The sequence below is a fragment of the Semicossyphus pulcher genome, unplaced genomic scaffold (assembly GCF_022749685.1).
Source record: "Semicossyphus pulcher isolate SPU_LCO1_2020_fin unplaced genomic scaffold, fSemPul1.0.p SCAF_28, whole genome shotgun sequence".
NCBI lineage: Eukaryota > Metazoa > Chordata > Actinopteri > Labriformes > Labridae > Semicossyphus > Semicossyphus pulcher.
In genome coordinates, this window is record NW_027211702.1 from 5,353,878 (window position 1) to 5,425,966 (window position 72,089).

Consider the following 72,089-nt stretch of genomic DNA (forward strand, 5'->3'; position numbering starts at 1 on the left):
TGGTGAATTCTTAAAGATTATCTAAGGATTTGGGTTTTAATGATTCTTTTGTCACTTTTTGTGTAAAACCAAGTCTAACACCATGAACGCCTTTGAGTATAGATTGTCCAAAGACTATGTTTCACTCCCCCTGCTTTGTTCAATTAATCGGACCATGTCCACATGTTTTATGGTGCCATTTGGAGCAGTTATAGATGACATATTTGAAGCAAACGTTACTTTCTGTGCCCATTTCACACATTTTGATTCTACACCCATTTGAACAGGGAGAAGTCGGCCTTTGTCTTTGTCTGTCTCCAGACTGTTTCGTCTCTTCGTCAGGACCAGTTTTCAGCAGTATTAACGTCTTCCAACAGAAAACAAAGATTGTGCTAATGCTAAGATGCTAGTTTGAAGCTGCCGCCCCTGATTGAGCTACGTGGTAAAACAAATGATGGGTGGGTGAAGCCAGGGTAAACTTGGAGCTTAGCTTTGGTTTAGCCTACATGTTCGGTCAGGGCGGGAATTCTGGGGATTTTTTCATTGAATTTATCTTTCAAGGAGGTGTGTTTGTTTGTCTGCAACAAAGTGTGTGTGTGTGTGTGTGTGTGTGTGTTCTTTCTTACTGTAAATTGTGTAACGACAGACACCGAATGGATTTCAGCCACCGTTTAGAAAAAATGGTATCCTGAGTTTTTCTAAGACGTGAAGACCACTCGGCTCGGCAGAGAGCCCCGGTTCTATTGCAAAGAAAATGTGCTTCAAGATTGTGCTCACATATGTTGTATAATACACTCATACTCCACTTAGTATGCTGAGAAAGCTTGTAGCTCGACATGTCGGCTCAAATTATGCATTAAGCTGCATGTGCATCGGTGAATGTTTGTGTGTCTGTGTGTTTGTGCTTGCATATTTTGCCAACTTTAAGAATCCTCACAGTCAATTCAAAACATGTTGCTCTTATTTTGGTAACATTTGAAGAGTTTCGTCGAGAGTTGATTAAGTTTTGTAGTAATTTTAGAAAGTAATGCATCTACAACCTGGATCATATTTGTTCCAGAGATACTTATTTCCATTTTTAAATGTATACTGAAGATCCTGGAGGCCAACTCTTTAATTCTGATCCCAATGGGAAACAGACTTTGGTTTTTCTGCCAATAAAACCAGAGACTGCACAACCAAATTTACACGAAAGCGATTTATAAACTGATAAAGAATGTATGTTTCAAGCCCCCTAGCTTTTGTGTGCATGCAGAGCACACGACAGGCTATAATACAGGCCTGTTTGTATTTCCAGGGTCAACAAGAAGACGCTCAGTCATTGCATGGTTTCTTTTGACCAGGAAATTAAGCCTCATGTATCTTTGGTTTGGTTAAAATAGATTTAAACTTCCTTTTGTTTCATAAATTAAAAAAAAGCTCCTTAAATTTGGCTGTGCAATCGCTGAAATCTAACTTTTGAATTCTTCAACTCTGCACCCAAACAGATCCATCGTTTCCCTTTTTGGACATTTGAGAGTCAAATACGACAGAATTTCCACATCATGTGATCACAGAGCTTCTAACACATTCTGCAGTCGTAAAGCTTTCATTGGTTGGTTGGTGGGTTGGTGGGTTCCTAGCTTATATTGCATAATAGAAAACACACATTGTCTTCTAGTCTTTGGTATTTGGGCTAGTGTGTCAGCAGTGAAAGGTTAGATTACGAGTGAGGTTATTGTGTGTTAAAGACGAGTTTACCCTTCAGCTTCTTTATGGATGCATGATGAATTTGCAAAAGGCGGTTAGGCTACAAACAAGTCGTCGCAGTGAGCAGCCCCTCTCTCAGTTTGTCACCCTCGATAAAAGCAAGAGACAAACAAACAAAAAAAATGTAAAAAGTTTGGTTTTCCTCGTCGCTTCGACCGGACGATACCTCAACCCGCGCCCTCAATCCCTCCATCCCTCCCCACCCGTCACCCCCTCCCCTCCCTGTCTCTCCTCCCCTCCCCCCTCCTCGCCCGTCTTTTATCACGCTTTGGTACAAGTGCTGGACGCCGAAGATTGGCCGCCGGGGCTGGCTCCGTCGTCTGTCCATTTGTCGAGGCTCCGGCGGCGGGCGTTCATGAAGAAGTTGCTGACGGTGGTGAGCTCGAGGCCCAGCTGCTGCGAGATGGTGAGCTGCATCTCTTTGGACGGCCGCTTGTTCTCCTTGAAGATGGCCAGCAGGGTGCGCCGCTGCAGGTCGGTGAAGACCAGCCGCGACTTCTTTGGCGTACTGTTGCGGTCCTTCCCCGTGTCCTGCTCCTTCCGTTTGCACGCTGTGAAAAGAGGAGGAGGAGGAAGAGCAGGGAGTTAGTGTTGTTTTTATTGTTGAAACAACAGTTTAATATTAGAGGACGATTCTGCAGCGAGTCTTAAATGAAACTCAAGCTGATGTTTATGTTCCTCTGTACATCTGATATGTGGGCACATGCTGTCTGTCTGTCTCTCTGTTTGTCTGTTACTCTATTATTACAAAACTTTACCAATGTTGTGCAGCTTCACAGAAAAATATCAGCATCATATGAAAAGTAAATGCAGATGAATGATGATGAATGTTGAGTTTATTAGCAGGCTTTTTACCTCTAGTGCAATAATCTGTTTGATTTGGTTTGTTTAGGTTTAAATTTTCGCTCACTGTTTGGCCATTTTACTCGGAATTTTTGAACGCACAAGCTAACTGGTGTGTTTTTCTTGGTGTGAAAGCAAAGCAGACAAAACACAGGATATTATGATCAAAGATATGTGACTAAACCCTTCAAAACAGTCTCGAAGATCTCAGTTTCGTTCTCTTTGACGGCTCTCTTGCAGCCGCTTAGCTCCGCCTACCCTCTCTGGCAGACCAACCACTGCTGGCTGATGGGAAACACGTCACTAACTGGGCGTCGCTTGGGATCAGTCATCAGTGGGCCATAGGCTCAATCACATTGTGTTACCTCATTCAGTGATAGATAGACATTTATTTACATGAAAATCTTCGAGATTATTACTTTAAGGTTTCGACCATGAACCCCACCGTCCCCATGCAGGCGTGGGTGCCCTCTGGGTACTCCGGCTTCCTCCCACAGTCCAAAGACATGCTCGTTAGGTTCATGGTAACTCTAAAAGTGAGCGTGAAAGGTAGCCTGTCTCTGTGTGTCAGCCCTGTGATTGACTGGCGACCTGTCCAGGTGTAACCCCGCCTCTCGCCCAGTGACAGCTGGGATAGGCTCCAGCCCCCCCTCGACCCTGAACAGGATAAGCGGTATAGATAATGGATGGATGTAACTTCTGTGTGAGAAATAGTTTCATGCTGAATTACAAAAAAGTAATTAATGTTTTCTCATAGTCACAAACAACAACAACAATAACACAGCCTCTAATGTGTCTGCTGTTGTATCTCAGGCAGTCAATAATAAGAAGGAGGAGGAGGCGTGGGTGCGTTTCATTTAATTACCTCTCTGAATTAAGCATGCAGAGTCAGAGCCCGGCTGATCAGCACCAATCAGGTTAACGACTCAGTTCAGTCACAAAACTGTTATGTAAGGGGAGGCTACCTTCGCTGCACACACACACACACACACACACACACACACACGCACACACATCCCTCCTTCTGTTTCCTGTATCACAGTCTCTTTGTCTCGTGATAGACGATCGAGAAGCTTTAGAGCCTTCAGAGCCGTGCGGTGTGTCTCACATGTGAACGTCCCTGTCGTGTGTTTCAGTTTAAATGAGGCGATTCTTCTTCTTCTCCTCTTCTCTGGGTAATTAGGTGAAATGTTATAAAGAATTCATGCTGATCCTCCTTGTGGTTGTAGTACAGCCAGTCACTGACAGGTGGCACTAGTGATCTCTGAATATGAAGAACGCTGAGCCTCAAACACACAGCGATCAATAATATACAGTATATATTCAGTGTGTGTGTGTGTGTGTGTGTGTGTGTGTGTGTGTGTGTGTGTGTGTGTGTGTGTGTCTATAATGTGTGTACGACAGCAAAGACACACGTCTGCTTTGAGTAATAATAATAATAACAATATGAAGAAGAAGAGAAAGAGAAAAAGAGGAGGAAGGAGAGGGGGGAGAGGTAAAGAAGAAGAAAAAGAACAAGAAGAGGAAAAGAAGAAGTAGAGTAAAACGATGAGGAGAAGAAGAAGGGGGAAGTGGAAAAAGGAGCAGAAGAAGAAGAAGAAAATAAGAACAAAAAGAGGAGGAAGGAGACGAGAAGGAAGAGGAAAAGAAGAAAAAGAACAAGAAGAGGAGTAAAAAAAAAAGAAGAGGAAAAAGAACAGAAGGAAGAAGAAGAGGAGGAAGAAGAGGAGGAGGAAGAAGAGGAGGAGGAAGAAGAGCATTTGAGCCTGGTCTTTGAAACCACAATACAAATGTAGCTCAAATATATTTAATAAATATTTATTTAAGCTTATTTTACAATGTTTTATATCTTTATTACATAATTATTTTACTATATTCCAACTTAATAATATTTAACATATCTCTGCGTTATTATTATAACTGTTACGAGACATTAAAGTGCTGTTCAACTTCTTCTTAATGTTTTTACTGATAGAAAAGCAGCAATTTATTATTGGTGTGGCATTCTGTACAGTGAAGAGAACAACATGAACATGACGTGCGTCACAGTTTGTTTTATCTAAAGTGTAAACTAGAAACGCTGTCGGACTTTGGACTCGATTAGTTTCAGGGTTTCTGTGAGATAAAACATCGACTGTCAGCTTCTATAAGTCTTTCTCCTGCTACAGTTATTAATATAATGATGATAATAACATCATCTATAATATAACTGTAAAATAGATTCAAGAATTATACCATGCGACACTGGAGGACGATGTAGATGGAGGGATGAAATGAGCAGAGTGGAACAGACAAACCAAAAGACACATTTTACCACAAAGCTTCTCTACACAGGAGTTTCATAGGAAGTCAGATCAGTGAATACTGATGAATAAATCTGTCATTGTCAGGTAAAAATATGTCAAGGATTCTAATTCAATTAACTTTTTAGCACATATACACATATCACGTGCATGTTTTACAACTAATTTTAATTTGAACACTCACTTATACATTTTAATGTACCTTTTGTGAGTGCTTTAAGTGAAACAAAGTCACAGTGTTTGTTGGATACTGATGTGTATTAACTGAAATGTATCTGTAGTTATTGTTTACTTTACACTGCTTCAGTTTAAAGAGTTAGTCATTGTCACGTCTAATAATTCAGACTACAGTGAACAGATTTATAATGTAAATGGTGTTTGTGTTTGTTTTAGCACCTGGCATGTCCTCAGAGCTCTGACTGCGCCTGTGTGGATCATCATGAAGCTGTCGTAGCTCTGAGAGAGCGGAGCTACTTCCACCTGACAGGAAAGAGTACACAGGGCTTTACTTTCAGTATTAACGCATTACAAACACTTATCCTGCTTTCCTACGTGATATAATTATATGTTAATGCAATGTACTGTTTTTTAATTATTGACTGAGCATTGTTTTTTTGTAATCCTTCCTGCAGCACTTCGTCACAGCTCCACCTTTTCTCTTCCTCCTCTCTTCTCCCTGCCCTGCACGTCTTTGATCTGCTCGGCTACGCCACACCTCCACACACACAGACTGGACAGTGTGTTAATGTCTACATGCATGGGACCAATCGGGTTAAATGACAGACACACGTCTTGTATCAGCACTATATTGCTTATCTGCTCTTAAAATCTGCTGCCTATTTTGGAATATCCAATGATGAACAAGCACAGAATGACAAAACATTAAGTGGAGGCTAAATGACCTTGTTCAGACGGTGTACGTTAAGCATTTTGCACAATATTTATAATTCATCCACAGAGACAGAATGCAAGTCATCATACTCTGAAAGCCTGGACGACCATTGGGGGAAAAATGCACCACAATATGTAACCACCGGCTGAAATGCAAACTAAAAACACTGATATCTGAATGTCAAAGTATTATTTGACGCCCTGTGTCTAGCAGAGGCAAAAATCTATTTAGGACCTGTGTCCACCGACGGCGTTTTTTGAGCTGGCGGCGATTTTTTTCTACACAAAATCAGCATAAAACCAATGTAATAAAAACGTCCTCAGCGTCAGCTGTTTTTTGTCTCAGTTGAAAATAGTTTAACCTCTGGAAGACTGCCGCCCTCGTCAGTGTCACTTCTCCCTCAGCGACCAGTCAAAATCAAGAAGGGCGGGACTTTTGATATCAACTTTGTCAACAAAAATGGCGGAGGAGAAGCTAATTCTTTTGTTTTTCGAGGGTACAGTTTCCAGGTGTAGAGCTGCTGCTAACATCAGGACACGATTCTTTTACACTGATTTTATGTTTTCTTTGTAAAAATGTCCTTGAATAAAAGTAAAAATTAAGTATACGGAGCAAAACAGACTTAGGGCCTGATCAGACAGAGCGCGTTTTGCAGGCTGTTCTGTTGAAGCCTACGGTCATTAACCTAACCGTTATATTGTAAACTCGTCGAGGCAGATGGCTGTTCAACATGAGTCTGGTTCTGCTCAAGGTTTCTGCCTGTTAAAAGGAAGTTTTTTTTTCAACTTGAGCCTCTCATTGAAAAAATGACAAAAAAGCCCCCAGCTGCTAAAACGTGTTCCGTCTGTTCGGGCCCTTAATGTTCGTTACCAAGGGAAGCAGACCTTTCGTATCCTAGCAACAGTAACCTCCGGTGAGAAGCGCTCGGAAATTGAGGTCGTTGGCGCTGCCAGTGCAAAAAACGCCGTTAGTGGACACAGGCCCTTACAAACTCAGTCGCTCTCTCTCAGTGTCACTTTTCCTTACCCTGTTATTTTTCAGAGATATTAATGGTCAGAAGTGATAAACTTTAATATTTACAACCGTTTGATCGAATCACCGGGCAAAGATCATCATTTAAACTAACAAAGACAAAAATCAGGACTTACATAGCTCAGGTTAAACCTCTTCAGTTTGTCTGGACTGATAACTTTATGCTTTGAACACAGTTTTCACTTCTTGACCCTGTTGATAACGCATCCCATCCAGGGTGCGAAATACAGGAATGACACTCAACATTTGGGGGGTCTCTAGAAATTTGTCACTTGCAATTGTCAATAAAATGTATTTTAAAACTTACTATGTCCATCTATTATTCAAATGGCAAAACATTTATTCCCAAATATGGATGGCCTACAGAAAAATATTGTTGTGGTGTTTCCTATTGTAGCATATTGTCATTGAGTACGCGGTTGTTTCTGGTAAGGCCTTCCTCCAAGGGTGGCGCTGTTGCAAATGGTCCGCAATCCATTTAGAGAACCCGACGTTATACAAAGTACAAACTGATAAGTTGTGTTTGTTTCTGCTTCAACTTCATGGTTTCACTCCCAGAAAAATTTGTGCCCATTAAGTCGGGAAAATACATCAAAGAGAAAATAGAGTTTATTACTTGCTAACTTTGGATTCACTTCTAAAAAGCTTGGTGATGTGCATACAACGCGTGTATATCCTAGCTGATTGCCATGGTTTGCGTCCATGAAATCTTGTATATTGCGTATTGAGTCTGTGTAAGACTTCAGCATGGATTTAAAAAATCCTTTAAAATTTGGGGAGGCAGTGCTGATGTGAATATTGTAGTCATACACAGATATATTTTCTTTTTTTTAAAAACACAAGAGGGAAAAGGTAAGACTGATCTCTTGACAAACATCAAAATGTTTCAAACATGTCAACAAATAAACAATAATGAAACACTGTAAACAGATATCAAAGGTACACCTTCCCCCGTGTGTCTGCCTCTCTGCTTTATGCTTACTGTAGCTCCATGAAAAGCAGCTCGGCAGCAGTTCAGCCCAGACAGAGAGAAAAAAAGAAAAAGTGCAGACATTTACGTGTAAAAGGGAGCAATCAAAATCTCCCGCCCACACACACACACACACAGAAACGCAGTCTGCTGTCAATGGAGAAAAGAGCACGCCTGAGTGATTCAATCAGGCTTTTTTTCCTCTGGTCCAGGTTACAGTGAGGATCAAATACGCAATTATATTATTCAAAAGGGGTTTACCGGTGTGAGGACGGGTGAGAGCGAGGGACGGGGGAGGGGTGGCTTTTCTTTAAAGGTAAGGGCTGAATCAATCGGATCAATAAAGCAGGGTTCCTCTGTCTTTCATCAGCTCGCTCTCACAGACATCAGTGCTGCTAAACGCGTCTCTAACTGCAAACGAGATCAGCAGAAAATACCGAGAACCTGCTCTTTGTTTTTGCCCGCCTGTGAGTCAGCTGTGTGTCGCTCGGTCACAGCGTTCCTCCCTCGTCTCTTCTATTACACACAAACATCGACATTAAGCTGCATTCACAGCGGCCGTAATGATTCCCCAAACAGCAGAGCGATCATTACATCATCATCTGAATGACCGTATCCAACGTCTCTTATGAGCATCTTCAGCTCAATAGTTATCAGGATTTTAGTCAGGTATCCATAATCGTTAAAAAGTAATCACTATTACAATCAGAGCTGTGTATAAAACTGCAGTTCTCTTTTATACAGAACAAAAATATTTGTTTAAGCGTTGGATGAAGGTTTCGTTGAGCCCATCCTAATTTGGCAGAATGAGGGGAAAAGAGCTCTAGGTTGTTTGTCTTCCTGCATACCAATCACAATCATCTTGGGCCACGCTAAACCCAGATTTGAGCAACAATGCCCTTTATAAGTGACGATGCAATCTAACATAGTTCCAATACAGAGCATGAAACTGATGTGTTTACAAGCTGTGTCTCAGTTCAGGGGCTGCATCCTTTGAAGGACGCGATCTCGACATTCGTATCCTGTGTAGACGCTAAGGCCGAACCGAAACGAGACGGTTCGGTCTACGGAGGATTTCCTGTTTGCATCACCAGCTGTTCCCGCCCTTAACCTTGCATAACAAAGTGCTGCTCCTGTTGCCTAGCAACAGGTAGCTAGCTAACGTAACTTAACAAGCTCCGCACAATGGGTGATCGGGCCTTTTCCTCTGCAGCTCCGAGGCTGTGGAACACCCTCCCCGACCACCTGAGGGCCCCACAGACTGCAGATGTTTTTAAACGGGACCTAAAAACGTGTCTTTTTAAGAAAGCTTTTTGCTAAGTGCCTTTTATAGGCTCTCCTTTTCACACATATAAATTGTCTTGTTTTATCTTTCTTCTCTGTAGCACTTTGAGATTCACTAAATATAAAATGCAATACAAATAAAATGTATTATTATTATTATTATTATTACATATAATTTCAAAGATAATTTGTTTCAAAGCCCCTGTTGTTTTTAACATTTGTATCGCAGCTATTCGATTTAAAGTGTATTCCTCGGTCGTTTAAGAGTCCGCCATCTTGTTTGAATTGGTGCTCAATGAATTTCGGGATACGCTTAGCCGTGAAGGATGCACCCAATGGATCCTTCGTGGCCTGGGAAAAGGAGGAGGCATTTGTCGGCCCCATGTGAAGGAGCCTTCGACACGGCGCTGTGACGCAATCGGCCTTCAAATACAAAAGATGCAGCCCCTGAAATGGGACACAGCTTACAGTTTGTGTTTATAGCTTGTGCTAATTTTCGTGCTAGCTCCTGTCCCTAGTTGGGCCTTTACATGCAGCAATGTAATTAAAATATACAGCTTTCAGTATCATAAAACCACCATCCCTCCCAAGTGTCAGGAAGGAGCAAGTTTTGGTGGAACATTTGCATGTAGGGAGGCGAGCAATGGTATTAAAATGGCTATATCCCTGTTTGAGGAAATTCTAATAAAATAATTAAAAAGTTATTGACCATTTTAGCACAATATCATGCATGTCGATATAAGATTCATATTAAACATTCAAGCTAATGTTCATGCTAGCTCCATAGGCTAGCTTACCACTGCTAATAACATCTTCTTGTTGTTTCACCTGGTAAAATGGAGAGCTAGAAATGAAACAAACCTAAAATCAAGGGCCTATCAAAACGTTCCTAAACCTGCCACAGCTATCAGAATTAACCTCCTATGTGCACAACAAGAAAACAAAACACACTCAGGTGTTAACACGCACGCTGACCAAGAGGTCAAGTCTTCCAATACGGCAGCTGAGAGTCATTATTTCACCTTAAAGCCTTTTCTCCATTCACCTGAATGGGGCTGAGTCAAGTGCTTAGCCTCGAGAGCTGGTAACACTCACAGCAAGCACATCAATGTATTATACAGAGGTTTTAAGAGTCAAGGGCTGCTAAACGTCAATAGAAACATCAAGCTGATGTTTTATTGAAGCAGCCATTCCAAGTGAATACAGAGAAACAGAGAGAACCAACTGAGCACAGAGGGTAGGGAGGAGAAAAGGAAATGGAGAGGAAAAGATGGATAGCAGAGACAGATAGGGAGATAGCAGTGGGGAATAAGGATGATGAGAAAGAAGGAGGACAAAAGGAGGAGAGGGATGCAGAGAGAGAAAGGATAGAAGGTAAGGAAACGTGAAGAGAGCCTTATGGAGCGGTCAGGGAGCAGAGAAAAATGGAGGGAAGATGAACAAGGCGGATGACATTTTCAGCCAGTTTCTGACAACAGTTTGCAATTAATTATCTCTCAATCGCCTCAAACACTGAGTCGTTTTTGCAGCCATGAATTCTTAAGAAAAAAAGAGACATGAATCGCTGGTTCTGCTACATTTATTGATACCTTATTGTTTCTATTGGTAACCATATTTTTAAAATGATGTGTCCCTCAAGGCTCTATCTGAGCCACTTAACAACAACATCAATATGCAGACGATACCCTGCTGTATGTCCCAAAATGTACAGCTAACTCCTGTTGACAACTTGATTGCATTTAGTTATTATTTTAATTAATGGATAGTCGAAATAAAAACCGAGATAAAACTACGATAAGACTATTTATGTTACTGGAGCGAAGTACGACAAGCGAGAGAAAGAGACTTCTACTACGAAACATTGATTTTACCCACTTATTATATGTATTTTATCATTTACGTCTATGCAAAGCTCTTTGTGCTGCATTTTATTCTTGAAGTTTATTAAATGTAAAAGTTTAAAGAGAGGAAGTGAGTGAGCCAGCAAGCTTTGGTTTCATTTTACAGACGGAGGGGGAGAGCGAGGGAGGAGAAAGAGGAGCTCAGCAGAGTCATTAGAGACTGTTTTCATCCTCACCACAAAGATAGATCACAGCCTGGCAGCTTTACCATGACGGCCTCAGTCTCCACTGTGCCATGTCTGTGTCCTGTTGCTGATAGACACTATTTTCCACAATGCTTTATGTATACAGAAGAAATTGTATAGGGTGCTGTGTAAGCTCAAGTAAGTTTGCCTGAAAATAGAAAACGGTCTAATTTACAAACACATTTCAAACAAGAAGGCTTACTCTGATAGCCATTTGAGAGCTCTGGCTAGCAAACATGACATCTGGAATTTCAGTCAGAAATGGCCGCTTAATGATAACTGAGACTACCAAAGTTAGCTTTTTGCAGGTGATGAAGGATGAGCTGTGACTGTCCCAAACCATCAGCAAGCAACACAGTTACAAAGAACAGAAGCTCCCCTCACATACGTTACATTAGCATAAATGTTTTATGCTAACATATCTAAAATTCCTGCCTTTTTCTTCCACACAGGTTAGAGACAAAGAAGCCCCTCACACAAGTAAAGTTAAAAAAGTTAACATAATAACATTAAGATTAGGATATATACAGTGTATTCTAAATACATTAGCTGTTAGCGTGCTGCAAAAGTAGCCTAATAGAGCAAGAAAGCAAACACTAGCATAACTTTATACAAACATACACTACCAGTCATAAGTTTGGACACACTTTCCCATTCACTTGTATGAGGAAATGTGTCCAAACTTTTGACTGGTAGTGTATACTGGGCTGCAGAGCTGGAGGAAAGGTATAGGCTAAGCTAACGGCAAAACGGTCTAAGTAAAAACCCTGTCACTGTTAACTTTAGCACATGAAATTCCTGCTGTTGTCCTGTAGCTTAAGAGCACTCACACAAGTTTTATTATCATAAAAAAATGCAGCTAAATGCTAGCAATGACAAAAGCATACAACAATGTCTGTTTTTTAATCATTCCATATATTAACAGCACAGAAACAACCCCAACAAAAGAAAAGTTTGTATGTAAGTTGTATCTAGCCTTTATTTATCTGCAGCTGTTTCCTGCTCCACGTGTTAGCGCTCAAGTTATGTTGGTAAAAAAGTCATATGCTAATGTAATGTTGTTGTGCTAGGTGTGTTTTAGTGCAAAATAAATATGCTAATGTTAAGCTAAACACTTTTGTTCCTGCTGTTTACCTGTTTACCACCAGGTTGAGCACAGAAGTATCATTAACATAAGAAATACATGTGTGCTGTTAACATTAGCATATATGCTGCTGTATACTTGCTGCACAAATCAGAAAGTAAGATGCTAACGTGTAAATTAGCATATAAAATTCCTGCTGTGTACCTGCTGCACAAATTAGGAAGTAAGATGCTAACGTATACATTAACATATAAATTCCTGCTGGAGGCCTATACTTGCTGCATAATTTAGGAAGCAAGATGCTAACATATACATTTGCATAGAAAAATTCCTGCTGCCCAAATTAGGAAGTTATATGCTATCGTGAAGATTAGGATATAAAATTCCTGCTGTATACCTGCTGCAGAATTTAAGGGCATGGAAGCCTTCTCAAACAAGCAGTATTAGTTGTATGCAATTGTTTTCTTTGAAAGTCCTGCAGTTTTTAATCTAAACACAGCACCTCGTCAGGTGTTTTACATTATTACAAAAGTGAAACACTTCCCTGGGATCATGAACATACAATTTTATCTAAAATCACTCAGCTGGAACTCAAACTACAACTGATCTTCAAAGCATTGATCAGAGAGCCGAGAAAAAATGGCTACATGCTAATAGCTAACTCTGCACTTAAGCTTACAGGGAGGTTTCCTTCTTGGGATATTGAACATTTCCCTCTTTTAGCATTTTCCCAGACACAGACCTCTGTCTCCGTCTGTGATGGCTGGACACAGACTGAGGTAAAAGAGGGGGATTTAGATGAAATTGTAGATATTGCAGGGTGCAGACAAAATGCAACACAGTGAGAGATTAAAAGAGGAGAAAGAGCAGAGAGTTTAGAGATCAATAAAGCTGAATATAAAGACGTATATTTCTGTCAGGACTCCACAGAGCGAGACAGACAGGCTTCGTTCTGTATGAAAAGAAGATTTATAGCACAAAAGGCTGCAATCAGCTGAAGAGCTCTCTCTCCATTTCCTATTTCTCATGTCTCTCTGACTCGAGACTTTCTTTGTGAGACATTTTATTGCTGCTTTGCTTTTTCTTTTGTCTTCCATCACTGTCTCCTCCATCTTTCTTTTCCTCTCAGTCTTCCCTCGTCTCTCTCCTAAATCATTTTTCTTTTTCAGCTCGCCTTTTCTTCTTTTTCGTCTCATCTATCTTTTGCATCTTCCTCATTTTCCCTTTCACCCTCCCTCTTTTGTCTTGAACTTTCTTCATCTCCAACTCTTTCTTCTCTTTTCTTCCTTCCTGTCTCCTTGCCTCTGTTGTGTCTCCTTCCTCTCCTTCATCTTCCTGCCCCTCCTACCTTTCTGTCTCTCTCTTCCCTCCTTTCTCCACGTCTCTCCTCTTCCTTCTCTCTCTGTATCTTTTTTTTATTGCACCATTACCACTTAAGCCTTGGTATCCATTACACAGAGGGCATATAAGTGCAGGGTAAGTAGTAAAGTCGCCCTTCAACATACTCTTCACTGCTTGTGTGTGGCGCCACATTTGGACGCTTCGGCACTCCGTCATGAGCCGGCAGAGCTGAGACATGTTTTGATGGAATCGTTAATTATCTGTGTGACATTCTTAATGTGTGTGATGTCAGCGTGATGTCAGAGGCGACTTTTCCAACACACACAAAAATCACAGCTGTCAGTTAATTCTGCTTCAGGCTTTCAAAGTTTACAGGAGGCGAGTCCAGGGCTGCACATAAGACGCGTTAAAAATTGGTTATATGATTCACAGCATTATCAGTTATTGTCAGCCAGTTGAAAGCACGTCCCCAAAGTTCAAATTAAAAAGAGAACTAAAGATTTTAATTGAAATTTAAAGATTTAGTGACCTCTAAAAGGAAGGTTGCAGAAAAGAACAACTGAAAACAGCCCCTTCTCCCAAGGCGAACAGGAAAGATGCCAAAGCCCGGAAGTGATATCAGAAGACAGACAGCTCGCTCAGCCAATAGATGGCTTTATTGGAGTGTTTGTCCCTGTACTGCCTTTCAGTAAATGTGTCATGTGCTACACAGAAAATGAGGCATTTTAGGGGTGACAATCACACAGAAAGCTGTGAAATCCTGGAGGTGACGCGGTCCATCAAGTTCCTTGAGGTCATGTTTTGTTTTCATTTCATTCGTGTTGTTATTTCCTGTTTTATTTTGAAAGTCACCCTTGTCTCTGTCTTTCAGATCCCTGCTCCCTCACTGTGTTCGAAATCGGATACCACATTCTGCATACTGCGTTTGGAGGTAGTATTTAGTTTGGAGAAGCTTTTCAAATTCATTTTGCAGTATGCTACACCAGGCGCCAGTTTCCGGACAAAAACAAGCCGTGGTTTCTTTAACTATAGCGCCCCCTTCTGCTCGAATGCTGCCGCTGTCTGCTATTTTAACTGCGGCTGTGATGTTCCAGCGCTTTGCATTGTGGGATACAGTAGGCGAGGCAGACTGGTCCGATGCATACTGGAGATTTTTTCAGTACGACATCCGGGTATTTTTGGCATACTGCACATTGTGCTTTTGTTTGCATACTACATCCTACATCCTACATTTTGGCCAAATCAGTACGTACTGCTAGTATAGTATGGCATTTCGCCCCTTTGGATTATTGTTGTGATTACCTGTGTACCGAACCTGGACTGGACATTTAAACTCTGCCTTTTACTTCTCTCTGCCAAGTGTGAGTTGTGCATTTTTGAGTGCATTGCCTGTTTTTCCATTGGTAGTGTCAGGAGGAACTGATAAAGTAATCTCTGAGATTTTCATGTAAATAAATGTCTGTTAAGTCTCTATCTGTCGCCGAATGAGGTAACACACTGGTGATTGAGCCTATGACCCGCTGATGAAAGCCTTTGCATTTACAGTATTACAGACTGGGTGTCTGACGTGTTTTCCATCAGCCAGCAGTGGTTGGTCTGTCAGAGAGGGTAGGCGGAGCTAAGCGGCTGCTTTTCTGGTCTCTGCAGGTGTTGCGAGTAAACAGTAATCTACTATGGCTGAACAAACAAAGAAAAGATGGATGACTACAGATACAACTTCAACAAGAAGTGAAAATCCAAAGAAGAAGAAACAAACTCGACGCTCAGATGAAGCAAACAGTCTGAAAAGGAAAGCGACCGTCAGCCAGGAAAATCAAGAGTTACAACCGGAGCCAACCGTGGACGTCACACATGCAACACTGTCTGGACATCTGGGAAGTGTGCTCCCGCAATTACCGTTTATCACCATAGGTGGCGCCAAAGAGAACGAAACTGAGATCTTCAAGATTGCAACTTTAAAGAGTCAATTTATGGAATCACATGATCAACAGTGAAACTCAACAAGCCAACCAATGCGTTATGTTGTGTGGGATTTGTATTTGGATACCAGGATGGGGACCACTATCACCACGAAATACCGACAATGAGCAAGTTAATTCTGATCATTTTATAAATGGAGCGACGCCTGCGAGCTGCTTCAGGCAGGCATCTCGAGCTTCACTGATTTGTCACACTTGTCATTCGTCATTCTCCACAATCACCTGACAAACACTTCCTCCCGATGTGGCGGTCTATTAAAGCTGCGAGATTCCCAGTCTCTCCCTCTGCTCTGTCACTGCCACCGCTGCCCTGCACCAGTACTGAGCTCAGCCCCACCACCACCCCAGCATTCACCTGCAGGGTTTAACATATTATCTCATCACTCCTCAAATATCTGCATGTAAAATAAATATGCGAGGAGTGATGAGGTCGGAGCCGAGACGGCAAACACAATCCGTGTTCTGCTCTGTATCAGTCTGTCTACAATCCTCAGGAGCCTGTTGTAACCCCTGATAGCTTTCGGGTCCCTCTTTTACATCCCAGACTGAGAGGCGTATTTAAAGATGCAAATCAACGACGGTGAGAGTTTTTCTGCGATGTGCATGAAACTCTTTATGGGCCACATCAGCGAAAAACAAGGTCCATCAGTCAAAACAAACACCGTGTCACCTTATACAGACGCACAAACAAGCTACAAACCTGCAAGGAAAAACAACACAGAGTAAAGTATTAGCTACAAACACACTCTCTCTACTGCCTGTTAGGTCACACAGCTGCAGCTCGACATATTTGGGTTAAACTGGAGTGTTTCAGGTTTTCTGACAGCTCATATAAAATGTCCCAAAGGTTCATAATAACTGTGAGGAGTGAGTCATCATCAAAGCTATTAAAACACGGCTGTAAAAACAGAATATTCTTCCTTGTAGCTTTAATATTTCAGTGTGTGATATCGTCTTGAGATGCTAAAGCTCGGCAAACACTTGATGCATCATATCGTAGCACTGAAACTCACACACGCAGACGAATGCAGCGACACACAGCAGCACTGTAGCAATCAGCTCAAATGTGTGTGTGCTTAATGCACCGCGATGCTCTCCTCCTTCTGTTTTGAGATGATAACCGGAAATGGAACAACAGACTGAAGACTGCCTCTGTCTCTGCCTCTCTATCACACACACACACACACTCACACACACACTCACACACACTCACTCACACACACACACTTAAAACACTGAGAGCATGAATGAATCTGTTAGAATATTCATCCTTTAACAACGCCAGTATCAGAGCGTCTGTCTCTCGGCTGGGAAATACCCTTTACCTCCATGTTTCTTTAATTAACCAATTAACTGTGTGGCCTCTAAATTAATGCCAAATGTCTCTTTATTATTCTCCCAAATAATCAAACTAAGATGGGGAACATGGTGATCATTATTCTTGTAGAGCATCAGCATATTAGGAAAGAAATTTTAGCATGCTACGGTTAGCATTTAGCTCACAGCAGAACTGTATGTACATTAAGTATATTCTTAAGTAAACGTGAAGTCCGTACAGACTCATACATACATTACACACCACAACATATCTCCACAATACAGGCCTCACACAGCTGCTTACTGGCTGCACTGTTACTTAAAGTGACTCTGATCATTAATTGATTTTCCAATTCAGAGTAATTAACTTTTTGTTGATTGGTTAATCAATTAATCACCGTCTGAGTCTGAGCTATTAGAGCTTAATTAGTGCACACTTGGAAATACATGTTAGTGCATCAATTGTCTTTAAAATAACCGCTTACACGGACGTAAAAAACCTTACATCGCTTGATTTCATGTCCAATTTATAATTTTCTTTTGATTTAGAGCAAAGATATCTGCACAGGAAATGTCATATTCTGTATTTTCTGATGTTCTGATGTCTGATGAAAGACATATCTTTACTTCCTCTGCACGTAAGAGCTCAATTTCTGATCAAAACTATAGAAAACACACTGTTTAACTGGTCGACATGCATATGTGTTATTAAGCTGTTTAAAAGAGATCTTTTTTTGTCACTTCGGGCAAAATGCAACAGACAGAGAAATGATAAAGACATTATTTGTAACCCGTTAAAGGCTCGTGTGACAGCAGACAGAGGATTGTAAGTTAATTATTCCATAATGATGCTAAAACGAAGAGCTGATTCAAGGCTGTTTTAAAGCACCGAGTGAAAATGTTATTTATTTTTGTGATATTATAGTAACTTGTTTTCATCCCGCTCTACATCAAATACAAACAAATGGTTTCATCTGTTTCTGTGACAAAGAACGCAGAGAGCGTAATCTGAATCAATGTGTGTGTGTGTCGGCAGAGATGGTTTATCAGTGTATAATCTGTATGTCCACACAGCCACTGATGACATCATTGGACAAAGGTCTCTCTCTCTCTCCCACACACACACACACACACACACACACACACACACACACTGTAATGTATCGCCAGTTGTTTACCAGGAGAAAAACGGTTGACCAATCACAGCTCAAGGTGGCGCAGTGATGTCATTGAGCTGATGGGGAAATGGCCTCAGAGGAGTTTGATGTCATCCACCTCTCGCTCTGCTCTCTTCAGCTTTTATTTGATATTCAGCAGTTTGGAAGACGGCAAAACAAACCGACGTTCATCATTTAATACAAAAACAATGACAACAATCTACGTCAGCTGTTATTAACTTTAATTTAATTTAAAGCCGCGCATGAGCTATGAAGCAAAAAGCACTTTCTACAACTTTCCTCTGGGCTCAGGGTTAAAAAACAAACTTTAAAAGGCCTTAGGGAAAACTTTCTATCATTTCGTGTGCGTGTCAGATGTTTCACAGAATCAGCAGGGACTTCCTGTAAAACCCTGCTGTAATCAAAAGGCAGGGATCTAACATAACAAATGCACAACAGGGTGTTTAATGCTCGAACATTTCTATTTAAATGAACCCTTTGCTACGTCGCAGATCAAACACCCGAGAAGATCCAGTCACCGTATACTCCATTCTTCCCTCAGCGCTTGCGACCACTTGAAGCTGCTTTTACACTACAATCCAGGGGCTGCAGCCTTCGAAGGCCGTATTTGAAGGCCGATTGTGTCACAGCGCCTAGTCGAAGGTTGTCCCAATTCGAAGGCTCCTTCAGATGTTGCCGACAAATGTGTCCTCCGTTTCCCGGGCCGCGAAGGATCCACGGGTGCATCTTTCGCTGACGTATTCCGACATGCACACCAATTCAAACGAGACTCTTACGCCGCTGAAAGAATAAACTTTTAAATGTAAACGTTTTTGCTTTCAACTAAATGGAATAGCTGCGTTACACACGTTTACATAAGACCAAAGGGCCCTTTTGAAACAAATCATCTTTAAAATAAGTCACGTGACGTTAGTTATGGTATCTAGTAAGCCAGCTAGCTACCTGTGGATCGCCTCCTCGGAAGGCTGCAGCTCCTGGATTGGGACACAGCTTACATGTCACATTCACCCTTTCACACACACATTCACACACTGATGGCAGAGGCTGCTACGTAAAGTGCTCAACTGTCGATCAGTCATCATTCACACAGAATTTGGGGTTCAGTGTCTCGAACTACCAACCTTCTGATTGAAAGATGACCGACTCAACCACTGAGCCACAGCCGCCCCAGAAACACATTTGATGATGAACTCGGGTGAAACGACAAGCATACTTTCCTTGTTTCCAAAATCTAGGGGCAGGACTGTGCACATGTGAATCCTGCGCATGGGATTGTGGGAGTTTTAGGAGCTCTGAGGACACAAAGGATGCATCCTTAAAAATTCCCTGACTGAAGGATTTGGTCCTTGGTAGAAATAAAAACATCCTGTTTAGTCCTCCAGCGTAATTCAACTGTAGCATCCTTTATATTCAGCCACTTCAGGATCCTTACCTGACTTATCTGAAACACTGGCAATATGGCAACATTATACTTCCTGTTTACATCACCCAAAGCATTAGTTTTGACTTTCATTTGATTTCTTGTAGGTTTTTTCCTCCCATTACATTTGTCTGACTGAAAGAAAAGATAACTTATTTTGAAAATAGCATTTTGACGACAGAAACCAAATGAGGAACTCAAGAACTTAAACGGCATTTTGAGTGAGGGACCAGGGACTCTTAACTTTGCTATAAGCTTGTAAAACAAGGAGGTCAACACAAGCAAAACGAGTTCAAAAAGAGGAAAAATATTAAAGAACTGAAAAAGTTTGATGTCAAAATGTCTCTGTAGAGAAAGTTTAAAAAACTGCAGGGTAAACATCTAATAACCTTTAACCTGCTAAATGTTGACAGTGAGGATAAGTCAGAGAGAAGCTCTGTGTGGAAATCACACACACCTACACACACACACACACACACACACACACACAGACTGACTAATAGATGATGAGTTAACCCGCCTCTCAGTACCTTCTCTTATCAGCTCTGTTTTTGGCAGCCTGAAGCCGCTCGGTCTCGCAGCTCCGGCGGAGAGCAAACACAGGCGGGCAGATAATATTCTCTGATCAATAGGTTGTATTGTAATCTGTGATTGATCAAAAGGAGGCTGGGCAGCTATAAACGGACATCCTGGCAAACCGCTCACCGCCGTGTTTGTCTCCAAACGATCAGCGGCAAGCGATACCAGTTGATCAGATTTCCTGCTCGGAGAGATGAAAAGCAGCTCGGAGATAAACGACTGACAAGACGCAGAGAAGAGTCCGCTTACTTTTGGCCATAGTGTGTATTTAGTTTTATTCTGGAGCTACTGTGATTCATTGTCACTATTGTTTATAGTTTATTAATAGTTTAACTTTAGTTTTATGCCCTGTGATTATCTTTCTCCATCTCTATATTTAGTTTTTCCTCCGCCATGTTTCTGCCCGCTCTGCTCTGCTAAACCTGTCCACCTTAAAGGCTGTAATATCTACAATTGGATCCCTTCCATCCAATATGAAACATAATCCAATAACAGACAGATTGAGCTAAATGAATCCTGTTATGTGGCACAATCAAATCGAAGAGGATTCCCTTCAAACCCCTCCGTCTGATGCACATCAAACCGGCTGCTTTTAATGCTTTTAGCAGCAGGAGGAAAAATACCAACAATCTGACCCTCAAACTGAGCTTTCTGTTTGGTTTGGGCTTCATCAGCACAAACAGTACAAGTGATAAGAGGAAAGGTCAACACGAGAAATACAAACTGTGCAGGTGAGATAAAGAAACTCATATGTCATCCTGAGGAGGGAAGGACAAAAATCCAGGTGAAGCCGCAGAAGCAGACGGACTAATCTTTTAAAATATCGGCCTTAAACGTCAATACACTGATTGGTACGGTGGCCCTTAGAGCTCAAAGTACAACATGAGACAAAACACAAGTAAATGAGCCCTACATCGCCATCAATTTGGCAACACGTGCACAAAGGCATCACGCATGAATGAGCTGCACACTGCGGGAGGAGGATGTCGCTACATTTGGTTTGATCAAAAATGCAAAGACACAGAAACATGCAGAAACTGATACAGATACTTTTACTGATTAAGAGAAGCATTTGTGCTGTCATGAGAGGACTGCGACATCTATTGGCTAAATCTGGATATTTTTTAATGACTAAATGATTGTTAGCTTAGCTGAGTGACTCAAACATAGTTTGTGAGTCATTTTTTGTTGCAGTGGAGAAGCAAAGAGTACATGCACTAAGTCATCTTTACAGAGCTGCAGGATGAATCGTATTTTCAGCGTTAACAAGATATGAACACGTGCACATCAACAAAAACTGTCCGAAATGGACGAATAAGAAAAAAACCCTTCATGTACTCGTCCTCCTGCGTTCACAGGAGGTGAGGTAGTTTGATAGCTGAAGTAGGAGCGAGAAGTGAGGAAAACTTCTGGTGTTTGGAATCATTTTGGATTCCGGAGAGACGACTTGCTTCAAACACGTATACTAATATAAGTTCATTAATCGCATGTCATATCATCAATTGCAATATTGAGCAATCTTAGCAATCTACACATTGCTGTTTGGCTTGTATCTTTTACCCGCTCAGGGAACATTGTTTGCCAGCACAAAAGCACTTCAAATGTTTTCGATCTGTTTTAACTTTTAAAGACACAGAGACGATTTTACACGCTTTTTATCTCATCACGCCTGGATTACTGTAACAGCCTTTTTACCTGCCTGTGAGTCAAAAATCTATTGATCGACTTCAGACTGGACAGAACTCCAGGCTTTTAACCAGAACCAAAAAACCTGCTCACATCGCTCCTGTTTTAGCGTCTTTACACTCGCTCCCAGTATGTTTGAGAATTGATTTTAAGATATGACTGATCACTTTTCAGTCTCTCCACGGCCTTTCTCCCAGCTATATCTCAGACCTGTTAGAACTGTACAAGCCGACGCGTACGCTGAGATCCTCGGGCAGAGGTCTGCTGTGTGCACCAAATGCCAGACTGAAGATTTAAAGGGGACAGAGCGCTTGCTGCGAGGGCTCCGAAGCTCTGGCACGACCTGCCCGAGGAGATCAGGAGGAGGATCTTAAAACTTATCTGCATTTCCGGATTTTACTTAAATTTAATTTAATTCAACTTTTTTAGAATTTTTTTTATTACTTGTTATTTCTAATATTTCTGTTACCGCAGAAAATACAGCCTAGCTGGTAGCCTCGGCTTACACGTGTCCAACTGCTGTAGTTTTACAAATCCACTCGACGTCGTTGTAGAGCTGAGAAAACACAAACAGCTTTATTCCACAGGTGTCGCACGTCGGTTAATCCACTGAATTTTCTTTGCTGAATAACATAAAACTTAACAGGACAGGACACAGTATAAAAACCGTGTGGCTCCACAGTTCAACAGCTTCACAGAAGTACGTGCGCCAGGGTGCGCTCTCTTAAAACGACGGTACGTATTTATTTATTTAAAGAGGCGATTCTACACCTAAACATGAAATATTAAACTTAAAGTCAAGTATAATAAAAACAATAGTCATAACTCCTAACTTTATATAAATGCACATTCAATTATACTATATGTCTGTTTTGCTGCCTTTGTTAAGCACTTTGTAACTTGGAGTTTGAAAAGTGCTCTTTAAATAAAGGTTATTATTATTATTATTATTATTATTATTATTTGCACAGGCTGTTCTGCTCTTTCATAAAGTACAAATGAGTGCAACATAACTTAGAAGACAGAAATTCTTCAAAAATCTGACGTATCAGGAGTATTGCTGTGTTGGTATGATTCCACCCCTGCCAACCCCCTACTGCAAACACAGCACCAAGCTCAGACAACACAACCAATTTACCAGGCAGGAAGTAGAACCCTGTCATTCTAAGTGTGCAGAAATCTCTATTTACAGGTTCTACATATTGTTCTGGTTTCCGTTAGAACTACACTTGTAGTCCGAGTAATACTGACCAATCACGTATCAGCAGGCTGCGGCGTATGCAAGAAAAACAGTCCATGATGAGAGCAAAAGCAGGTGGAACATAATCCGCTGTAATGACATCCCGGCTCCCATCAGCTTCATCTGACGACGATTTAGCTTCTTATTGATCTCTATAAACAGACGTCTGCATGCTAACAGCTAATAGCTAACAATCTGTTCTAGAGCTAAAATTTAACTTGAGATGAATTCCCTTGACGCGCTGTCACAAAAGCCGTTCAGCGTTCAGATTTCCTTCTCCTCTTGAGGACAGACCTGACAAAGCTTGAATTGTTACTTCGTACAAATCTGCATCATGATGTTGAAATTTGGGCAAAGGTAAGAGCCGTTAATAACAAGTCAATCACGAGTTTCTCTTCCTGTAACGATGCAGCATGCGGAAAAGGCAGTCTTGACGGGAAGGCATTTATCGCTTACCGCCCGGCATGTTCGCCTGTGTCCTCAGAGGCTGTATCATCTCAGACTACAGCCGATGGGATCCCAGATTGAGGGTACAGTAATGTAGTTGGCGATCCAGAGAAACTACAGGTTATTTAAGCTAGGACTCTTAGCTTGTGTTATAGACTGCGCCACAAACAGAGAAATATTGCATCTAAATAATTGAGTGTGGATGTTATGGAGGAGGAGACATTTTACAGTGTTTTGGCTGGCTGGATATAAAACCACAGAATGCAGCTGAAGAAATGCATCCTGGTACATGTAGGCTCTGCCTGCAAGGCACGGTGAGAAGGAAGATTTAGTTTCCTTAGTCAGTTCAGCACATACGAGGATTTATTACTTATGTACATCTGATTGCACATCCACATAAAGCGTGTCGAAATGTCCCTTTAACCATCGCTGCCATGTGTAGATATACTGTATTGATTACTGGGTAGTTAGCATCCTTTAAAGACCAAGCCGATACCTTTCAATTCCTAAGTTATTCATTTGCACATAAAACTGCACATTAAAGTGTGTGTATTATTGTTATTAACATCATGAGTCGTTCAGATACAGCTTCGCTCTCTCTCTGTTGGATCATGTCAGCTCTCTCTGTCCAACACTCCCCCCTCCTCCCTCCCCTCCTCCCCCCTCCGTCTCTTCCAGGAACTGGTCTGGATCAGGTTCCTGCAGATCAATGGAGATCTGGGTCCGCACCGTTTACGTTATCGTTGCCAGTATTAATGCTCTTTTAATCTGCTCGGGATTACAGCCATCGATCCACATCATCCATCCGCACGCACGGCCGAACCCAAAACTGCTGCTTCACACACACACAGACACACACACACACACACACACACACACAAAGACACAAACACACACACGCACACACACACACATTTCAGAAAAAAACAGCACAGACTCGCAGACGGAGAGAGAGAGCGAACTAACAGAAAACAACACTGTGAGCAGAGACAGCAGCAGGAAGGACAACAAACAGAATGTGCGTTTACTTCCTTGTTTGTGCGTGTGACCATCACAGTATTGATCGGTTATAGATACACATCAGCACATTTGCATACAGAGCTGCCAGCTCAGGCGGCAAACACACAGTTCACAGAGCACAGAAAAATAACAGAAATATAAATGGGGTTTGGTGTGTAATATGTGAAACTGTTATTACTGTTAGTAATGATAATAATTTGTTTTCTTTCTATAATATTATTGATCTTACTGAACCAAAATCATAGCCTTTAACTAGCCATGACTTTCCTTATACAGGATTTCTTAAACTTGTAGTATTTTATTGATTTTATACGCATTCTATATAGACTTATATTTAACTTTATTATTATGATTATACTTTGGATTTATTGGGTTTTATTTTCCTTATGCAAGACTCTTTTAACTTTCCTCCTCATGTTATTCAGCTCCTGAAGAAATTAAGAGCCCACTCCAAATGTTCCTTAAATCAGCGTCTCTCTCTACATGTCAGGGCCAGCCCGATCCAGATGTGAACCCCATTGAAAACCTCCTGAATGTGATCAAGAGGAAGATGGATGGTCACGAGCCATCGAACAAAGAGCGGCCTAACGTCACCCAGCAGCGCTGTGACAGACTGGTGGAGAGCATGCAGAGATGCATGAACGCTGTGATTAAAAACCAGGTTATTCACTAGATATTGATCTGTGAACTCTTCCTGAGTTAAAACATTCTGTTGTTTAAACATGAACTTGTTTTCTTTGCATTATTGGAGCTCTGAAAAAGATCTTTTGGTTTTCTTAACCAGTCGTTATGTTCTGCAAATAACATACCTCAATGAGAATATTTGATTTGGAGAGAAATGTTGTTTACAATAAAAAAAAACACAAACCTATAAATACCAGACCCAAAGAAAAACAGATTTTTTTGCAGTGGTCTCTTAATTTCTTAATTAATTTTTCTCTTATTTTTTATTATTATAATGTAAAAGCTTTTGTTTTCATCTCCTCATTCTGCCTCTCTATCCTTGTTTTAGTCAATTTAAATGGGAAAATAGTCGATAAAAAAGCACTTAAAGCTGCATTTCCTGTATGAAAGGTGCAATGCAAATACAAATATTTTTTTCGAATTCTAATTATTACTATTAACAATGCCAAGAGCAATAATAATAATTTTAAAAAATGACTTTGAGTTAAAAAATATTCATTTTGAACATTTAAAATAATTATTTATTCCTCTATTATAAAAAATATATATGTTAAATTTTATAATTGGGGATTTTAATTAATGCTACATGTTCTAATTTATATATGTAATATTTATTTATTTATTTTTGTCTAAAGATTCTTTTATTTTCATTTATTTTAATTGACACTTAAATTAATTCATTATATATTTAATTTTGATTATTTATAATTTGACTGAAAAAATATATTTTTTTCATTTTAATTAATGAATCATTTTATATGCCAATGTTAATAGTATTCCTGCTAATAATAACCATTACAGTAATAATAATGCTGACAGTAGAATAAAATGTTTGTTTTACAGGATGCTGTTCGGACACAAGGTCAAACCGGACCTCCTGCTTTTATTCCTTTTTTTAACACAGTTTGTCTTTGACCATAAACCCTGCTCGCTGCCTGACAGGTTCGTCCCGCCTGTCGTCGTTCATTACGCCTCTGGACAGAGTTATTTCAGCCGCGCTGTGACACCAATACTAATGAACCGGAGGGAGGGAGCGACAGCGGGAGGCAGAAAACAACAGAGAGGGAGAAGATAGAAAGAGCGAGAGAATTCAGGAGGAAGAAGACGTGGAAGCAGAGAAAACAAACCAACAGTGACAGAAGAGAATTAATGGCATTCTAGGAAAGATTCAGTGGGCTCGGTCTATTTAAAGGTGCTCTATCTGCCACAAACATCAATGAATTAGCACCGTGTAATATTTGAGACATATTGTAAACAAATAATCACCTTTGCTCTGGAAAGATCAGATCCAGACCGACACCCTCTGTTCTCGGTGACCTAGATTACTACGAGTCTCAAATATTGATTAAACGAGAGACTTTAACACTCAGAGCAAATACAGACCGTATCACTGAACAAATCTGAACACACTGTTTTGTGTACAGAATAAACCCATTGGACATGCAGCATCATTAAACAAGACGGTGTGACTAATTGTGTGTTTTTTGTGAAAGAATTGGAAATAAACATTCAGCAAGAACAGTTACGACATATTTTGTAATCATCCAAAGCCAGCTGTTTGTCAGCCAATCAAAATGGAGCTGAATACTGATAACAATGTGCCTTTTTTCCATGACAAATTGTGTATTTTCTTAAAGCATTGTATTTTGACCAAAAACACAGGCTACTCCACAGTGAAGGGTGGAATGGACCAGCTCCCATGATTTTGTCTCTCTCATACTTTGAGCGCTTTCACAGACAGATTTTCCAAGATCCGAATAAAATCATACAAATAGTGAAGTGCAATGACGAGGACTTTGCCAACAAATTATAGGAGCACTCTCTCCAGAAACGAACAGGAAGTAGCAAAACCATAAAGGAGAAGTAGCAGGGGTAGGAGGAGCTAGCAGGCTGCTAGCTAAATGCCCAGCTAACTGCTTATGTTTCTGCTCCATTGTTTGTTTTTCTTCTTTAGTGACTCAGGCTGAGATATTACGACTTCAAAGATATATTCTCAAAGATTTTCATTTAAATAAATATCTGTTAAGTCACTATCTACCGCCAAATGAGGTTAACACAATGGTGACGCAAATCCGACGCTCAGATGAAGCAAACAGTCTAAAACGGAAAGCGACCGTCAGCCAGGAAAATCAAGAGTTACAACCGGGACCAACCGTGGACGTCACACAAGCAACACTATCTGGATATCTAGAAAGTGTGCTCCCGCAATAACCATTTATCGCCATTGGTGGCGTCAAAGAGAACGAAACTGAGATCTTCGAGATTAGCTCTTAAATGTGAGCTTTCTTTAACTGTCGCAGACAATTCTTCAAGAGTTTTGCCCAAGTTTTGGTGCGCTCCATCATCACGATTGTTTGGTGTAAGGTCGTAATCTCAGTCTGAGCTGTTTTACGTCTGGGCTTGACATTCCTATTAAAGGAAACATGTTGTATAATATCAGAGGATTTAAGCTTGGCTCATTCAAATAGTGACGTTCGATTACATGTCGTGAACATTGCCAACAAATCATAGGAGCACTCCCTCCAGAAACATAGAGGAAGCGACAAACTGAAAACCCTTAAAGACAAGTAGACTAGAAGGAAAGGCCTTGCTTGCAATGGTAATCCAGCTAACGGTACGACTACTATCACAGTAGATGACACAAACCACTGCGCACAGAAGAGCAGCTGTTGCAAAGGCTGCTTCTGTTTGTTTTAACCAGGAGCATGATGGGAAATAATCTAAGCTGGAATCTAGTTGTGGTCTTGGAGATAGTGACCCAGCAAGATACCTCCTTAGAAAAAACAAAAAATAAACAGGCTAAACCTGACTCTAAACGTGGTGTGTCTGTTTCTTGGTATAAACACGTTTTCTGAAACTATTGTGCAGTAAATAGTGCGTATGTTAGGGACTATTTTATGCAGCCGATTAATACACAACTCCATTGTTAAACTCAGGATTAAGGTGCGTTTGAAGAAACAAATCGACAGCTTGAGCATCAGAGAGTCTGTTGTTTGGGCGGTAAAAGATCTGATGGAGGAAAATCACTTCTGGCATGTTTATTCTCTTGAAGAAGGAGGCACAAAATAACAGCAGGGCTGATGGGAAACGTAGCCTTCAATTTGAGAAAGTCGGGTTTATAATAATACCATTCCACTGCTTTCATATAACATTGGGTAAAACATGTTAAAAGCCTGATATGCCTCTTGGTTTGTGCGGTGTTGTGCAGCTCTGGATGATTGTGTTGGTGTGTATTCTCCGAGCTCTCCGTCTCGATGAGCTCACAGTCCAGGTGTCACCTTTGATTTGACCGCTGTAATAAAGCGGCGACAGGACCATTTTCTCCCCTGAACCCGGGCGGCTCAGTTGGCCTCGGCAAACACTTCTACCGCTCCGACACAGCCGGGGCGCCATAATTAGTGTGGACAGTCTTAACAAAAAATCACTACGCTATTCCTCTGATTTTCTTATCGGGGGCTACAGTGAAGGTTGTAGAGGCGGTGCACAGCAGGCTGATGTTTGGAGTTCACAGATTTGATAAAGAGATCGGTGCTCTGCTGCATGAACATGATGCATTCAGAGGGAAAAACTGTTTATACATTATCTACGTAATGAAAACTGATTGTGAGGCTTTGCATTAATCTGGGTATTCATCAGTGCACAAGGTGAAACTACAGCAAGAAATTTGCGTGATGCTCTTTCATTGAAGCCAGGCCTTTACAAAACTGCATCACATTGTAATTATTTCAGCGACCTTTCCACCTGTTTATTGAAATTATATTGAAACAATTTTTGGTGTGTTATGCTTATAGTGTCTAGTGTTCGGGGTAACGCGTTACAAAGTAATCCGTTAGAGTACTCATTTTTGTTGTAACGAGTAATGTAACACTTCAGTTCTGCAAGTCAAGTTATTCGTTATTTTGTTACTTTTTCATAAACAGTAATCTGTTACTGGAAAATAAATCATATTCTCTTTTCCTTTTGTCGCCACAGAAACAGAAACTCCCTGAAGCTCTGTTTCTGTTTCTCTCCTTCTTCTTGGCAGGTAGCTGCGTACCTGCAGAAGGTAAACACAGCTGTGTCAGTGCGCATGTGTAGCTAGCTAACTCAGCTAGCGAGATGGCCGAGAGGACAGCGTTTACTTTGTGGAAATATTCACATTATTCTGAATGTTTGGGTGAAAGGGACGAGAACAACACGATGGTGAAATGTAAGCTGTGTCTGGAGGAGAAGTGCTCGTCAGCTGTGAAGAGCTCGACTTCAAATGTGAAGAAGCATCTGCAGCTAAACACAGCTCCACAACACTGGTGGGACTAAGAGCCGGTGTTGTATTGTTGTCATAAAAACAGCTGTGCCTAACACTGTACGCCTAGTTCACTGTCAGACTGTTAGAATCATAAAGAGCTGTAAAGGTTATACTGCGTCTGTCATTTCTGTTATCAGGCTGCAGAGTTACAGATTATGGGCCGTAAACGAGGCTCTGCAATGACGGTAGAGTAAATACATTCAAAGGTAGATGTACAGCAGGCTACACGCCGACCTGACAATATCAGCCAAATGAGTAACAAGTCGCAGAGGGGGTTACTTTTTGGTTACGCAAAAGTTATCTAACGCGTTATTTTTCTCAGGAGGTAATGAAGTAAAGTAAAGACTTACTTTTAAAAGTTACCCAACAATGGTAGCGTCTAATGTAGCTTTAAGCAGCTAGCCCCACACTCTGATGAGGTTTGGTAACCTCACTTCTCTCTAACTCTAACTTTATCATATTCAGTCTTTAATCTGCAGCCCAAACAGTCTCTGACTAAATGTAAATCACCTATAGGGATAGGGATGGGTGAGTTACAGCATCATATTTCAATTAAGGCTACCAACGATGATGAAAAGGGTAAAAAAAAAGTCCTCTTACAACGATGCTCTATAATAAATCGCCCCTCTTTTCAAATTGATTCAGACAGACATACAAACACAAAACATTGCAAGATCACTCGTGACTTATCCTTGTCTAAGGGAGCTATGTAACATTGCATGGTAAATTTCATCTAAACTTTGGAGGCACTGTGGCTATCGATACTGGTTATATCTGCTGGCCTCACCTAATTTGACTGTCTATGCTCTTTTCAACAAATCATTGGGAATGCAAAGCTCTCGACAGGGCTGGGGCATGTTTCGTTCAGAGTAGTTAATGTTAAATAATCCTGGTCTCAATATTGACTGGGATTGTTGTTTGCGCCATATTAGAGTAGGCCTATGTGAGGATGACTATCAAATTTCACACAGCTCCTTTTAAGGCCGCCAAAAGCTTTATACACAATATCTACATGTGTTGGAACCCTCCAACACCTGTAAACAGACTCCGTCATATCCAGGTTTCCAGTCTCCAAAATAGCTTTTGACATCAAAGGACAGGAATGCCAGTGTGTGCCAAATGTTCTCACGCTGACACACAAACAAACATCAGAAGTCTCCTCTCAGCAGCCCAAAATCCATTAATTCAGATCAATAGCAGCCTGTGAATATGCAGGCGGTCAGAAAAAGAACCCCTGAAAACAGACACAAACTGTATTCCCACAGTCTGAAGCTGTAAGACCAACACACACACACACACACACACACACACACACACAGTAACTGCTGGTAATCCGTGTCATAAAGCAGAGCCGGCTCATAAATAATGCACTGTGTCTACTCGCAGCAGGATGCGTAAAATGGAAAATATTTAGGTTCAGTCATTCAGATTTTCAGCTCCGTTTGACTCTGAGTGGTTTCATTCTGCTCTGTAACATAAACGACATGAGAGGAGACGTCTAATGATATTTCTTATTGTCATCAAACCCCATGAAAAAAGACTCCCACTGATCCTACTGACCATAATTGTCTCTATACTCAAAGCATAATAATCTACGTTTGTGTTGTCGACCATGGAAAGCTTTTGATCCAATGAGCCAAAATCCTCCCTAGAAGGCTTTTATTGTGAAACATCTGAAGGAAGTTGCTTTTTGAATCGTAAATAGTACCATTATATTTCATTAAAACAAAGACAACAGGGGGGTAAGTTTGACTGCTGGTAGCCTATATTGATGGAAGCAACATGTTCACACACACGCCAGCTATTTTTCTTTTAAGTTAACCTGAGGTCGGAAAGCTCAAACGCTCAAATGTTTCAAGATGCAAATGTTGTAAAGGTTGGAAATCTGACAAACTGATATATTCTAAGCGCTTTGCAAATGATCAGCAACTGAAAAGACAATTGATCATGAATATCCGGAGAGATATCAGGCCGTATTTGAGGGTAAAAAACATGTTTGAGAGCTCATTAGCATCCATTCGACTACAGCTAACGCTAGCATTCAACCGCTTCCTAGCCTGTTGATCTATTACAAAAGTCAGGTAATGGGATTTTCAAAATTAATTCATGTATCGTTAGTTAGCTAGGAAGTGGTGTTACCATAAGCTGTTGACCGACAGTTGGTGGTGGACAATGGGTTATGGGTATGGGTTAAGTATGTTGGTGAACTGAACGAATCAATTTGCAACTCATGAACGTGAGCGTAGTTCACTCTGGAAGCAGTGAACGACCGCTCACTTACCGAGAGTTGAATTGTGTTTATAGCAGCCGGATTTACGGCTAATGATGCTAGCAATTCAGACAATTTAGCTACTGACTGCTACTGCTGAAGCCAGGTCTTACTTCTTCTGACACTGAAGGAGTTTTATGAACAAATTAGTTCAGATTCCACATTTTGAAGCAAATTGTGCCGGGACTGAAAAAACAAGTCTGAAAGTCACATCAGCAACACATTTGAAACGACATCTTGAGTTGAAGCATCCCAGTCTTGGGAAATATCTGCGTGAGAATGATGACTACAAGAAATCATTACTACTGCTGAAAAGAGTAGCTCGGTGCAGCTAGAAAAAAGAATAAATGAACCGTGAACTTCCTCACTTTGAGCTAGCTTACACCACACTGTCAAGTATGTTGTTAATCCTAAAATATAGCTCCAAGTTTCCACTCTCCGCTGGAGCCGTTAAATAATAAAGACGTGTCAAATTCCTGTTGTTTATAAGACTAGAACACAGCTGTATCAAAATACGTAAGCAAATGAACTTCCCTCCCTAAACATAACATCAGAGGACAATGGCCGCCGTGTGAATTGGTGAATTTGAGCTGTAGAACTACATCATACTGAATAAACCATGTAAACATATAGATGCAGCTAATTCACGCTGATTTCTACTTCAACTTTCATACGAGCTGCTCTGTTCGAACAATGATTTGAGCATTGTTGCTTTTTTATCCATAAAGCAGCGTCCTCCAACCAAACAATGGACTCCACCTCTCCTTCTCTCTCTCTCTCTCTCTCTCTCCCTCCCTCCATTTTGCCTGGTTAACCCGGCTGCGAGGTGAAGAAGAAGTGAAGTGAGCAGACCGAGGCGGGTCACGCCGAGATTCCCATCAATAATTCATCGGGCCGCTGCTGCCTCTGCTCTTGTGTTCAATTCCCTGGACGATCACATAATACCTCCCCCCAAAAGAGAGCGAGAGAGCGGGAGAGGGAGAGGCAGGTTCAGGGAGGAGAGAAATGGCCAGAGAGAGAAAAGGATTCAAAATGAGGTAGAAGGAGAAGAGAAGGAGGCACGGTGGAAAGGCTGCAGAGACGTTTAGACCGTCTAAGATGTGTTTGTCTTTTCTTACAGGATACGGTTTTAATCATTTTTATATTATTTTATGTCTTTGTCTTTCAATTAAACTAAGTAAAACACACTTAAGCTTAACTTTGCTTAAACCACATGGACATTAAAACAGGTATCTGCTGCTATAATCCTCCTTCATCCTTCTGTGAAGGTTCCTGCAGGAGTTTGAAACCTGGATGCAGAGACCGAGGCTTTTATTCCACCATCTACAACATAGGTCAGCACAGAATTTCTTCCAAGTTGATTTGAATAAAATGACCCTGTTTTAAAGTATATAATTGGTATTAACATGATTCAAATTGAAACAGGTCTGAAGTAGGTTGATAAGTTTTACAATGCAAATAGTTCCAATGGCATCTCAGAGTGCACATGGCAGTAAGCATATGCTTAATCTGTGTTACCATTATGAGGGGGTCCTTGGTACAACGGAGTTGTTAGGGGGCCACATTAAAGAACAAAAATAGACATTATGAGAATAAAGTCATAGTATTACGAGAATAAACGTGTTATTTTATTAGAATAAAGTCGTAATTTTAGACTGTTGTTAGCCTAAATATTATAAATATTAGAAGAGAAGCCTGCCTGCACTAAAATGAGGAATGTGTGAAGTATAACTTCACAGTGAACATCTTGTGAAGTTCTTCTTGTAAATGATGCACAGGAGGCTTCACACAACGTGAGCCGGAGCTGTATTTATTAAACACACTTGGGAGCATGGAAGCATACCATACATGTACCTCGCAAGAACATGCGAGACCTCCTACCTAGTAATAATGCACAGGTACATTACACAGCTCTATATCAAAATATTAGTATAGGTTTCACAAATACGAAATACTTAATCTTTCAGAACATCAGCACCACTTTGTCCGAACTAGCAGGGCTTTGAAAAGTGTTTTTATTTGACAATAACTTGAGATTTTTGTCATTTTGACGCAGGTGGCTGGCTGCTCTTCTGATTTTACCCTTCAAAATAAGATACAACTTAACCATAGCCTAAAATTACAACTTAATTCTTGTAATATTCTGACTTTCTTTCTCGTAATATTATGACTTAATTCTCAAAATCTTGAGAGAATGTTTTTTCTTAATGTGGCCCTAATACTCGGTCGTACCTCAGAAAATGTTCTTTCCTGTAACGAAAGTTTGAGAACCCCTGCCTTATACAACATACTCTACTGTTTCTCATTACCAATATACAGCAACCTAAACGTGTGCGTATCTGTGTGTGTATTGCACCCAAAATTAACCATTTTTAACAATTAACAATGAACAATTACATGTTTCATTTTAGTGCTACACTTTGCACATGATTAATCTTGAGCACCACTTCCTTGTAATGTTTGTTTACATTTAAGTTCATATTTTAGAGTAATATAGTTGAGGTTATTATTTAGTATTGCTGTTAGTATTCCTGTATGTATATATTCCTTCTTCTAGTGTTTGATTTATTTTTACTGTGTATTTATTTTCTCCCCTGCTGTAGTCACTTTGATAACCTGCTGCTGTAACGCCACAATTTCCCAGTTTGAGATCAATAAAGTCCATCCGTCCATCCATCCATCTGATTTAAATGACTTTTTCCCCCCCGGAAACTTTGATAAAACCTCTAATCAGACACTGTTACATAAACTGACTTTGAGTATATCTTTTGCTGGATCCCGATTAATTGGTTTACTTTCTGTTGTTTCGATCTAAAGTTTCAGTTTCAGGCTTGTCTTAGGCTATATGAACTACAGAGATGTTAATCCCATCGTATTTACTCTGTTAATGTTTCCCCCCGGGCTTATTCATTCATCACTTTAATTTATCCTTCTACTCTATGCAGACGACACCATGCTCTACTTGTCACACGACATGATCTCTGAAATCTAAATAACCTCATAAAGATAATAATAATAATAATAAGAAGAAATAATTGGTTAAATACTTGAACATTTCTCAGATGACATGAGGATTAAACTCAAACATGCTTCAAACGACCCTCCAGCAGCGTTTGAGTTACTTTTCACTTTTTAAGGGTCATTTCATTTTTAGCTAGACCTTTTTTCCCCGAAAGGAAAGTGATATAACAAACCTGCAATCAGGCTTTTTTCCATTAAGAAACAACGGATAATAATTTATTTTACACGTCCATATTTTCACGATAATTTCCAATGAATTTCCTACAAGCTGTTCGGATAAGAACTATGTGCTCTAGTTCCTGTCAGGAGCTAAAGGAGACTTTCCTTGAAATAAAAATTCAAGTATTCAAACGCTTTTGTTATGCAGCAGCTTATCTTTAAGTTTAGTTCTGAAAAGTGTCATATTAATACATTTTAACTTGTCTACATGCTTACTCCGATCTACAACAACGCAAAATTAAATGGGAGAAAGAGTGAGGAAGGTTAACGAGCAGGATTTGGTTATCAATTGTCTGATTATTAATTGATAAATAATTGTTTGGAAAGTAAATGTCCTTTTTAAATATTCTCAAAGTAATTATTAGTCTGCTAATTGACTAATCAATTGATCAAATAATCCTGATGTAGCAGGACTACATGAAGAGAGGAAAACACAGATTTAGAGAGAAAGTAAATTGAAAATAATAATTCTAATTATCAATAATATTTTCATTGTTGTTCATGTACAGAATGTGAATTTTGCTGATCTAACACTGTGAGAATAACCGAGCAAAAATAATCTCCCAGCTCTCTTCCGCCCCCCTGCATGCAGCTCCCTTCTCTCCTCCCTGCTCGTCCGAGGGTCAGGGGGATATTTGCTCCATCTATTGTCTCAGTGTTGCAGCTATGACCTTTGACCTCAGCTCTATTGGTTGCTTGCAGCGTTGTTGATGTAGGGATTGAAGCTCCTTTTGTATCTACAGACATTTTAAAGTCACCGTGGAGAAAAGAGGCTGCTATGAAATGAGCTAAGTGTAGCCCGGCGATTAATAAATAAAGATCTAAAACGACTGCAAAACGTCTGTTGGGAGTATTTTCAGAAGAACCAGCGTGTATTTTTCTGATGCAAAAAGCAAGAAAATATTGTTCCAATCTCTGCAAAACAACAGGACAGCATTCATTATTCCAGTTGATCCAAAACACAAATTTGATTTGGTTAAAATACCCTCATTTACAGCTCTATAATGCCTCTGATTTCACGCCACCAACAGAAACAGAGCATGGAGGTCTGTGATGCTAGCAAACAAGCTAGTTCTCAAACCGCAACAACTCTTCAGAAAACAATAATAACATATAAAACAGGCAGGCTTAAGCTGTCAGGAGGTGTATCTTTTTTTTCGTCATTGGCAGGCTAGGCTAGGCTAGGCTAGCTAGGCTAAAAACTTCTCATTCTGCTCGATTAGAAAAAGACATAACGTGGATTAATGAAGGACATCTGTCAGCAAAAATAGTGGTTGTCTGTAAAGTTAACCGTTTTAAAGAATAACTTCCAGGTCTATTTGGAGCTTTAGCCAAAAAAACTGCCTATTAAACTAGCTTATAACAAACTAGCATGCAAACTAAAAAGCATGTAAAACAAAAAGCCCTTGAGTTCATTTCTGCCATGAAAATGTTTTTGTAGCTTTGCTGGTTCTGTGTTTCAGGTAGATTCCACCTTTTCTCTTCATTTCTGGAGATAAGCTAGTTCAAACAATTTCTCGACTTTACACAGAGGACTTCTTAAAATGCCAGATTGTTTCTTTCGATTATTAAAGAACTGTGTTTCAGTCTCTCACAGCTCATGGTGAAGCGAAGGTAACGATTAAACTTTTAAACTTTAAAGTTTGAGATAAAAGTCACCAATCAAATTACACTTCAGGGTCTAATTAGGGTTAGCTTAAAAGTTGTAGCACTTAGCTTTAGGCGACAAAACTGACTCTTGATCCTCGAACTGTTTCACTACAATACAGCACGTAAAACTGAAGCAGATGAGTTATTTAATGACATAAATATGGAAGATAAATATAGCAATTTTCCTAGGGATAAGTTAGCCAGCTAGTTTCCCCCTTTTCTAGTCTTTGTGCTAAGCTAAGCTAAACACATCCTCAAGTAGACATACAGACTTGTGTTTTATTGTCCTTTACAAGCGATTCAGCACATGATTACTGATTAGTTTTTCTGCACTGCTAACATTGTGTATAATTTAAATCAAGCCACAAATCAAATTAGCTTCCACGTCTCATTAACTTGGAGTTAGCCACTCGGTTGTAGCACCTGGATTTAGCTGAGGAAGCTGATTTAGCCAACAAAACTGACTCTTGACTCATAACTTACCACAACTACTTAACCGTGAACTAGCATTCTACAAACCAGCTAACAACAAACTAGACCACAATTAAATAGCTTGCAAACTAGCTTCCTACGAACTAGCTAGCTAATAACAAGATCTCTATGAACAAGCTTTCAAATAGGAACCAGCATGAAACCAGAGAGCTCCTACGTGTTCTTGAACTCTTGAATGAAAAGGAATTTTATTGGAAAAAAAAGTTTATTCCCTAAGAAAAGAAACTGACAGAGAAAATGTTAATATTTACAGCCCTCCATAACTCTGGTTTCGATTCTGGTTTGATTAATGAGCTATGTCACATATGCAGCAGTAAGAGAGGCCTTTCATTATCAGAGGAGAAGCAGATGAGTGCAGCTCCATCAGACAGCAGTCTGAGGCTGTTTGCAGTGTGAACCTGACATTTTACAACACACAGGGAAGCACACATCACACACGCTCCATCGCTTTCCTCAAGCTCCACCCTTCATCCACCTTCACTCATGTCAGTTCCAACTAACCTCTCGTCAAATGCCAACATTAACGATCAAAGAACTCCTAATGAAAGAACAGTAAAACCCTGCAGAGATAATGCTATCCATGTTAGCATGCACACTGTCCCAAATCTACTGACTCAGTCTGAGATAAATGCAAAACTCCAGCTGTCTGCTGTTTGGCTCCTCATTCATAGAATAAAGGAGCAACTTTTCACATTGTAGTTCTATAAACTGTACCATAACTGTATGAATAAATAACTGAAAACACATTTTAAAAGCTGCTGAAGAGATAGTGTGGAGATATTGTAATATGAGGCAGCGATGAATATGAGAAAATACACCAGGATGAGTCAGATGACTCTGTGGACATGGAACATGATGCCACCTCTTTAGACTCACTATTAAAAACACTTTGAGGTCATCAATGTCGGAAAATACTAGAAATACCAGAGAGGATAAAATACATTTAAAAGTTAAGAAAGTTATCATGATGGTCTTAAAAGGATGTTTTGGGGAATAATGCAGGAATATTATAAAGCAGGAGAACATTTATTTTGACTATTTGAACCATTAGAATTATAAGCATTGTGGGTGTTATCCTGTATGTCCATAATTTTAGAATATGTTTTTAAAATAAATGTAGAAATCAGTGCTTTGTAGAAAACGTAATATATATGAAATGAAAAGAAATGAATTCACTTTATTCCACTAGAAAACGTTGGAACGTCTACTCTACTAATTAGTTATTTTTCTACTTGTTTCTTACCTCTGCTCGGTTTCTGGTACTGTTGTGCTTCATTTCAAATTAACCGTTATTAACCGTTATTTGAAATAAAGCAAAATTACTCCTCAGGTAGGTATATTTTAAGAATGGTTTGGGACAGAGTAAAATTCAAACTAACAGCACATTGTGTTTTATTCTGTATTATTTAGATTTGTTTATGTTGTTGAAGTGTGTTTCATTAAAAGAAGACAGATCTTCAGACAGATGTGATTAAAGAGAAAATTAAAGAACACACGTGATTTGGTGTAAAAGGAATCTTTTTGTATTTACTCGATTTAACCAGAATAATTAACAGAAATACACTTTTATTTTGAAAAGAACAAGTTAATGCTTAAATTTGACTTGTAAAATATATTATAGTGATATAGAAACACTGAAGGTGTTGATAGTCTGAAAGAAGGGAAACACACTGGAATGATACATCATATAAAGTAAATATTTCAACATAAATGCCAGATGATCTACGTTCAAACTGTCCAGTGAAAGTGTCTCCAAACTGTGAACACTTTGTTCAGCTGTTTGTCTGCAGCTCATCAGGTTTTAGGTTTTTCTTAGCTAAATAAAGAAAGGTTATAAAATTAAGTTTAGAAGAAAAAAACTAAATAAGGAGAATCAATAAATCTGATTCTGAAACAATTAATACTGTGTTTGATTTTCTTATAAATGAAGATATTTTGATGCATTTTTTGTGGATTTCAGCACAAAATTAGGAGGAGAAAGTTTTTCTCATGCAAATTGTTGCTCAAAGTCAAAATGTTAAATATTTGTAAGTATTTTGATTAAAACATTTTTACTGTAAAGAAACAAGCTGAAAGTGGTGATGGCCAAGAAACACAAACTGATTAAACTGCAAAAATCACTTGTAAAGACGAACATCACAACACGACTCTCTTAAATCTTTTTGCTACATATAGATTACAAACTATTGACCACCATTCGGTGTACTGCAGACGTGTTTCAAACATTACACAACATATGGATCGCTTTAGAAATGAAAGATAGAGCAAGAGAACATTCGTGGTCGTCCACTAAACTAAAAGTCATTAGAAACTGAAAACTGTTTTTAGCTCATGAAAAAAGTTGAGATTAAAATGTTTTAGAACAGTTTGAGTCCATATACTATATTGAGAAAACGAATATTGAACTTCTTTGTATGGATGATTTAAACACATAAAGTGAGTAAGGAAATAATCAACTTACATTTTATAACGGAACACCTGGTTTGATGTAAAAGGTGGATTTTATAAAGACTGTTTGCTTAGTGATTGCTGAATGCCTCCACTTTTACTAATATGAGTTATTTTGTTCAGACCATTTAAGTGCTAACAGAGTTTTAAATTATGTCTGTAAGTTTGTTGGAGAGGTTTTTATGACAAACTCAACAACACAACAAAGTATTTTAAAACTACTTAAGATTAACGCTCTGGTTGCCTCATCCTCTAAATATGATCACATCTTACCACAAGCTTGTCACAGACAAACTGAACCTCACAGCAACATCAAACTCTCAATATTCCTGCAAACTGAACACAGTGCTGCGCTCTCGTCCTGGTCCTTAAAAGCCCCCTGATCGGCCCCTGCTGCTTTCCCCCTGCAGACAATAGAGCCCTAATGTCGGACAGAGACCAGCTCCCTCACTAGAGGGGGCAGCAGACCCACTGATGCTGCAGACCCCGGTGTGTGTGTGTGTGTGTGTGTGTGTGTGTGTATGTCACTGTGTGATCACCTCAGGCTCCTCATCACACACACACATCCTCCTCAGAGCCTCTCTGTCTGCTGTAACACCTCTCACAAGCATACAACAAGTATCACCAGACAAGCTGAGGGTAGAATCTACAAAATAAAAGCACGAGTCAACTAAATAAAATAATTCACACCGTTGATTCAATTTAACCTCAAATCGAACATAAAACTTATATATTTATTGGTTAATGTAAAGTTTATTTCCTATATTTTGTGCAGACTTTCTAAATGTAAATAATTATTTGAAATAAATATTTTAACTGAATATGTAATTTAATATTTTAAGCATTTTAAGAGAATAATTGTAAACTGCTTATTCTAAAAGTGCAGTGTTTGTATCTGCTGACATGCTGTGACAGTTAAATAAAAACTGGGTTAGTGCACAGCGCAGACACAGAGCGGACTGTTTGTTGGAGGGAAATTCCGTGACCTTGTCATTTCGTATCGATCCCTGTTTGTTATTGATCAATAATGGTAATCATAACACCAGTGATTCTAAATAAATTCATCCTTCTACACTGGAGCTCTGTACGAGGAAACACCAAAACAACGCCAGCAAGAAATCCCAAATTAATAAGAATATGTTCATGTGGAAGATTTTAATTCCTTTCTCCTGCTCCGGAGAGAAAAACAAAAAGGAAGCGCACTTTGTGTTTCCGCTCTTACCTGCCAGTCTGAGGGCCGACATCCTCTGAAACTCGGGCTCCTGCAGCCATTTCCACATCCTCCTGAAGGTCTCCCGGCCTGACTTTAGTTTACTCCAGGGTTTGGGGTTCCTCAGGAGGTCCGACAGGGTCCCCTGGGAGCGGCACAGCACCCTCTGGGCGAAGATGGCCTGAGGGATGCTGTACCTCTTCAGCTCCGCCGTGATCCTCTGCGCTACCTCTTTGGTGTTGATTTCCTCCAGCTGCCCCGAGCTGTTCACCCCCTGCGTCCCGGAGGAGGAGGGCGGTCTTTCCCGGGTGGAAGCCAACACGGGCCCGTGGGACGGAGACTGGAGGTGGGGGTGGGAGTGGGGGTGGTGGCCCGCCGAGGATACGGCCGGGTGCCCCGGGTGGTGCATCCCGTTCAGGTGCGGCATCATGCCGGCCGCGGGACCACCGAGGCCTCGGTGCTGGTGGTGGTCCCCTCTGGCCAGCATGGAGGCGGTGTGGTGCGCGTCGAAGTTCAGCATCTTGTCGTGGCCTCCGTGCGTCGTGGTGCCGTAGTTGTGGAGACCCTGCTGGGTGTTGTGTATGGAGCCCAGGCCGTTCCCCAGCACCGGGGACAGACTCTGACCCATCCCGGACATGTGGTCCTTGTGGTAGGGGCTGTACAGGTTGTTCATGCCCGGCAGCCCCCGCTCGTCCCGCATCAGGGTGAAGCTCCCGCTCACGTTCCCGGAGAGCCGCTGGTGGTGGTGATGGTGGTGGTGGTGGTGAAACTTGTCGGACACGGTGGAGATGGGGGGCAGCGGCTGCAGCGGGGTTAAGGTGGTGTAAGTGCCGCTCATCCCCATCCCGGGAGAGGACGTGTCGCAGGGGACGCTCATGGCGTGGTGCAGCGGCAGGGACAGCTCCGGACGGTACTCCCCGCTGCCGTCCAGGATAGTTGCCATGCCGGTTACCATGCGCGAGGACGCAGCGGCGGCGGCCAGGTCCTGATGTATCCGCAGGGTGGACGCTGCCGCCGCCGCTGCCGCCGCCGCCCCGTGTCCCCCTGAGGAGCCCCCGCGGACGTGGTGCGGGCTGTGGCCGCTCATGAGCTCCGCGTCAGGGGCCACGGAGCTCACCGCGACCCCGCCATGCAGGCTGCCAATGCCATCCATTGTCATGTCCGTGTTCATGGCGTAAGCGTCCAGGTCCTTGGCCAGGCATCGATAGGCGTTAGTGTAGGCAGTCTTCATTCATCTGTCCTCTCAGTCCATCAGGTCGAGCGAAATTATCTCTCCTTCTGTCCTCCTTCTGTCCTCCTTCTCCTCCTTCCTCTCGCTGCTTCTCCCCTGATGCTCCGGGATGGGTCAGTAGTCGTATCCCCGCTTTTCCGTCACTTCCTCGGTTGTTTCCCCGTCCTCCTGAGGCCTCTCCAGCGAGCGCTCTTTGTGTGTTTTCCCCGGTGTGAGCACATAAAAAGTGTTGTTGTTTTTTGTTTTTTTTATCTCGATCGTGCGGGCCTGTGCGGTGGCTCCCCCATATCCAGCCCTCTCCTCCTCCTGCGTTACTCTGCTCCTCAGACGGGAGCTGTCCACGGTCCCCTAGCAGACCGCTCAACCGAACCTGCTGCGGGAGGAGGAGGGGGAGACGCGGACCGAGCTGGTGGGGCGTCACCCGCCTGACTGACGGTGCGGTGGACCAATCAAATAGGCTGTATGGGTCTGAAAGGCGTGGCGTGTGGGACGACTGGCCTATCCGCGTTTTTAGTGAATTCAGCGGTGTGAAATGTTGCTGTGGGAGGGAGCTGAACGAAGAATCATTACTGTGTAGTATTACTATGGAATGATGCCAATATCAGGCCTCTACAGTGACCTGCCTGTAGGACTTAAATGTTAGTTCATGGTGGCTCTGCTCATTTTTTCCTTCCTTAATATTCTCAGTATCAGGAATTGAGAAATGTATATTTAATTGCAAATATACATAATTTAGTAGGCTACAAATAAATAAATCTGTATACAAATGTAGAAGTTAGAAGTCTCCTTTTGTATTTAACTCTCAGTTTTTACCAATTTAAAATATATATATATTTATACATTAAAAAATAAGATAAATAAAAGGAAAGATGATAAGAAAATCAAACCTCATGTTAAGAAAAATTCCCTATATCCTGATTTTTTACAATAAAATGAATGTAGGGATTTTCTTCATTGTTCTATGTTAAACAGAAAGCATGACAAAATTGTCCAACCTCCACAGCTAAATTAAGTCTGTCTTTATACAGAAGCATCCTACAGATTTCCACACCCACTGTTCTGTATGTGACACAGAAAACGTGATTGAATCAGTGATTCTCTGAAACAAACCGAGGACGCTGCTCTGTCTCCTCTGCTGCTGCTACAAAGAAGCACTTTGCCCACAGGGATCATTAAAGTTTGATCTCATCTCAGCTCTCATCTCATCACCTGCTGCCTCTGATCGCTCACATAAAGAAAGGTGACAGGAAATGACACGTGATTAACACACGATAAAAGCAGAAGTGATGTGATTGAACCTCCCAACAAAAAGGAAATTTTCCTTTTTACTTGCAACTTCCACAAATGTTTGTTTGTCTTTGGGGTTTAATTATTTAGCAAAATACCTCATAAACACACCTGAAAGTATCAGTAACCAGATTTTCTTCATGCATATAAATGCAGCTGAAAGAGAGATTCTACATGAAATGCTTTGAAGACTGGAAACATGAGAGAATACAGTGTGATTCCAGCCATGAGGCTTGACATCATGTTTAAATTATGTTTAAATTAATAACTTTATGGATTTTTCTAAACATTTATTGAAGTATTGTAAAAGAAAAAGAGAGAATCATTAAGCTATCAGCTTAAGCTAGCACTAGCTTTGTTAGCTGGATGCATCTGTAGGCTAATTCATGTACAGGGAAGATGTTTGATGCTTGTTTTGTGTCGCAAAAATCAGGTCGTCAGGTTGTCTAAAGACAACAAAACGTTACCAAAAAAGTGTGACAGCCGCATCCTCAGAGCAAAAAACCTAACAAACAGGTGAATAGGCATTTTTTCAAGATGCTGTGTTAACGCTAGCTTGGTTAGCAAGCTCCATCCAGTTCTTTACAGTAACAGATGCTAATTCTGGCAATAAGAAAACAGGCTTACTTCTCGGCAGTATTTTAGTATCGCAAAATTCTACTGAACAAGATATTTTTCTGGCCGGTGCGGTGGAGCTAGTGAGATGCAGCCATAAATAACTGTGTAACTATGATATGAATTGGGATGCTAATTTTGGCTAGCAAAAAAGGCCTATAAAAGATGTCAAAAACATGAGCGGCCGACGCTTCAGAGTGTCTGACAACGAAACGCTGCTGAAAAGACATTTTTCAGGTCGCCTGTTGTCTTGTCAATCGCATGTAGCCACGCCCTAAATCCGCCCCTGCTTTCTGGTCTGTTTGACTCTTAATGGGAGCATCAGTGACTAAATGAACATCGTGCTGTGTTGCAGAAGACTCGAAACTAGAGATTGAGACCATACATTTAGTGGAAAATGATCACTGAGGGAATAAAATCAAATGAGAAGTAGGAGAATTTTCTCATAGACTTCTATACAATCAGACGTCTTGCAGTGAGTGGAGTCTCCCCCTGCTGGCCAGTAGAGAAAATGCAGGTTTAAGGTATGCTACAGGTGAGTAAAGTTTGGTATTACATGTGGTGTTAGCAGCTGTGCAGCTCAAACTGCTGCGGTGTAAATGATGTGTTGGTGTGTGTGTTGGTGTGTGTGTTGTTGTGTGTGTTGTTGTGTGTTGGTGTGTGTGTTGGGACGTTATCGACAGTCTCTGGGTGCAGTGATGAGCGTGGGAGCTGCACTGAGAGAGCGTTATGGCCTGTAGCCCGTTCACTTTACAATTCATTACACTTCCAAGGACAAACGACTGCTAAATAACTCTGTCTGCCTCTCTCTCTCTCTCTCTCTCTCTCTATCACTCTCTCTCTCGCTCTCTCTCTCTCTCTCTGATCCATCTTAATATAATAACAGTTAAGACAGCTGAGAAAACAATCACACTCTTATTTTGCATTTCATTTCTGATCATTCCTGCCACTTCTTCCATCGTAAATTGTGATATAATCAAACATCCCATCAGAGGCTTTTCCTCGTCCATGCAACGATACTAAACTAAGATGTTCTTCAGTGATGTCTTGTGGCTGGTTTCTGTTTCTTGCTGATATTCAAACCATCCTTTGTTATTTAGCTTCAGCTCTTTGTGTCTGACATCATGTTCATGCTGGGTGATTTCTGTTAGGGAGCATTGTTTTGTGGCTTTTCTTGTATCTGTCCCGCCCACAACATTTTGTGTTGAAGCAGAAACTGTGCGGTTACGAGGTGCAGAATTTTTTTGCCTTTCTTGAGAGGACAGTGGTTAGAGTCGGAAATGTCAGGAGAGAACGTGGGGATGACATGCAGCAAAGGGTCGAGGGTCGGAGTGAAACACAGCTACGTCGAGGACTGAGCCTCTTTACATGGTGCGCCGTGCTTAGCCGCCGACTCAGGTGCAGTTATCTAACATTGTTGAGGTCTGTCAGTTGACTTACAACAGCTTGCACAGCTGCATTAATATTATACAAAAAGTAATGCACGTCTACAATATTAGGCGCTAAGGGCATTAGCTCTTGTGTCCACCGATGGATAGTCAAGTGACATCTAAGCGGTCTGAGGAAAAAGATGGGTAAATCTGCACGGGGCTTCACAGAGAAGACCGGGGTTTGAGTCCAGGCTGAAGAAATGAATCTCAAGTTATTCTGTTAACTCACACCATGATGTGTTTCCTGAACTCAAAGTAGTTTCAGGTCAACCACACGTTTTATCACGTGCTGTGGGGATGCTCTGATTAAACTCTTCAACATGTGAGGACATTTTTTGTTGCAATTAGCGAGGCAAGTAAGTCGGTGATGTCCACGTTCGTAGCCCCGCCTACAAAGCTGTGATTGGCCAAATGGTTCTAAGGACACAGACATAAAAAAGCGCAACACCAGATAAAGTTTTCTGCATTGAAATAAAGATCTGTAGCACAGAATTGTAAGAATATTTTGACACGCTTTTGCAGTAAAGAAAGAATCTCTGTATCAGTAATCTGCTGTCTGATCTGTAGCCATGAAAATATTCTCCACATATATCATCTGTAAGCTTACCGGTACATAATTCCACAGCTAAACTGCTCCGCAATCTCTCTGCGTTACACACGAGCAGTAATTAGGATTACTTCATTGGAGATAAACCTTTGAACACTGTCTACATTATCCTCTTAACTGCTACCTTATTTTATATTTCTTTAGAGGATGCCTCCAAATTGACCGGCCCGACGTGATGAGAGGAAGGATGAGGGGCTGTAAAGAGGAGAAAAGGTGGAGGAGATGGAACAGAGAGAGGAGGAGGAGCAGGATGGGTAGTTGGGCAGATGTTGCTTTGTTTAAAGACTGTTGTGTAATTAAGGACAGGAGAACAGAAGCCTGACCCATTTTCTCCTTTTGATCAGCTGTCAGAGAGACGGGCAGGGGGTCTGATGAGGGACGACCTGTCTGTCTGTCTGTCGGTCCGACTGTCTGTCTGTATGTTTCCTCTTAAAAGTCAGCTGTCTTGCCATTTCTTGTAGGAGAGGATGTGAAGGTCAAGGAAGTGATAGAGAGAAGGAGGAGTGGAAGGATGGAGGAGAAGGAAGAGGAGTTGGAGAAGGTGTTGGAAGTGGAGGAGGAGATGGAGAGCAGATTTGAGCAGAGGATGAGCAAAGAAGGAGAAGAGAGGAGAGGAAAGAGGAAGAGAAAAAGAAAGGTGAGGAGGAGGTGAGGAAATAGGAGTTGGAAAGTAGAAGAGATGTAGGTGAAGATGAGGAATGGAGGAGAAAGAGGAGCAGGAAAGGAGGGATGATAAAGTAATGATTGACATGGAGGGGAGGGTGAAGGGGGGAAGTCTCAGAAGGTGGGGGAGGGAGACTTTAAAGGAGCAGCTGCAGGGGGAGGAGGAGGAGGAGGCGGAGGAGGAAGTGATAGAGTTTGGAGTCAGTATGGCGGTGTAAACAAAATGCTGACATCACTAAAAGGCAGGGCGTAAGCTCCGCCCCCTCAAAGAAGATTAATGTCATCATTTAGAAAACATATTTTATAAACTGTCTTCAACTGAAAATGATACAATTATTTTGGAAACACTATAGTGTTTCCAAAACTACAGCTCCCATGAGTCTTTGCTGCAAGCCTTTTATCAAGGCCTCAAAGTTTCTGTAACTGTGCTCGGTGTTGTAACAGGTCAACTGTCCAACGGCTGCAAATAGAAAGAGGCTGAGAGACATGACTGACAGGGTGTAAACAAATCACACACACACACACACACACACACACACACACACACACACACACACCTCAAGCCTCAGTTCTGTCCTAAAGCAATACTGTCGTTTTTAACGAACTCACATAGGAGGAAGTAGAAGTGCATCTTTACGGGACTATTTTCAGCGGCGGATTTATCCATATTTAGTGCTCTGAGTATTTTTGGTATTATCCTTGAAAGTCTGATTTTGTGACCCTTTATTCGATCACTTGAGAGGGATTTGTGATTAATGTAAAATGTTTTTTAAGTCTGTTTTTAAAGTCTTTTTTTACTAAAAATACTTATTTACTTATTTTTAATTATTTTTATTTTCCTCTGAGGTGATGTCGTCTTCTTATCATCTTTTTATCGTCTTTTATTGCTTTTATTCTGTAATTCATCTCTTTATTTCTACGTCTTTATTGCTTTAACTGCCTTTTGATATCTGCCTGTTTTATCACTTTTAATCTTTTTATTTGCATTTATTCTTGTTGACTTTTTGCGTTTGCACTTTGTTGTATTCTCTACACTTCTCTCAGTTTGGACTCACTGTGTTCCTGCCTTTGCTTTATCTGTCAAAGCACTTTGTAAACATCCTTTAAAGGTGCTATTTAAGCAAAGTTATTATTCATATATTAATATCTTGTACTTGTTAGTCATGTGGGTTTTCGGTGTTTTAATGGGATTTGTTGGAAATCAGAATTAGCGTTGAATAGAGTCTCAAAAGGAAAGAAAAACTACTATAAACCCTCAAATGTATATTAGCAATTTCAAAGTAAACACATGATGTGCAACAGTATTTTTCTAATACCATTAAATTATTAAACTATTTAATGGTAATGAAATGAGTCTGAATTCCTGTTTCACAGAGTGCAGTGTTGCTGGCTTCTTGTTGCTTTTATGGTGTGAATTTGTTTAGGGAAAAACGTGTTAATAATTCTAATAATAAGGAAAATACATGCAGCAAGAGATTAACATGAAAACAGACAGTCTGAACATAAAACCAGGATAGAGTGCCGAACTATTAAACATGTAAAGTAAAACCTAAATCATAATAACAGTAAGAAAAGTGTTGAAATAAAGATGAAAACAGAAAGCATAACATAAAATAGAATTGTGTCTAAATATGATATAAAGTTTATTAGAACAATTAATAATATTAAACAAAAAAGTAAAAGTGGTGAAAAATGACATTTATAATCTGCATATTTTAAAACACTTCTTGCTTTCTTGGTTTTTATTTTACTTTTATGTTTCAGGGTCATTTCAAATATGAGGTACATAATACTGATGTTTGTTACATGATTCAATAACATGTGTCTAAAGCTGCCTCAGTTTTAATTTGGTGTTGTTGATACCATTTAGATATTGTTATAACAAGTTTAAATCGCTTACCTTAAATATCAAAGCACATCAAAACAAAAGCATGAAAGGTTTTTATCTTTGTTTTAAAAATTAAGTTTAATTACACAACTATAATTTAGAATTTATTCATCACTTGTAAGTTGTTCTCTATTTTAAGTTAATTATTAAAATGCATCCTTGTTTTGAAGCGTAAAGTGTAAAATGTGTACAAACAACATCAGCTCGTCAAAAATGTAATATTTGTTCAGTAGTTTATAACATCCCTTATTTTATATAAAACCTGACTGATATATGTGAAAGCCGATATCATCAGTGGATATAGGCCTGTCACATATATATCGGTATCAGCAAGTCTGATATTTGATTTCTTTTCTGCTGTTAAATCAGTGCCAGTTTTTATCTCAGAAATAAATAAATCGTTCCCTAATTTTAATGTTTAGCGTTTTATTTCTTAACAAGTCGAGTAACAAACGAGTTTATAATCAATGATCGAAAAAAAAGTTTATGAGATAATACAGACGGAATAATTAACTACATCAGATCAATGAAAACATGAATAATTTATTGTAAGACAAGAATCCATGTTTCAAGAAAAGAAAGACACAGGAAGTAGAGAGCTGTGGTCGAACGCAGGTTGTAAAATGTGAATAAAGCTGCAGAACGAGAGGCTGATCAGGACGTTTCCTCTCTCTCTCCCTCTCTCTCTCTCTGTCTCTCTGTCTCTCCCTCTCTCTCTCTCTCTGTCCCGGGCCATCTGCTGTGTACAGAGCAGCAGTATTGATCTGCAGCTTTGTGTGGAGACCACATGCTAATCTATAGCGTTAGTGACAAACACCGCTCCGCTTTGCCTCGCATCTGTCCCACTGACTCTCTCTCTCTTTTCTCTCTGTAACCAGTGTCATCTCTCTCTCTCTCTCTCTCTCTCTCTCTCTCTCTCTCTCTCTCTAAATGACCCAGCACTTTTTGGACGGGGGTCCATCTGTCCGGCTGTAACCTCCTCCACCTCCTCCTCCTCCTCCTGCAGTGGTTGGTTGCTGGTGAGTCCTGTTCAGTGGGTTTCGGTGTTTCATGGCAGCCATGTTTTTGGTGTTACATAGAAATAAAATGTTGGTGAACTGAGAGGAAGAGTAACAAGAGAATATGAACAATTATTAAATGTGTGAAAGAGATTTATTCCCATAAAATACAGAATTATAGATCTAGATTTGTATAAGTAGAGAAATATATTCACTGAAGAGAGATGAAAATACACGAAGCAGCTATTACAGATATTATGAGGAAATATAGGACGATAATGTAGAGCAACAAACTCACAGTTTGGAGATAATTATGTTATATACACACAGATCTTAAACAGCTTTTAAGAAGTAATTAGTGTATATTTAAACATGATGATAATACTGGGATTTAAATACACACATAGAGATTTATAGAGATAAAAAATATTCTACATCTACACTTAAATATTTCTAAATACGTTGAGACTTAATTCATCCAGGATTTGTTTCTGACATTGCACACAAATAAAAACAGCTGTTATAAAGATTTATACACAGATGATTTGATGAGCTAATATTCTGTAGTTACATAATTATAATAAAAAACAAACAAGCATTTACATAAACAGAATAAATAAATCATCATGTCCGTACAAAGAGACAGCAGAGTTATGCAGAGACACGCACACAGACAAAAACAGACATTAAAGATATTTACATACAAAAACATTTTTATTAATAATTTAGACTGAAATAAAATCAGAATGATGCAAAGATTTGTACTGAAATAAATACTGTGTGAGTTGTGTAAAAATAATGTAGAGATTTATAGAGATGCATAAAGACAGATAGATATAAATAGTTATGTAAAGATAAAACACAGAGATCTACTGAGATAATATTTTTAATATATACTTTAAAATATAACTATATAAATGTTGCAGATATTACAGAAATGTATAGAAATAAAATAATAATGGAAAGTGACTTTGAAAAGCGCTACATAAATAAAATGTATATTTTTATTATTAAATACACAGATAAAGAGACAAAATGAGAATTTATAAAATTTGATAAAAGAAATGACACATATTTATAGAGCAGATGATTATAAGAGAGACAAGATAAATAAATTAATATATAAAGCAATAATGTGTGTAGAGTAGTGTAGATTCATGGGAGGCACATGTTCAGTACAGAGTTACAATAATACTGAGATGTGTGTGAATTTACAGAGAATATATGTGATGAAATAATGTGGATGTAGTTAAGGATAAAATGTATTTACAGGAAGCTGTTTCTCCATGTCTCCCACATACACACACACACACACACAGCCAAAGACACACACCTCACTGAATGATCAAATAATCACACAGGAGCATCTCGCAGCCTCAAAGCTCCAATTTGGGGAAAAACTGAGCAAAGTACGGCACGCTTCTATTATCATCCTCCTTTTTTCTATTCTTCTCCCCCTTTTCTTCTTATTCCTCCTCCTCCTCTCTCTCTCTTCCTCCTTTATTCTCCTCAAGTCTTTTCAAACTTTTGGACCTGCTGCCTCTTTTGTTGCGGTTCTGTTGGCCGTGAAATCGGCTTTTAATGGGAACACAATGGCCGCGTGCAGAGCCGACCCGCTGTATTCAAATGTGAGCGCACGCCATTATCACTGCGCTTCCAACTTTAAATAAACACTCAGTTAACTGCCTTTCATCTCACTGCTTTATGAATTTACATTATTTACTGTACATACTTAAACTGCGACTTAAATCCAGCGACTAAACAGAAAATTTGACTCTTTTTAAATTCAATTTATTTCTAAATCTCACAGTTTGATAAAAGAAATGACATCAGAAAAAAGTAGAAAGGGATAAAAAACAGTCAGTAAACTAACTGATGTGTTTTTAATACATGAAGTTGACTGTGCTACAGTTAGCCAGCTAGCTAATTTTCAGCTGCAGTGCTTTAGCAAGATAAAAGAGACACATTAACAAACCCAAGAATAAAAACAACAATAGCGACAAAATAAATGTGCAAATCCTGCAGAGCGACAGGGAGAAGCAGAACATTGATGCATTGTCCCTTCAGTATATAAAGCCCAGTAGGCAAGGCAAGTTCAAAGTGATTTTCACAGGACAACAAAAGCAAGACAAGACATTAAAAGCAAAGTGAAGATAAACAGCTGAAGCTAAGATATAATAAGAGCAAAAGTTACAATGCAGTTATAAATAGTTAAAGTAGTTATTAAAATGAATGTAGTAATAATTTAATAAAATGCAGCCGTGAGCAGGCGACTCTCTGATATACGGAGCATAAAAACTGAACGCTGTGTTTGCTTCTGACTCTGGGGACAGACAGCACACCTGTCCCGGACCGGACGTCCCGAGTGGTCCGGAGTAAAGCAGCTATGAAGCAAAAGATGGAGCGACACTGTTACTGAACGTTTTGCATGCATGAGCCATGCAGAGCAGGAACGTATAAAAAGAAACACTGTAATGGGACAAACAACAAAAGCTTGTAAAGTTAGATTTTCACACATTTTCAGAACAATACCTGAACATATGTCAGATTGTAATTTTGCATCACTTGTAATTTTGTTGTTTAAAACTTGTGCATTTAAATAATTATGATTAAAATGTTGATTTTTGCACATTCTTCCTGAATCCCTCTGTCTCCCACCTCACCTGCATCCAACAGTCACCAAAATAAAAGTTTAATATTTCAGATTATTTTATAGGCCTGTGTTCAGTTTGATTTCTTTTTCTGGAAATTCAACAAACAGGATTAAGTTTTTTGTTTGCTCTGAAGGAGTGAAAAAAATAAGTGTTTAGTAAAAATACTGGAATATATTAAACAGTATTACTGAGTTATGATTGTAGAATGCACACTCCCCTCAGTCTGCTAAAAACCTTCACCACAGAAACACACTAAACACGACCTCAGTGTGGCCATGCATAACTTTGCAGCTCCACTTATATAATTGGGCAAAATGTCATTAGACCTAAAATACACAGTAAATCTTAATTTAATGAAACATTTTAAAGTTTGAAAGGAAAAATAAAAAGATTTCATTAAAAAAAAAACACAACAAACAAAATTAAAGCTTTTATTTTGAAATTCCGTGACGATAAAACACGCTGAAAGATTATTTTTAATCAGGATATTTCCATAATTTCCAGCATCAAAGGGCTCATCATGTTCCCTCATTAAAGTCACTTCAGTCTCACAGCTCTCTCTCTCTCTCTCTCTCTCTCTCACACACACACACACACACACACACACGCTGGTATATATTTTGTTTATCAGACATCAGAGAGAACATGGCCACAGGCAGCGGCAGCTCATGCTAATTCAGATCAATATTAGTGATGAATTTCCATGTGAGCTCAGTTTCCTCTCAGAGAGCAGCGAACTGATCTGAGGGCAGCTTTACTCTCTAACCGAGTGTGTGTGTGTGTGTGTGTGTGTGTGTGTGTGTGTGCAGTATAATACGGTAAATAGGTGCTGTTTGTATGTTTCTATGAACCCTGACCTGGTTTGTGCACTATGTCTGCAGCCAAATAAAAGCCATGAACATACTTCTTTTCCCACTAAATATCCATTAAACTTCAGCTCTGGGGTGAAGTGCATTCTGGGAAAAATTAATAACAAATTCAGATATTTGCTTCCTCATTTCTTTTTTAAATTTATAGTTATTGCGGAGTTGAAGATTTTGACGGATGGATAAAAATTGTTGTTTTATGTAGTTAAATTATTCCTGTGATCCTGTGCATCACAAACATGTAAAGATAAAGCTAATTTCTATATAATTAAAGAGTTAATTTAGCTTTAATTTGTTGGAACAGTTTGTGACTTTTAGAGTGCTAAATGTAAACTTATGGATGTTTTAAACACAAGTCAGCTGCTTGTAAAGAATTGTGTATTTGAAGCTTTTTTTAAGGTTTATTTTGACAACCTTGTGTGACATTTGTCGAGTTTACCTGTTCAACATTTTTGAGTAGCATTTTCATAAATATAAGCAGGGTAAAAAATGTTCTTACCTGGTCCAACACAGAGGTTTCTTGAAGCACATGACACTGTAGAACAGGGCTATTCATATTATTCAGGGGGCCCCTTTTTCAGAAAGCTAAGGGCCGGGGGGGCCGGACATTTCCCTGAGCTATTATTCTCTTTATGTACGAACACTTGACACAACGTGCTGCCACATTTTCTAAAGTTTTATTTTGCTACACGACATTGTAAAAGTAGCATAAACTAAAAAGAAAATAAAGAGTGCTTAAAAGTGCTTAATTTGATTTTCTTTGCAACAAAAGCTGTGATACAGCCCCACAAGTGAACACACATTTGAAACAAATGTAGGCTGTTCTACACGCATCATGTCGGGCATTTGGCATATAGGCTTACCCAGCTACATCACAGCATTTCCTCCAAACATTTCTAACCATCTATCTTGTTGTCTGTTTACTTCATCTTCAGTTTAAACAGATAAACATCAGATGACCTGCACGGCATCAGTTAAATACTCCAGTTTCTTGTAAGTCTCACACAGAGAGGCCTACACCACTAATGAGAGAGATTACACTCCGATTGGGCGATCCGCAAACAGTGATGCAAACGCTGGTTTGTCAGAGAGGCACGAGGACTCATTTTTACAGCGTTCATGTGAGAGGAGCTGGATTCACATTATATGTTGATCTGAAACACAAAAGGCTGGTTGTTACTGACAGCGCAGGTGCATTTTTTAAATTCAATTATTCATCATTTTGGCTTTTGCCTTTATAATATAGGACAGCTGAAGAGAGACAGGGGAGGGGACATGTGGGGAGTAAAGAGTCGGGGATGACATGCTCCAAATGATCGTCAGACCGGGAGTCGAGCCCGCGATCAGGGCCTCGAGGACCACGGCCTCCGCACATGCTCCACCTGCTCTACCAACTGAGCTGAACCAGCACCCCAACTTTATTCATTCTTAAACAGAACTGATCGGCGGGCCGGAGCTGGCCCGGGGGCCGGCAGTTGAATAGGCCTGCTGTAGAAGGTGGACAGCCCTTGTTGGCTGTGTGGGGTTACCTTTGCATTTAAACTAATCTGAATGAACTGATTAGTTGGGCACAGTGAAACCTTTAAGTTGAACTGACAGAAGAAAGTGAGCCCAGGTCACTAAAACCTCAAATCCTTTTTTTTCTACAGTGCATCCTTTTTGTGTTGTGACAATAAAAAACATTTTGTTCTCTTGAAACAATCAAATAAAGGTCTGACTTTTAAACAGCTTTACACTAAAGTCATAACCTAATAGAAATATGACATTTGACGTGCAATATAAGCTACTGTCGTCTTGTCTCTTATGAACATCTCCATGACAAATACCACAACAACAGATCTGATGTAATGTTTGCAGTAAATATTGTACGAGAGGAAGCATGTCGACATTGAAAATAATTTTTATTTACCATTACTTTATTAAAAAGAGGAAGAGTGATCGTTGACAAAAGTAGGTCCAGAATCTACAAACATTGGTGCACTAACTGACTAAAGCAAACTGACTGAACCAACCAACAGGGGTATGTAAATATATTTAAACAAAAACAAGCACCAAGCACACACACTGACAAAACCCGAGGACTAAGATGATTACAAATAATCAACAGATAAAAATCAACTTTTTCTAAAAGAATAACAACAACAATAAAAGCTCCCCCCTGTGCTTGCAGGCACTTGGTACAGTCCGACTCCTGGTTGAGGCCTTTAACAAGAAACAATCATTAAACTGCAGCCGAGAGAAGAACACACATTTACACTGCTTTCATTTTCAACAATATTTTGTGTCAGATTAAATATAAAGCGACAAAAAACAACATTTTATTAGAAATCTCCTTTTAGAGTCGTCCCAAAATCACAGCACTGCTTCCTCCTCCTCCGCCTCTTCCTCCTCTTCCTCCTTCCTGCATGATTATTTAATGTCCTCTGGCGTGTTTCTCTTTAATCATAACATTTGATTTATTGATTTCCTTTCCACAATCAGCCCGACGGCTGCAGACTGAGGGCTTCACACTTCTGATCAAAGAGAAGAAGAAGAGGAGGAGGAGGAGACGGAGGGGAAGGAGGAGCTGCTTTAATATTTCAGACCTCCACACGCCTGAATCAGAGACGACAGCAGATTAGTGGAGCTGTTTCATATGCTCTAAAGTTAGAGATGCATCATATTGATATTTTCCCTGTGTGAGATAAAAGTGAAGACTTCTCACGTCAGCCGAAGACCTCGCACAATTTCTAAGTGTTTTTGCTGTTGAGTCAGCTCAGACCAGAGTGATGGCTGTCCTCTTTCCTGCTGACGCAGGACGATTGTAGCGGTCACTTTTTTACTCTCACAAAGACGTCTGGACTCTGTGAATTTGATAACTGCTAATTTTAGTCAACATTTACCAAAAAATAAGAACTAGAAAGCTAATCAATTTGCACATATCTCGTCTGTTTTCAAGCTTCTGTGTCAAAAAACTGTCAAACATCTTCATTCAGAGGTTAGGGGAGGAGTTACCGACACACAATCTTTTCATAAAGCATGCACAGAGATATCAGCTGCAATAATCAAAACATAATTGATTGAGGATCAACACGGTTAAAATACAGCATAATTAAACACAGGGTTTGTACTTATTGATCTGCGATGTGCTGAAACTGTGTGAAACTGCTGCTGTCCACCATGTAACCCCCAAACAGACAAACACACCTTATTTAAAGGCCACCTATCAGCACGAAAAAAGTGCAATTTTCTTCGTAACTTTATTATTAAGAAAAAAGGTAACAGAAATGTATATTCCTGAATAAAGTTCTTATGATATAAAAACTTTCTTCTTATTTTTCTTCATAAGAACAAACTTCTTAAAAGCGAAGATCTTAAATTTCTTCACAAATTTAAGATGCCCCTACATGTCTTAAACTTCACAAAGTGACAGTGAAAAGGTCGGCCTCTACATTCATTCATTTAAACATATTTTAGACCACCAATTCACTTCAGTTGTAGGTTCACTTACAACAGCGTTAATTAAACATTTATTTAGAATGTTAGCATGTCACTATTGTTCATGGTGCACATCTCATATCTACTAAAGTTAAGCTCGCAAATGAGACAGGTAACATTTAAAAGGCCTTTAAGCAAAGCCGGTAACTAATGTTTGAATATGTTCCTGTACTTGAAGGTACCTATTTAATTAAGTCAATGAACCACAGTTCATACAAGGTTTATTGTTCTATTATGAATCAACGGACTGATAAATATTGTTTTTATTATTATTTTTATTGTCATAATTTATTGTAGACACCCATGCTTATTTTAATCAATTGAAATAACATTTCAGTCCTTTATAGTCAATAATGACGTGCCTCATTTACATACATAGCTCATATTATCTAAGAAGTTCGTAAGTGAGAAAATAATATGAAATAAGACTGTTCTTAAGAAAATAATAGTGAATTGCACTTAAGAACATTCTTAAGAACATTTTTTTTCTTACGAATCTTACGAAGTTTTCTCTTCAGAATATGTTTGTGAATCTGTCCCCAGGTAACTATCAGGTAAGTTTCTATCTCCTTAATTATCAAACAAAGGTACGTAAATAGATTTATCCCAATCATTATTAATATTCAGTTAATTATAATAATTTAACTCAAATATTATTCTTATCATTTTCCTTTCTTAATTAAAAAACTTCCAGCACAAAGTGTCAAACTTTTTGAAAGCAGGGTTTTTTATAAACGTAATATATAAATCACGTGTATGTAAACCTGTAAGCACTTTTTCTTGACATTTTTGAAATAGAAATTGTAATCGATTAAAAGAATCAATTTCAAGAAGCTCTTTCTCATCCCAACACACACATACACTCACGCGCAAACATGTGTATATACAAACACACACATACATACATAGAATATTTTTTTGTATAGAAAACATTTGTTTAATTGCAAAACTGAAAAAAGAACAAACAACAAAAAGACACATTCATAGATGATTAAAACAAGTTGTTCTAAATGCTTCTTTATAGACCTGCTTACACGTTCACCCACTACATGTCTTATCTTAAACATGTAGCTTCTCATTTGTTCTTCATGTTTCTGTTTATATTTCCACTTTCGACTCTCTCCACTCTCAACTGAAGCTCTGACCTTGTTTCCTGTGCAGTGATCAATAAAGTTTTTCTCTTTATCTTTTAACTTTAACAACAAAACAATGTGAGTTCAAACAGTTTTCTTTATTATCTGTACTTTTTGTTTATATCATTATATCATTACATATATTTTATTAAAATTTTTATATGTATTTTTTATACTCTACTTTAAGGAAATATTTCAGCTGTGACTTTTGTCCCACATCAATCAATAAAGTTTTATCATTTCAAACATCATCTCCTCTGCTTGGTAAATAACTTATTTATTCTACACTGAAACACTATAATATACATTAATTACACAATCGTATTTTGCAGAAATTCATCTCCAACACACAAAAATAACAAATTTAAATCTTGTGGATTTTTTTAAACCTGGAAACAAAATGTATTTTCCAAATATTATTGACTGTGTGAAGAAGTGAACAAATTGTTTCATTCAGATGAAAATGAATCCTAATCCGTGAGATTACCGAGGCCTGTTTAAATCCAGCTGTTGACTCCTGCAGGTTTTCCTTTGTTAGCAGCGGCTGTCACGACGCAGCGAGGCTAAAAGGCAGAGGTCAGAGGTCAGCCGCCCCCGGCGCACGCCATCTGACCTCGCTCATCTGCATACACGCTGACCTACATCCCTGTGACCGTTTCTGTTTCTGTTGAACAAATATAAAGTCTTAAAAAAAAGATTTACTGCAAATTAACATGAAAAATGTATTGTTAATTTTTAAGTGTGAAAAAAGTTTTTCTGTTAATATTTTTCATTTAATAAATGTTTTCAAACATTTTTTTCTTGTATTTTGTTGCAGTTGTTTTTGGTTTATGTCGTCATTGTTGATCATTTCAGACCTACTGAGGTAGAAATAAGTCCATCAGTCACCAGAGACACTGATTAATTATCAGTTTGGGGACACAAACATTTATTTAATCTTTTTTAATTCTAATTTAATTAAATCAGATTTGACTTTATTTAAAATTAACTGGTAATTTTGAGATCTTTTTCTTATTTGAGTGGATTATATTTTAAACTACTTGGATGCAGAAGATTTAGTTGTTTTCTGTGTGTTCTGAACTTGTTATATTTAGACGATGACGACAGAAATAAATCCAAAATAAAATCTTTATTTCACTGATTTTAAAATATGAAAATCACAAAGAAGAAACAATAAAAATCGTTAGTTTTGTGATTTTCTGTGACTGAATTCTCTCTCTGTCCTCCTCTAATTATCGTCGCAGTGACTCAGAAGACGCTCCCTGACCTTTGACCTCTGAGGTTGAGCAATTCACCACACCCCCTAAAAACCAGGAGCAAAGTATCGACCTGCAGGCTGCTGACACCGTCTCTGTTTGCATTTCAGAAATGTGTGTGTGTGTGTGTGTGTGTGTGTGTGTGTGTGTGTGTTTGCACGCTCTCACTCTTCTATCTTTGTGGGGAGTTTAAGCTTCAGTAGAGCGAAAACATTTGGACTGGACTTGTTTTACACTCTTGTCTTTAATGTTAAAGAAGGATCTTTTACTGTCTCTGGACCCAAAGAAGACATGAACACACACACACACACACACACACACACACACACCATACCTTTAATGTATGTTGTGTTCTGCAAGCTAACTACATTTTAATACAGCAGGGTTTATGTTACTGCTGATAACGTAAAACCACTCAAGAGAAAACTTACCTCGAAGCCTGTTGTACACATCGTTACTGGTAACATGTTGTTAAAGTCAGCAACTCGAGCAGATCAATGCAAAGTGTTTTCAGATTAAACGGCCCCTCGTTAAAGACATGAAGCAGAGACACACAGAGGCGTGAAGTCATCTGAGATAGATTGAAGTCAGACAAAGTAAACCCCCTGATTACTGAGCGTCTGCATCTGCTGCCATGGTGGGAGGAGAACTGTTACCACGATATGTTTGAGTAACTTCAGAGAAGAAAGGAGGTGAAAAAAGGGCAGTTTGAGATATGGAAAACCCCTCAACATGTTCTATTCAACCCTGTTTTCAACATGTTGTGCCACATTGACCAAAAGGACAAAAGGTTAAAGGTCACAGAATGAGGTCGACCCTTGTGCAACGTGGACGAGTCAGTGTTGATCATGTGGAAGCATCATCAGCGTTACATGGACCCAGAAAACAAACAAACTCTGATGACAGCAGTTAATGTCACACTCAGCTAAAAACCAGATTGTAAACATTCAGTTGAGATGAAACAGGGCCTATTCTATATCACGTCTATAAAAGTGACTTGATACTCGGTGATACGTGACACTTGAAGTACTAGAAGTCTGAAAGCTACGAAAGCCCTAAGCGGACATGCATCCTTACATTATATATAGTTTTCCTGTGATTTATTATACTGTCTCTCAGCATTTAACTTACATACATTTTATATTGTATATTTCACTTATATTTGAATTATTTGTATTTCTCTTTTTTGTACTGTAACCTTGGAGTAACCTGGCACAAGAATTTCCTTCGGGATTAATAAAGTTCTATTCTATAACGAGTCATTTCTGGTCGTTTTCTCGAGATCTCGACTTATTAATCTCGTTATCTCGAGATAACAAAGCTGCTTCACCATGACGTCATGATCATTACTCAGAGTTGCATTTTGTTTTATGCGGCTAATTTCTTGGCCACGTCCCTTTTTATAAAAGACATATTTGATCTCAAAGGTATGGAAGCCCTGAGCGGATATTCATCCATACATTTTATTATTACTTATTTATCTCGAGATAACAACACTGCACCACCGTAACGTCAGATGATCATAACTCAGAAAGCCTGGGTGACACAGAGAAAGTTCACAACCAGCTTCATGATAACCTTTACCCAGTTACAGGAATTAATTACTTGTATTCTGACACAGATTAGACGCTCAGCGGGGGAAAATATGCATTTTTAATGTCCGACAGCCCACCACAAACATTTTAGTCCCACCTCGTCTCGTTAACGAACATACGTGTCGTCAGACTTTTTATTATCTATGATCTATTTTTTTATCGTCAATGTCTCGTCTTCGTCTTGAAAAATAGATCGTTGACGAACAATTTTCGTCATTATTTTCGTTAATGAAATTAACACTGTTAGAAAACAATGTGATACCAAATGGATTTCATTCATTGGTTAGTTATCAGAGAAACAAGCTAATGTTAGCAGTCGCTTGTGTGATAGACAGCCTTAGTTCATATTTATAAACTACACAAAATGTAAATAAAGATCTGTGTAATTTCTTCAGGCTCGTTTCATTATCAGGATATTATTTCAACTCGAAGCATTATAAAATTATAAATCATAAATATTGGTATTGACAAATATAGCAAATATTAATATGATTCTATTTTTGGGAGTATCGGCCAGCCCTCTGACAGAGGACATAAAATATTGTTAAACAACCGACAACAATCTGTTAAAAACCATTAAAAAATGAGACAGGATCCACTTTGTCAAATTGATAATTTCATTCATTTTAATGACTTAATGATTAAATAAATACAGAGTAGATATATTGTCCTTCAAGTATTGGATGAATAAAACATATTTGTTATTCTACAGCATATTGTGCATGATATATTAATGTGGTTTTAGTATATAACTCTTCATAGAATCTCTAATGACATGTCAGTATGGACGGAGCCAGCCTCTTAAAAGTTTCATTCAAACTGCAAAAAATACATTCTGGAAAAATGTCACCTGACACTCACTGATATTTAATATAATGAAAATAACAAAATAAGATAAAACAGTTACACCCTATTAGCTCTTGTAATGTGCTCAAGTCAGAAAATAACATTATTACTACTATTATTAACAGAAATGCCAACAATCTTTACGTCAAAGTCCTGGAAATCTCACATTTCAAGTCATAGATATGTTGGAATAAAACTGTAACAAGATCAAACAAAAAAGAGGCAAAACACAGCTGAGTGTTACAAAAATAGCCCCAGTTTCTCTCATTTTTGTTCTCTTATTAACACGTTGCAGCAAAAAAAATACTGAAAAGAAGAGTTAAATAAAACATACATTTCATTTATGATTATTAACACTGGTACGCCTGAATCCGTGTGAGTTTGAGTGGATTTATCACATGCAAAAGTTGTTTCACATGTAAGAAATTCACAGTATTTGTAAAGGCTTGCTGGTTTGACAGACCCCTGTAAAATGAAAACATATTAATGATAGAATAAAAACCCTTATCTGTTTGAGATCACCACGACCATTTACCATTTTATATTTAGGTTTCTTAAAAGGAGAATGAACAGATGTAAAAACCACAGGGGACCATCTTCAATCTGTGAAAAATGACACGTACAAGACGGACTAAAAAACATGAACATTCCACAAAACACACAAACAAACAAATATTTACCACATAACACAGACCAGTCAACCATAAGTCTAGTTCATAGAGCTGTACCCATTCACAGAAACCATATTTACCAGTGCACACATTATGTATGGAATGCCAAGAGGGCCATATTTAGGAAGAGGGCGAATTTATCACCAGATTTACAGGAACCGTAAACTCAGGTTTTTTTCCTTTAAATTCAGAACTATCACCTAACTTAAAATAACTTTATCAAATCTAAACTCTCAAAAATCGTGTTGTGACGGCCTGATTTGTAGTTTTTGTTTAATGTACGAAGAATATGGTGCCCTTTTCTATGAATTATCTAAAGTTCATATTGTTTCGTGTTACATATTAAAATCAAACGAACAAGCCAACAAAGTGAGGGACTTTGCTTCAATTTCAAGATATTTTCTTGCAGTTATCTGATGCTTGACCAGTTTCTTGTCAAAATAAACTCCTCATACTCACATTTTCTCTTCGATATGTTTACCTGCTTTCTTTAAGATGAAAGCTTTTTTTTTAGGGAAACATCTGCCGTACATCCTCCTACTTTGTTTAAAGATAAATGATCGTTATATAGAATCATCTATAGTCCTTTTGACTTTAGATCAGAATTTTAAGTTCCAGCCTGTAATCAAAGGAAGTATGTTGAATTATTGAATACATTCACAATCCAGCTAATTGACTATGTCAGATAAAGGATTTAACACTAGAACCGCCAACGGGCAAAATTTACCCGCAGCTGTCTTTTGATTGTATGTAACATTTTTTCCAGGAAATATTCAAGCCCCCCCAGTCTTTGACTTTTCCTAAACGTGTGTTCGGTAGCGCCCCCTATTGTTAAAAAATGTCGACATAAAGCCAGATTTTAAAAATGGCCATTTATACCGATAACCACATGCGGGTCAAATTTACCCGGATATAGAACGTCGTCATTTTTCGCGCTATTCATTTCGTGCTATTGGATTGATACATTGTATGTTGCTATGGCAACGCCTTTTTTTTCTACTACTGTGTGTCATCAAGTTGCTCATCAAGTCATAAACTCCAATTCAACATGGATAAGAGGAAGAGATGCATGCATGTAAATCAGGCCTTAGAGTGAAGGTGAGTCTGATGGTAGAGAGGTCTCTGCTGTTTTTGAGTTTGTTTTCTGCAAAGCACTTTGTTCAGAAGGTGATTTGCAAAAAAATGTTTATTGTTATACACATCTAGTGTTTTCACATTTCATTATAAAACCTTGTGTTGTAAAATGATAAATAAATCAACCTTGTACCTTGAAAATAAATACACTCTAATAGCGGATAAATTTAACCAGTTGGCGGTTTTAGGTATACCGTGACCCCTGTGACCCCTGGCGGTTCTAGTGTTAAATTTAACACACCAAAAAACACTAAATACAGATTCAGATGCTGGCAACAACCCAAACTAATTTTGAGCTAAACTAAAAGGTTAATATGTCAAAAAAATATTTCGTCAGACTCACAATTTTATGATACTAATCTAAATATCAAAAACAACAAAACAATATGTATTATAATTTTAACTGTTGTGCTGTTTGAGTATCAAAGTGAGAGACAGAGTTTGGTGATTGACGCTCTGTAGCAAATCAACTGTGTGTGAATGGAGCCACCTGGATTAATTGATGATTGATTTTTGGACAATATTCAAACATTTATCACCAACTTGCACATTTATACATGGGAAAATGTAGAGGGAAAATAAACGACATAGATAAAGTGAATGAACAGGCTGAAAGAGGATCTTCCTGATAAGTTGCATAATGCTGGTTCTAAAACCAGCTGGCTATCCCAAGCACTCTTTAAAAAGTAGGCCACTCACTTAAAAAAAAAAGGGGGAATTTATGTTAAATTTGTCCAAATATATTTGAGCACAACCATACAGCCTCATTCTTTACAGCCTTGTAGAACTGACTCTTATTCCGGTCGAATACACTCGCTGCTGTTAGCATGGGAGCTAACAGTGACTGTCCTATTTTACAAACCCAGCACACAACCCAACCTTTATCTACAGTTTAAACGTCCATGTTGTTGAATCCAACATTCCTCTCATGGACACACAACCTGACTCAGTTCTTGTCTTTACGGATTGTGAATGTGCTAGTTGTTGTTGCGATAAGAGCTAAACTGTGCCACTATATCGACCCAAATTCCAGCTTACTAACTCAATGTGTACGATACCTGTCAAGCACCAAATGGCAGTCAGACACACCAAACGACCTGCTGGTGAAGAAAGTGGAACATTTGGCAGATATTTTTCTCAGGTGTTGGTGGAGACCAAACCAGAGTTAAAAGGAGAATATTAGACTTACATTCATCAGCTGGACACGAGTGTGACCACAATGGTAAGTAAACGTTGCTGTGTTTGAATGTGTAAAGAAGAAGCTTGATTTGCCTTGAACTCTATAGGGATGCATGATAATATGGGCATGTCATCGGTTTTTGGAAAGCATTTTATTTGACGTCTGCAGCTGCCCAATAAGAGTTAGTTTAATGATATATTCATTCCACTACAGGAAAGACTTGACGGTCTCTTCAATAGAATATATAAATATCGGCATGAACATCGGCCAAAATGAGTCAGAAAATATTGGCATATCCAATATTGCCAAAAAGCCAACGTGCATCCCTAAAAGTTACTGTTGATTGTGTTTTGCTGTCCCCAAAGTGCCAGAACCTGCAAAATAAACCCGACTAATCTATTATTAGTTTATCTAAATGATGCACTCATTGTAAGTTATTGTATACGCTTCTGCTGCATGCCTTAATTTATAGTGTATCAACGTCAAGTGCAGCCAAAGTATTTTCCTATTCTCCTCTGGTGTTAAACAATTAAATGTGAAACTAATCAGTGAGAAAATGTAGCTTCATTTGTAAGAGGTTATCATCAGTGTATGTCTAACACTGGGATCAGACTACACGGAATAAGGTGGTTATTCGCAGACATCATGGGGACTTGGAAATGAAAATTAGCACAGGGCCCGACAATTTCCAGTTGTATTCTTTGTAGTATGGAAGACAAGTAATGCAGCATCTGAAACAGCTTAAAACGCCACGATGAAAATAACTGAACAATTGTTTTTTACCTCTTTTACGTACTGGTTAAACATGTGGGTTGCAGAAGAGGAATAATCTCATGATTCAACTTTTCCTTATAAAACAAAAGCATACGAAAAGCTTTACACTACTTTTCATCGGTAATCCTAGATGCACAAGGTAGTTCAGCGTCTGTTCCGATGTCTGTTTACTTCCTTTCTCAAACATGATTATATTCAAAGAATAAATCAACATTGACTTTTGGTTTCACATTGGACTCAAACCCCTGTCTTCCAGGTGAAAGTCCTGCATTTTTGGAACCGTCCATTACCTCCCAACGCCACTTCAAGTGGACTTTTTAACATCAATGCGCTCTGCTTCAGCTGAGACCTTACAATCAGCCCACAACTAAGTTGGTAACATTCAGGGGAAACAGTAAAATTGATCCCAGAAAACCTCCAAATTGATCACCTCTGTGTGTCATGAAGGTAATGAAAGACAGCAAGATTGTATTGGTCATGTCTACCAGCCAAAGCATGGGAAGAACCTTTGCCTATGACCATTTCAAGGGGAAGGAACATTGTGTGGTCTGATCCCAGCAAAAGAATTGTCCAGGTAACTCTGCCACTATCGTGAACATATGAATAAAAACAATGTTGTCTTACAGGGCAGTAAGACCAGACGAAGCACTGGTAAATAAAATGAAATATCTGTCTTGATGGTCGTGTGTTACTTCAAGTAGTAATGAGGCGATTACATACAGTCCAGGACATTCGGTTTGAGGAACACTTTCTCGAGTTTGAAGGCTCATTGGAAGCTAAAACACTGCAACTAACTTGAGACAAGATTTTACAACTCTGTAAAGGCTTAAATCCCAGTGACAATTATCTTCTCTTTAACTGAATCTACACGCAGAACGTTCTCCGGCTGATATGATCTGCCAGTCGTTCTCATGCCCAAGTCTTCAAATACCAACATTTTGTCATGCCCCTTGGCATCTCATATAGACACACGAGGTACCCTTAAATGTCTGCATACGATACCTCCAATATGAACCTATTCCGGCAATGTTAAAGACTCAGAGAAACTGCTCTGGTCGTCGACAGGTGATGTAGAAGTAAGACTGCTTGGAGGAGTGGTGATGGATGGGTTTAACAATACAGGACTTTCACCAAGGTTACTGGGGTTTGAATCGCTTGTGAGAAAAAAAGTTAACCCACTTTACCAAGAATCAAGAACCAAGAATGTGTTGTGCCTGAACGTTACCAAACAGACCATTTCACCTTAACCAAATTTTAGACAAGGAACAGACACTACCTTATGCATCTATCAGAGAAGCCAAAGGTCGGTATGACAAATTGTTGGTATTTGACGCCCTGGGATGGGAATGTGTTGGATCTAAACAGGATGTCACTGAATAATATTACATTGAAAAGCAGCAACCATTGAGCTAGGTTTAACTTCTTCGCCCTGTGATAGGGATTAACCAGCGTCAACACGGTGGTCTCCTAGAAATGAACATTGGTGCCTCCTTTACGCAGAACTACTGTTGGTTTGAACCTGGTCTGGTTTTTTGTTTTTAATCTGCCGATTTGTAGCTATCGTGCCAAAAATGATGAATATAAAACCACCATGAAGCAATTTAAAGTTTGATATTCTGTTCAAGAGCAACACTGCCTGGTCCTGCTGCAGCCACCGTTTCCAAAAGAAAACGTCCTGAAGTCCCCGTCTTCTGCAGATTCTTGAGCCGTATAAAATGAATACTCAACACTTGATTCGTTGCGATTTGTACAAACCGTTTGACTTGAACACAGGGTGATGGGTCTCAAAACAGTCCAAGAGCCCATTGCGCCAACTCAGCCTTAAAGCTAAGATTTAGCTTTTGGCAAAACCACACGAATGCTCCCTTGTCTGGGCTGTGGAGGAGCTCCAGAGGAGTTTGAAGAAGCACTGTACCTGCTGCAGTTTTAGGCCTAAGCGCAGTGAGAGAGGGAAAGCTTTAGCATGCCCTCCATGTGCATCTTATAGAGGAGTTTAAACTCAGCGGGCAGCTGATGGGATTCCTGCCATTTGGTGGTGAACTTGGTGCCCTTCTTGTCGTAATAGTGGTACGGCAGCTCCTTTCCCGTGTTGGGGTCCCAGCCGAAGGGCCAGAAGCCGTACAGGTGGATCTGGTTGCACATGGAGGAAGCCAGCGTGTACATGAGGATGCCGGTGCTCAGGCGCTTCGGAGAAAGCTGCTTGGTTTTCCAGTAGCTGTTGAGTACAAGTGGAGATAAGAATTATACATTAACAGACCCCTAAATGTTTCAATTACATGGAGTGTAACTCACTAAAAGGACAACACCTAAATTCCTTCTTTGATTTAGGGTTTAATTTACATCTTCAGCCGTGTCATCGGGAAAAGGTTTAGTGTCTGGTGACAGCTGGAAAGTACTGATACATGTGGGTCTTACAGGTCAAACAAGAGAGTTTAGTTTGGTGTTGTACTGAAAAAAGGAATGGAAACTCAAAGCCTCATATTTTGCAGCCACATCAGATCCAACCTACAAAATTCTGGTCGTCAGTAAAAGCATGAAAGAAGAACATTTCTATAACGTTCAAGATAATGGAGAATAAACTGTTATTGAAAGTACTTCTGATGGTTAAACACCTTAATCTGACCACTGCTGACAGTCCGCTGTGTGAGCGTCACAGAGGGGGAGATCTCTCCAAACTGGCCTCAACAAAAGCATCTCCAAGAGTCCTCGAGGTGCTTAAACGTGATAATTCTTCCAGAGCAGGTAGTTTTAATGGGATTGGTGAAGATTAGGCTACTGTACGAGCAGCCTATTCTGCTGCTACAACACTAAGCACCAGACTTAAATCCCTCTCCACACACACGCGGTTACAGCTCTGTGCCATACCTTTCACTAAATAGCTGTTTCCTTATAATCCGGCTTTGGAGCTTAAATCTCTTCTTGCCATTTGGAGCTGCAGCTCAATACAATACAAGCACACGATTTTCCACAAACAGGACGGAGATATACGGCAGATTTTAAACACAGGTAGACACATAAAAATAGAAAGAGGGATGGGGGACAGAAAAAACAGTGCAATATGTGTCCTGGCTTTTTTAGGAGACAGCCTTGACCGTCCTTACTCGGTATAAATACGGCCTAATTGGTTGTGTATAGCGTGGACTTTAAGTGATATTGATTTCTTTTAGGCGAGCCTTTTGTAGGTGGCTAACATATAGACCCAGTCTACAGCAGTACACAGCTTAGCTTCCATGTTTGGTACTGCCCGCTTATTCAAACAGGGGCTGTGCTGACCATCACCTACTGTAGTACTAGAATGACTAGTGATAAGTACCTCATACAACCCCACGTCAAAATATCCAGACCATTCCTTTACTACCAGGTGTCTGTATCCAGTAAACATATCCAGGTACAGATCACAGGCTAATACCAGATGTAGATATGGTTTTTGTTGTCCTGTAGTGTTACAGCGCGTCTTACTTGTTGATGTACTGCATGATGTTTCCGGGCCAGGCCAGCTGGACCTTCAGCTGACCTCGATGTTCCACGAAAAAGTCGACCAGCGTCCTCGTCACTGTGGCGGACGTGTGGAAGAAAAACGCTGGTATCCACAGGATGGCACCGTCCAGCCTCTTCAGGCTTAGGAAGAAGTTGTTCCTGTCCTGCACAGTCAGTAGATTGTTGTAGTATTTCTCCAGGATACTGGGGTTAAAGGTCGTCATGTTCGTCCGCCGCCCAACGTCCTTCTTAAAGACCTCTGTGGGCGCAAAGTTGCAGCGGAAGACATAGTCAAACTTCTCGATTTGGGGGCCACAGCGCGAGCCAGTGAGGATGCCGCTGTTTCCTATTACCGCACAGACATTGTAGTGCTTATTGAGGATCGGCGAGACCTCAGGGAGGAGCGAGCGGAAGTTCTCTCCAATGGAGTAGACGTACTTGTGGCTGGAGTAGTCGTAGTGCATGAGCTGACCAATTTTGACTGAACCTCTTGTCAGTGTGAAGTTGCCGGGGATGTCGATATACTGAGAGATCTCCTTTCTGCAAGACAACAAAGACTGGTTTGTTTATTTCTGCATCCTTACTTAAGCACTCATAAGTCAGATTAAGTACTTTATTTGAATCTCTTTTATGGCAACCATACATCCTTCAGTGCAGGGCAATCTACTGGGGTTAATGCAAAAAGAGCGATACCACAGTGCAATGGTTGTGGATTGGACTGGAGGTTGTTCTAGGTGGAAACACCATCCAATATAGGGCACCCAAGGATATGAGAACAACCAGAAATGCTTAATCTGTTAATACACGTTCTGCAGTTCTTGAAGTCACCGATGCACAACAGAGCTACTTAAGAAAAAACTGATTTGGATACCGACCCTGAAGCATTGGATTATTTACCACTTGTATACTTCATAACAGTTCTAAGATTCCACAATTACACATGCGTGTTTATTTCTAATCCCTTTTTATAGGTTCTGCATAAAAATGCAAAGTCTGTAGGCGCAGGACTGGATTTTGGTATCGTCACTTCTGGCGAAAGCGTTCTGGGTTCTGTTTGTAGTCCACGTATTAATGTCCACTGTCAGACGGCTTTGGTGTATGCAGGAAAAAAATTCCAGTTGGAAAGCAAAATCAGGAGGAACGGAAAAGGAAGTCATGGCAGGAAGTTCTTTATTGCTAATCGTTAGCTACACTGGAAGCCCTGCAAAGTTGGTGGTAGCTCCTAGAGGCTTTATCGTCATCAGACGTTTGCCCATGGGTTCAAAGTTTGGTTCATTTGTTTTTGGGGGCTTTTGCTTTTATTGGACAGGACAGCTGAAGAAGGACAGGACGTGTGGGGAGTAGAGAGTGGCTGATGACATGTACCAAATACCTTCTTGGTAGAGTAAAAGCTAAAGAATTCAAAATGGGAGTTGCATATGAACAATGAGGGTAAAAGTGCAGCTATGCCTTGTCAGTTGTGAGTGTCGGTTAAACCAAACTGTAGTGTCACTGGCCGAGCCTTCCCCTCAAAGATAGTTGGCCTTGTGGGCGACGTTTGCATGTGACGCTATCCGGCAGGTTTGTTGTGGGAAGAGTCTCTTCTGTGTAAAAAACTACTCGGATGTACAGCAGCTACAAGCCAGGCTTAAGCTTAGACACCAGTGGTCTCCAAACTACGGTTATGAGGACTGACACAGGGTGAAATGATTATTTTCCTTGAGGGCTGTTCAGAAGCATTTGGACTCATTTCCTCTTTTGTTGATTAAAATGTTCTTTCTTACCCGTGGAAAACCATTTTCTGAAGCGTCATTAAAAATATATTGGGACAGCTAAAGTAATATAAACAGTTGACGACTAGTAGACTAATGGTTTGCACCTCACTTGATTGGAGGGATAATTTTATTAAACAAAATCTTAAAGAATAACAGAACATACTAAACCTTGTCCATTTCTTAAAAAGTAGTGCTTCTCTGTGATTACTCATCACAGCAGTTGGCACAGCGACCACAACTAAATGTTATTATAACTATGAAAAATCAGTGGATTACAGGACAAAGCCTATGAAGGGCTAAAACCAAGTACTGAACACATCTGATACACACAACAAATATCAGTTCTTCATTTAAATCCTTTAAGGATAATCAGAAACAATGAATATGATGACTGACTGAGATATAATGTATATAATGCTCAATATGCATTAGAAATGATTAGTGTGCAGATTATTGTTCGTGCATAATGGAGGAGCAGAATGTTGATGGTGATGCAAAGCTGATGAAAGCACATTATGTGATATTAAAATGCATCAGTGTGATGATCACTTTATCTGATCAGGCTCTCTGGTTGCACAAAACCTACACCTGCTTCTACTGGGGCTTCCTCTTGTCTTAGCTGGACGATGACTTGACTTTGAATTTAGAGCCCAGCGTTCACTTGGTATTCTACCTTGGTAAACTTTTTCCTAATAAGTCTTCTTTAGTGCATGTGTTTGAACGTCTGTACCACAGCAACCTGACAGAAGCCTCTTTCAGTCATTCGGTCGGACTGAAAGACACTCTGAGGAGTCGACTGGCCAATTTTTTGGTCTGTACAATTTGTTTAAAGAATGTTTTTTGCTAGCATCACAATAAATGTTTCAGTTACAATGCATGACGGATCGCCTTGCTAACAAAGCTAGCCCTTGCGTTAGCTGAAAACTACGCTGTTCTACCATTGTTGCTTACCCCAACTCCTCTTCTGCTTCATATTCTTGTCGAAATGTAGTTAAGTGTTGTTCCAACAAATAACAAGATGGCGACGGACAAAATGCCAAACTCAAGGCTTCCAAACAGCCCAACACAGGGGGTGATGTCACGGTGGATACGGGGGCGTTTTTAGGACTTGAAAAGCCCCGGATGTTTGGCTCTAACGACGTTACTGGGTGGATACATCCCTTTCTTTAAAGGATAAACTTTCCATGTGAAACCTGCCACATGTTTTGTTAATTTGCCTTTTTTATGCTTTTTGCAAAGAAAAACAATATTGGAAGCATTTTATCCGCTGGTGTTCACTCCTGTAAGAGCTAAAAGCATGATAAGCCTTCAGGACCAACAAAAAAAGACCACAAAGTACGGGAGTGTATGTTCGTGTTCATGTGTAACCTACCTAAACTTTAGGAAAGCGGTGCTGTTGTAGGTCCATTTGGAGGAGTTCTGCAGGTCCTCACTGAGAGAGTTGGTCAGAGGACTGAAAGCTGGATCCAGATACTTCATCGCCAGCTGGGAGCTACAGAGACGTGGAGGAGGAGGAGGAGACAGAGACGTGGAGGTTAACCAAAGCTTCCTGTGTTAGGAGGAGGTCGACTTCTTCTACTTGCACTTCAAATGTTTTGAGGAGCATTTTAGCTTTTTTAAAACAAACAGTTCTGAGATGAAATCGTACACTTTGACTGTTTTGTCTTGTCTAACAAGTAACATTCATCCAATCAATCAAGGATTTACATGTTTTCATGAAAATTATGTTTGTTTTGTTTAAATGTCTTGCACTGAACTTTATCCTTGGTGTGGAAATACGTTAAAACTGAGATTTTCTAACTGCTCATGTTTCTTGATATCTATGAACACAACAACAAAATATGAT

At 39.7% G+C, this 72,089-nt stretch overlaps 2 protein-coding genes across 2 annotated transcripts in view; both read right to left on the reverse strand.

Annotated features, from left to right (window-relative positions):
* Nucleotides 1–1,988: 1,988 nt before the first annotated feature.
* onecut2 (one cut homeobox 2) lies at nt 1,989–42,253 on the reverse strand. Its single transcript, XM_069677266.1, has 2 exons — nt 40,720–42,253; nt 1,989–2,279 (listed from the first exon to the last, which is right to left on the reverse strand). Exons 1-2 carry the CDS (start codon nt 41,936–41,938, stop codon nt 1,990–1,992), a joined length of 1,509 nt encoding a protein of 502 aa, XP_069533367.1. The 5' UTR covers nt 41,939–42,253; the 3' UTR covers nt 1,989.
* A 24,691-nt stretch (nt 42,254–66,944) lies between these two features.
* Nucleotides 66,945–72,089, reverse strand: part of st8sia3 (ST8 alpha-N-acetyl-neuraminide alpha-2,8-sialyltransferase 3) — a 13,288-nt gene continuing 8,143 nt past the window's right edge. The window contains exons 2-4 of the mRNA XM_069677298.1: nt 71,616–71,735; nt 68,472–69,029; nt 66,945–67,227 (exon numbers count right to left, since the gene is read on the reverse strand). Coding sequence (XP_069533399.1) covers nt 66,945–67,227; nt 68,472–69,029; nt 71,616–71,735 — 961 coding nt within the window. The remainder of the gene's footprint in view (nt 67,228–68,471; nt 69,030–71,615; nt 71,736–72,089) is intronic.

Bases quoted from the DNA above. Each gene is read 5' to 3' on its own strand.
- onecut2 (XM_069677266.1), bottom strand. From the start codon at position 41,938: ATGAAGACTGCCTACACTAACGCCTATCGATGCCTGGCCAAGGACCTG. The intron at 2,280-40,719 runs GTAAGAGCGGAA...CTCTTTTCACAG, and splicing joins GTCGGCCCTCAGACTGGCAG to CGTGCAAACGGAAGGAGCAG.